The sequence below is a fragment of the Schistocerca americana genome, chromosome 7, assembly GCF_021461395.2.
Source record: "Schistocerca americana isolate TAMUIC-IGC-003095 chromosome 7, iqSchAmer2.1, whole genome shotgun sequence".
In the NCBI taxonomy this organism is placed as follows: Eukaryota; Metazoa; Arthropoda; class Insecta; order Orthoptera; family Acrididae; genus Schistocerca; species Schistocerca americana.
In genome coordinates, this window is record NC_060125.1 from 570,618,871 (window position 1) to 570,690,959 (window position 72,089).

Consider the following 72,089-nt stretch of genomic DNA (forward strand, 5'->3'; position numbering starts at 1 on the left):
ATTCAACCTTATATTCCTGAACAATTCCGTTATGCTATTTTTCAACATTATCATAATTTGGCTCATCCAGGTATCAAGACAACTATAAAAATGATTACATCAAGATGTCTGGATGAATATGAAAAAGGACATTTCAAATTGGTCACGAGCATGTAATGCTTGTTCAAAAAAAAAAAAAAAAAACAAGGTATCGTGACATGTGAATTCACCAATAGGTCACTTTCCTGACACTGATGAACAATGCCTCCTTCTGATGAATATAAGTATTGCTTAACATGCATCAATAGTTACAAATTGGACAGAGGTAATACCATTTCAGGATATACAAGCAGAAGCTGTAGCTCAGGCTTTTTTCAATTATCGGATTACTAGGTTTGGCACACCTTATCAAATAGTAACCGATCAGGGAAGACAATTTAATTCTGAGCTATTTCAAGCACTATCAAAAATGTGTGGTTGTAATCAAACTCAAACTACAGTATATCATCCTCAATCCAATGGAAAAATAGAAAGATTTCATCGCACGCTTCAAGCAGCAATCCACTCACATTCAACTACAAAATGGACTCAAACAATACCTGTAATCCTTCTTGGTCTATGTTGCTCAATCAGAGAAAACACGAATGCTATGATAGCAGAAATGGTTTATGGTCCACCCATCAGAATACCTGGTGATTTTTTTCAAGAAGTCAGAACAAAAAGGGATTCAGATTTACCCCAATTTGTTTCACAACTACAACAAAATATGAAACGGCTGAAACCTGTGCAAATAGCTCACAAAGTAAAGGAGACACCATTTGTATACAAGGACTTCAGCACTTCAACACACATATTTGTAAGAGCTGACAGAGTTAAAAAGTCATTAAAACCTCCACACGAAGGCCCATACGAAATTGTGGAAAGAACACCAAATTTTTTGGACTTAAAATTAAAGACCAAGTAAAAAACATTTACATTGAGCGATTGAAACCTGCATATTTGCTGAACGAAGACTTCAGATTGCCGGAAGATACTCCAGTTTCACCACCACCCCAGGACAAATAGCCTGAAGATAAAAAAACCACAAACATGAAGATTGGGTCGCATAATTAGATTTCCCGCAGCACTAGTGGATGTGGTACAGTGAATTGTGACTGTCTTACTGAGAAGGGGGTGATGTGGGAGCAGGTTTCTCTTCCATATGGTGTTTTGGTGTGTTAGTGAGTGTTTCGACATCGATAAGGTCGGCTTCAGAGCTGTATGATCTGTGATATCACAAGAGACAAAAGAAGATTGTACTGTTTTTGAGAGTTGTAAAATCTATAGTTGCCTAAGCAACATGCCAATTCATGTCTTATAAAATGTTATAATAAAGAAGTTTTAAGTTCTTATTTGTGCATGTGTTTACCTGAGTTACATACCAACGACAAGTGCAGTGATCATAATGTCTCTACATGTTTCAAGCTGTATCATACTGTACTCCTCTGAGGACACTAAATTGTACTTTCATCTTATGATTTGTTCAAGTGTTCGTGATTTAAATTGGCTAGAAAATAAATCTAAAGAGAAAGATCAGATGATTGATTATGTATTTTAATACAAGAATTTTTTTCAATTTTTTTTCTGCAGTAATTACAGCTAAAATGAAGTTACATCTGTGCATTCAGTTTCAACACTAGTAACATGTACATATGCATGCATGTGCATGCATACACCCACACACAAAGAGAAACAGATTTTAACAATGTAGAGAAGACAGATTGCTACTTAACATAAAGTATTACCTCACACTAAGTTGCAGACAGGCACAATTGAAAGACACTTACCCATAACCTTTCGGCCATTGCCTTTAGCAGAAAAAGAGAAACACACACAGTTCATTTATGCAAGCAAGTACACCCGATGGACACACGAATGCGAACTCCAGCAGCTTAGCCCGAACTGCTGGAGTTGGTGGTCACGTGAGTGTGAGGTGTGCTTACTTGTGTGAATCAATGGTGCGTGTTTCTCTTTTTTCAACAAAGGCTGTGGCTAAGAGCTTATGTTTTAAGTCTCTTAATTGTGCCCATTTGCAACTCAGAGTGTTATCTTTATGGTAAGTATGGTAAGTACCATATACTGTTGATATTGCTATCTGGAGTTTCATTTTTAGGAACAGATTTTAGCCACTCCACAGGTACTGGCAACTGCCTACAAGATCAGCATCTTAAGTGCTAAAGATGTATGATTAAGGTAGTTTAGTAACGAAACACAAACAAATTGACACACTCTCAAAAACTCTTCTATTATCAGATAAAGTAGTTTTCATCTTGTCTTACAACAGACATGATCTTCCAAATTATAATCCGGACAGAAAGAAAGCACAACAACAACAACAACAACAACAACAACACTCAAAGAAAGCAGGTTTATTACTGATAAAAACAGTGAAACTGAAGAAAACAAGATTTTTAAAATTTGTGGTATGTGACTACCAACTGTAGGTGTTTTACAGTACAAGAAAAGATACCAGAATTGAAACAAACAAAAAGTTTAAAATGGCTACTGCCACCAGCAGATGATTGACGGATATCACACACACACACACACACACACACACACACACACACACACACACACACACACTTTCTACTACATGACCAATATAACTTGGCAATTTTTTGAGATTGGAGGAATCTGTGGAAGCTGAATGACTTCAGGTCATATGGATTGTTTCTATATTTTGTCAATGGAACACACTGTAAAACTGCAATAGACATTGTCAATGCAATGTTGATTCCAGTGTGCTTCTTGCCCTGCATGGAAGAAGCATGACTTCACAATCCCACTCACACACCTCTCAACCCACAGCAGCCCAATTGCTGGGTGACAACTGTGTGCTTGCAGTAAGATCTGCATGAAAGGGGCCAGGCTATATTGTGCATGTAGTACAAAAAGCAGACACTAGTAACTGAGACACAAAGTAACTACAAATAAAATAATATTGTAAGTATCATCTGAACAGAAAATTTCAAATCTTTCCACACATCCCTTTATGATTCTGTGCAATTTCATATCTTTAAAATATTTATCCCAGCCAGTTAACAAAAAGTATTGGTGTACAAAGGTGAACATACCAAACTGGAAATATAAGTATTTGTCACGATCTGTCTCACAAAAAGTATTTCTGTACAAAGGTGAACATACCACACTGCTAATATAAACTGGTAAGAGCCAAGTAAGTACCTACCAAGCAACGAAAGCTAAGCTAGGATCAAGCTAGTAACATAACATGTCTATAACATGTCTACAGCAACAAACTTCATAACAACAACTTAAATAGGAAACTACAAGCAAACTATTTGATTAGGTAAGCAAAGATTTCATAATCTTAGATTTACCTATATAGGAACAAATCAATAACTCACATGGGTAACAGCCTGACATCATAAAAATAGAGCCAATATTTTTGGTTTAACATACAAATTTTCAACATATGTATAGACACTATAATGTACTATAGGGAAGCTAGTGATAGACTTCCTCCCAGCCACCACCAGGTTTTAGACACACAGCTAGCTGCTCTGTCAGCCGACCACACTGAAAGTGTAGTGATAACATCACAGCCTGTTGATCATCCATTTTATCATTTTGGAGCTGCTCAGGAAAGCTTGTGCCAGCAGCCTTGCCGCAGTGGTAACCCCGGTTCCTGTGAGATCACCAAAGTGAAGTGCTGTTGGGTTTGGCTAGCATTTAGATGAGTCACTGTCCAGGTCTACCAAGCGCTGTTGGCAAGCTGGGTGCACTCAGCCCTTGTAGGGCCAGTTGAGGATTTATTTGATTAACGCAGTGGTCCCAGTCATGAAAACTGACCACAGCCGGGAGAGTGCTGTGCTGACCATGTGACCCTCCGTATCCTCAATCTGGTGACACCTAAGGGCTGAGGTTGACATGGCGGCCAGTGTTTGTTCGATTGTTCAAGAAAGCTCATACAGTAAATAGAATATGGTCAAAGCATGGGACATAACAAAGAAACACATTTTGCAAAGTTTCTTCAAAATTTAACATTCACTTTTGGAGATATCAGTGCTTTTTTAAAATGTGTTTATGGCAATTAAAGAAATTAATCATTCTTCTAAATATGGTAAAACCTTTTCAGATTAAGTACCCTGAAGCTCTCGGTATAGATATTTTGATATATTCTTCATTACAGGAACTCAAAGGGATATGTAGTTTTTGAACTATCTGAAGTTAATAAATCAGCTGAAATAATGTTTCTTACAGGTTCTTTCCACAACCACAGATGACCACGCCACATTTTTAATGAATCATTGTGCTTCTGCCAGAAGATCACAGCTGTACTTTTTGCAGGACTTCCCCAAATATTAAAAATTATATTGCTGTAGTGGAGACCCAAATGGGAAACATTATGACCAATTTTGTTAATTGGATGGATCACATTTTGGTTGGGTTGAAAACGACCATAAGTGAGTTGAAGACAGATGTCTGTCTGTCGTCTGCTATGCCAGAGAAAAGTTGTGCCCCTCACTGGCCAGAGGAGAGTTGCAGTGGTATAAGGATTCTGTCACTGCATTAGTCTGAGCACTACCTTCCAAAATGTATTGTGTATGAACTTAGAATTTCTCGCTCTATTTTGGACTCTAAATTTTGTCTAGTAGCTGGAACAATAAACCTTATGAACTGTTTCTTGTGTAATATCAACATGTATTACTGCATGGTAATATCAACGTATATTACTGCATGGTGAGTGGATTCTTTTCACAATAAGAACCTTTATTGAATTTATGATTTCAAGAATTCTCTTTTGGGCAAGTTATTAAATGAACTTTTCTGACAAATTGAAACTACTCCATTAGAATACAGTGTTATTGTGAGTGTGGGCTCTGGATGTCAACAGTGAGGGGAAAATCTTTGGATTATTTCACAAATAATTGTGGTAAAAGACTTGAGCACCATGTATTTTTTGAAGAGTTAGTTTCAGAAAGTATATAGTGGTTTACACAACGTGTTTTCCTAGTGAATAGTCAGTTCCTACGCCCACTAATTCTGTTACATAGCTGCAGTGGAAGAGTTATTTTTGAGGGGAAACACCTGAAGGAGTATGCAGATAAGAAGACAGTCAGTCAGTGCTTTCTGCCAGTAATTTTAATTTACAGGCAACAGTCTCGTCCATCTGAACTGCCCTGTAGAGTGGGAGGAGAGGTCAAATTGTCACATAGTCACAGCTAATGATATACTGTGATAGATCCGAGTCGCCTCTGCAGTGCCTAATGATTTAAATTAGTGTAAACAACACACTGAAAAACACTTTAATTCTAAAAAAACTGTAACATTTTAAAATGGCGATTCACGTCCTTTCTGAAGTTTATACATTTTAAACTTTCTCTCCAGTGCATAGAATGTTTCAGAATATCCAGTAGTTTCATTAATATCATTGGCACTTATTGTCTGATCAGGGGCACTTTCAGACACTGTAGACTCATTGTCAACCAGTTTCCTAGGAATGAAATGTTGGTTACTTGATACTACATTGTTATTTCTTGATTGTGCAACAGATACAAATGGTGTGAGGCATTCCTTGTAGCTTAGATTCAGTTCTTCAAAATCCTTCGTTACCTCATCCTCATGAGATACACAACTATCATCAGTGATATTCTTGCTTCCATCACAGGATTCTTCTTCTCCTTCTTCATAAGGTAGTATGAAGAAATGTTAAGGTGTTAACTTGTCAAGAACGATGAAACATGTTACATTAAATGAACAGGAAACTGCACACAAACTGATAAAAACTATCTTTTCATGCAATTACAAGAAAAAAAGAGCGATTCAATGAATCAGTGAAAGTAAGTTTGTACTACATGTACCACAGTACTAAATCATAATTTTTTCTCTGAAACCCAATTTGTTTTGGTCAGAAAAATTTTGCTTTAATATAGTTTGAATACAGTTAACTTCATGACCGTCAGATTGGTGATCAAGCGACTGGAGTGGACTGGAGGGCAGCGGAGCGGAGGCGGGCGGGGGCGGAGGCGGGCGGGGGCGGATGCGGGCGGGGGGCAGCGGGGCGGAGGCGGGCGGGGGGCAGCGGGGCGGAGGCGGGCGGGGGGCAGCGGGGCGGAGGCGGGCGGGGGGCAGCGGGGCGGAGGCGGGCGGGGGGCAGCGGGGCGGAGGCGGGCGGGGGGCAGCGGGGCGGAGGCGGGCGGGGGGCAGCGGAGCGGAGGCGGGCGGGGGGCAGCGGAGCGGAGGCGGGCGGGGGGGAGCGGAGCGGAGGCGGGCGGGGGGGGAGCGGAGCGGAGGCGGGCGGGGGGGGAGCGGAGCGTATGCGGGCGGGGGAGCGGAGCGGAGGCGGGCGGGGGAGCGGAGCGGAGGCGGGCGGGGGAGCGGAGCGGAGGCGGGCGGGGGAGCGGAGCGGAGGCGGGCGGGGGAGCGGAGCGGAGGCGGACGGGGGGCAGCGGCGCGGACGCGGGCGGGGGAGGGGAGCGGAGGCGGGCGGGGGGCAGGGCAGTGGAGCGGCGGCGGGAGGGGGGCAGGGCAGTGGAGCGGCGGCGGGAGGGGGGCAGGGCAGTGGAGCGGAGGCGGGCGGTGGGCAGAGCAGTGGAGCGGAGGCGGGCGGGGGGCAGGGCAGTGGAGCGGAGGCGGGCGGGGGCAGGGCAGTGGAGCGGAGGCGGGCGGGGGGCAGGGCAGTGGAGCGGAGGCGGGCGGAGGGCAGTGGAGCGGAGGCGGGCGGAGGGCAGTGGAGCGGAGGCGAGCGGAGGGCAGTGGAGCGGAGGCGAGCGGAGGGCAGTGGAGCGGAGGCGAGCGGAGGGCAGTGGAGCGGAGGCGAGCGGAGGGCAGTGGAGCGGAGGCGAGCGGAGGGCAGTGGAGCGGAGGCGAGCGGAGGGCAGTGGAGCGGAGGCGAGCGGAGGGCAGTGGAGCGGAGGCGAGCGGAGGGCAGTGGAGCGGAGGGCAGTGGAGCAGAGGCGAGCGGAGGGCAGTGGAGCGGAGGCGAGCGGAGGGCAGTGGAGCGGAGGCGAGCGGAGGGCAGTGGAGCGGAGGCGAGCGGAGGGCAGTGGAGTGGAGGCGAGCGGAGGGCAGTGGAGTGGAGGCGAGCGGAGGGCAGTGGAGGCGAGCGGAGGGCAGTGAAGGCGAGCGGAGGGCAGTGGAGGCGAGCGAAGGGCAGCGGAGGCGAGCGGAGGGCAGCGGAGGGCAGCGGAGGGCAGTGGAGGCGAGTGGAGGGCAGGGGCGAGGGGAGGCAATGAGTTGAGACAAGACAGGGGACAGTGTTAGCTATGTGCTGAGAGCCACACTGACAACAAGAATCTGCATGAATCTACAGAAAAGGCAACAGATTGAGCAAATGGAACTTGACAAAGAACTGTAACTGGCTGTCACTTCGTGCTAACACTCAACATGCAGAAATGTCAGCCACAAAGTTATTTTAAGTCTACCGTATGTTGAGCTGATCATTCTTGTGTGTCCAAAGAGAAAAGGTGGACAATTTGGACAGTACTGAAAGTTTTACAGGAGCATACACTTTCGTATGAAATTGCATGGCACATTGTTATATCATGTTTAGATGTTTGAAGCCAGTTACCTTTGGCATTGGTTTTGACTGTTTCCCTGAGACAATTTGATTGTTGCTGGTTGCACTTTTAAGCCAACTCTTATAAAACATCTACATCGATACTTTGCGAATCACATATAACTGCCTGGCAGAGGGTTCATTGAAGCACCTCCACAATAATACTCTATTATTCCAATCTCGTATTGTGCCCAGAAGAAAATGAACATCTGTATCTATCAGTGCGAGCTCTGATTTCCATTATTTTATTTTGGTGATCGTTTCTTCCTATGTAGGTGGGTGTCAACAAAATATTTTAGCATTCAGAGGATAAAGTTGGTGACTGAAATTTCGTGAGAAGATTTCACCTTTGTTTTAATGATGTCCACCCCAAATTCTGTATCATGTCTGTGACACTCTCTCCCCTATTTTGCAATAATACAAAACGTTCTGCCCTTCTTTGAACTTCCTAGATGCATTCCGTCAGTCCTATCTGGTAAGGATCTCACACCACACAGCACTATTCTAAAAGAGAGTGGACAAGTGTAGTGTAGGTAGTTTCTTTAGTAGATCTGTTACATTTGCTAAATGTCCTGCCATAAAACACAATCTTTGGTTAGCCTTCTCCACAACATTTCTTATGTGTTCCATCCAATTTAAGTTATTCGTAACTGTAATTCCTAGGTATTTAGTTGCACTTACAGCCCATAGTTATGACTGATTTATTGTGTAACTGAAGTTTATAAGATTGCTTTTAGCACTCATGTGGATGACGTCACACTTTCTGTTATTCAGGGTCAATTGGCAATTTTTGCACCATACAGGTATCTTTTTTAAATCATTTTGCAATTCATTTTGATCTTCTGATGACTTAACTAGTCTATAGACGACAGTACCATCTGCGAATAACATGAGATGGCTGCTCACATTGTCTCCTAGATCTGTTTATATAGATGAGGAGCAGCAAAGGGCCTATAACACTACGTAGGGGAATGCCAGAAATCATTTCTGTTTTACTTGACGACTTTCTGTCAATTAATATGAACTGTGACCTCTCAGACAAGAAATCATGAATCCAGTCACAATATCGCATAAGCACGCAATTTCACTACAAACCACTTGTGTGGTACAGTGTCAAAAGCCTTCTGTAAATCTTCAAATATGGAATCAATCTGAAATTCATTGTCAATAGCACTCAACACTTCATGTGAGTAAAGAGCTAGTTGTATTTCATAAGAACGATGTTTTCTAAATCAGTGTTGACAGTGTCAATAGACCCTTTTCTTTGACGTAATTCATAATGTTAGAACACAATATACGTTCCAAAATCCTGCTGCATATCTACGTTAATGATATGGGCTGGCAATTTGGTGGATTAATCCTACTACCTTTCTTGAAAATTGGTGTGACCTGTGTAACTTTCCAGCCTTTAGGTACGGATCTTTCGTCGAGCGAACGATTGTATATGATTGTTAAGTATAGAGCTATTGTACCAGCATACTCTGAAAGGAACCTAACTGGCATACCGTCTGGACTAGAAGACTTGCTTTTGTTAAATGATTTAAGTTTCTTCACTACTCCGAGGGCATCTACTTATATGTTATTCATGTTGGCAGCTGTTCTTGATTCGAATTCTGGAATATTTACTTCATCTTCTTTGGTGAACGAATTTCAGAAGGCTGTGTTTAGTAACTCTGCTTTGGCAGCACTGTCGTCAAAAGTATTTCCATTACTATCGTGCAGAGAAGGCATTGATTGTGTCCTGCAGCTAGCATACTTCGCATACAAGCAGAGCCTTTTTGGATTTTCTGCCAGGTTTCGAGACAAAGTTCCATTTAAATTTGACATGTTTTTTTCCCCATTGTTTCTACAACAGTTCTGACTGGTTTTGTGTACCAAGGAGGGTCAGCTCCGTTGTTTGTTAATTTATTTCATGTAAATCTTTCAACTGCTGCCGATACTATTTCTTTGAATTCATGCCACATCTGTTCTGCACTTACATTGTTAATTTGGTAAGGAGTGGAGATTGTCTCTCAGGAAGGCGTCAAGTGAATTTTTATCTGCTTTTGTGAATAGGTATATTTTTCATTTATTTTTGGAGGAATTGCAGCTTACAATATTCAATCTCGCTAAGACAACCCTGTGTTCACTAATCCCAGTACCTGTTCTGATGTTCGTTTTAGATCAGGATTATTCGTTGCTAAGAGGTCAAGTGTGTTTTCATAACCATTTACGATTCACATGGGCTCATGTACTAACTGCTTGAAATAATTTTCAGAGAATGAATTTAGCACAATTTCTGGTGATGTTTTATGTGTACCACGGGAATTAAACACACATTTTCGCCAATATAGTGGGGGTAAATTAAAGACATAATGAACTATAACTGTACGAGTTTCGTACTTGTTTGAAATAAAATTCAAGTTTTCTTTGAACCTTTCAGCAACTGCATCATCTGAATTGGGAGATCAGTAAAAGGATCCAATTATTATTTTATTCCAGTTGCAAGAATAACCTCTGCTCATATTTACTCACAGGAACTATCTACTTCAATTTTTCGATAAGCTAAGTTACTTCTAACAACAACAACCATGTCACTGCCAACTGTGTTAAGCCTATCCCTTTAGAACACCATTAGGTTCTTCACAAAAATTTTGGCTGAACTTACCTATGGCTTTAGCCAACTTTCAGTGCCTATAATGATTTGAGCATCAGTGCCTTCTACTAGCACTTGAAGCTCTCGTACCTTCCCAACACAATACCGATGGCTCCTGTATCTACGTTCTTCCTGTGTTCGGCCTGCACCCTTTGTGAGTAAAGCTCTTCTTGGTTTTCCCAGAGACCCTCTAACCTAAAAAACCGCCCATTCAATGCAACACAACCCCTGATACCAATGTAGCTGCCTCCTGCATTAGTGGACTCCTGACCTGTTCAGCGGACCTTGAAACCCAACCACCTTATGGCACAAGTCGAGGAATCTGCAGCCTACACCGCCACAGAACCGCCTGAGCCTCTGATTCAGACCCTCCACTCGGCTCTGTACCAAAGGTCCACAATCAGTCCTGTCAGTTATGCTGCAAATGGTGAGCTCTATTTTCAACTCGCAACCAAGACTGGTAGCCTCAACTCGCAACGAAGACTGGTAGCCTTTACCACTTCTGTTAGCTACTCAAAACCAGAGAGAATCTCTTCCGATCCAAAGCAACACACATCATTGGTACCGACATGAGTCACCACTTGCAGTTGGCTGCACAATGTGCTCATCATGGCATCCGGAAGGACCCATTCCACGTCTGGAATGACTCCACCCAGTATGCACATGGAGTGCACACTGGCTTCCTTCCCCTTCTTGGCAGCGATGTCCCTAACAGGCCCCATAAACCGCCTAACATTGGAGCTCCCAACTACCAATAATCCCACCCTCTGTGACTGCCCAGATCTAGCAGGCTAAGAGGTTTCCTCAAACAGGACAAGTGACTCCTTCTGGCTGAGCAACAGTCTCAGCCACAGACAGCAAATGGAACCAACTTGTCAGACTAACCAGGGAGGGCCTATGTGCAGCCCCCTGGAAGTCTTTCACTACCTGTCACACCCCAAAGAGACCTCCCACTCGACCATGGGTGAGGGGTCAACCTCAGTGTGAGCAGTAAAGGCTGGCCACCGAGACTATCGGTTGGAGGACGCGGATGTGCTGAATATCTATTGGATCCTCAAGGCCGGCCCACAACAGTGATGCCATCCACTGCATCTTCAAGCTGTGTAACTAAAGCCATTACAGCCTGAAGCTGAGAGCGAAGTGTCACCAACTCGGCTCACATCCACACACAACGTATCCATATGAAGGACTGTGGAAAACTACACTACCCAGACAAATTGACTATTGACATGTGCTGCAGAACTCTACTGTAGACCCTGACAACAATGCAAGAACTGTGTGCAATAAATTAGATTAATATGCAGAGATTAAAAAACCGAACTAGTGAAGCACTTAAGTGAGACTAAATAATTCGCTCCTTATATGGGACCTGTAACATTTCACAAGATTGGTTTACTTTACGATGCGAACGAAAATGCAATAACTGTACCTCTTAGATATTAAATGAACATGCAGAAACTCAAGACACTAAACTATCAAAGTACACAAATATTATTTAATTTGATACATAAAAAATCTACCCACCAAGTGGCGGCAGAACACACACATAAAAGACGGTTGTAACTGGCAAGTCTTCAGAGCCAGTGGCTCCTCCATCAGGCAGAGGGAATTGAAGGGGAAGGAAGAGGGGTAAAGGAAAAGGACTGGAGAGGTTTAGGAAAAGGGGTAGATTTCAGGAAAGACTTCCTCCCCCTTCAACCATTCTGCCTGAAGAAGGAGTCACTGGCTACGAAAGCTTGCCAATTACAACCATCTTTCATGTGTGTGTTCTGCCACCGCTTGGTGAGTGGAATTTTTATACATCCAATTAAATAATTTTGTCGATAATTGATTGTATCATTTTTATAAAAGCACACACATGTAATTATACAATTTGTTCCTGTTTAGGAACTCACTCACAAAATCGATTACTTCCCTCTTCCTGCGTCTACCTCTGCCGGCTGGTGCTGCCTGCACATTTCATACTTCACACATAAGTTCTACGGATCGAAGTGTGGAATGTCAGATCCCTTAATCGAGCAGGTAGGTTAGAAAATTTAAAAAGGGAAATGGATAGGTTAAAGTTAGATATAGTAGGAATTAGTGAAATTCACTGGCAGGAGGAACATTCACTGGCAGGCGGAGCAAGACTTTTTGTCAGGCGAATACATGGTTATAAATACAAAATCAAATAGGGGTAATGCAGGAGTAGGTTTAATAATGAATAAAAATATAGGAGTGCGGGTAAGCTACTACAAACAGCATAGTGAATGCATTATTGTGGCCAAGATAGACACAAAGCCCACGCCAACTAGCTCTGCAGATGACGAAGAAATTGAAGAAATGTATGATGAAATAAAAGAAATTATTCAGATAGTGAAGGGAGACGAAAATTTAATAGTCATGGGTGACTGGAATTTGGTAGTAGGAAAAGGGAGAGAAGGAAACGTAGTAGGTGAATATGGGTTGGGGATAAGAAATGAAAGAGGAAGCTGCCTGGTGGAATTTTGCACAGAGCACAACTTAATCATAGCTAACACTTGATTCATGAATCATAAAAGAAGGTAGTATACATGGAAGAAGCCTGGAGATACTGACAGGCTTGAGATAGATTATATAATGGTAAGACAGAGATTTAGGAACCAGGCTTTAAATTGTAAGGCATTTCCAGGGGCATATGTGGACTCTAACCACAATCTATTGGTTATGAACTGTAGATTAAAACTGAAGAAACTGCAAAAAGGTGGGAATTTAAGGAGATGGGACCTGGATAAACTGACTAAACCAGAGGTTGTACAGAGTTTCAGGGAGAGCATAAGGGAAAAATTGACAAGAATGGGGGAAATAAATACAGTAGAAGAAGAATGGGTAGCTTTGAGAGATGAAGTAGTGAAGGCAGCAGAGAATCTAGTAGGTAAAAAGACGAGGGCTAGTACAAATCCTTGGGTAACAGAAGAAATTTTGAATTTAATTGATGAAAGGAGAAAATATAACAATGCAGTAAATGAAGGAAGCAAAAAGGAATACAAACGTCTCAAAAATGAGATCGACAGGAAGTGCAAATGGCTAAGCAGGGATGGCTAGAGGACAAATGTAAGGATGTAGAGGGTTATCTCACTAGGGGTAAGATAGATACTGCCTACGGGAAAATTAAAGAGACTTTTGGAGAAAAGAGAACCACTTGTACGAATATCAAGAGCTCAGATGGAAACCCAGTTCTAAGCAAAGAAGGGAAAGCAGAAAGGTGGAAGGAGTACACAGAGGGTCTATACAAGGGCAATGTACTTGAGGACAATATTATGGAAATGGAAGAGGATGTAGATGAAGATGAAATAGGAGATACGATACTGCGTGAAGAGTTTGACAGAGCACTGAAAGACCAGAGTCAAAACAAGGCCCCGGGAGTAGACAACATTCCATTAGAACTACTGACGGCCTTGGGAGAGCCAGTCCTGACAAAACTCTACCATCTCGTGAGCAAGATGTGAGAGGGAATTAGATTAGGAAATGAGACACTTAAAGTAGTAAAGGAGTTTTGCTATTTGGGGAGCAAAATACCTGATGATGGTCGAAGTAGAGAGGATATCAAATGTAGACTGGCAATGGCAAGGAAAGCATTTCTGAAGAAGAGAAATTTGTTAACATCGAGTATAGATTTAAGTGTCAGGAAGTCGTTTCTGAAAGTATTTGTATGGAGCATAGCCATCTATGGAAGTGAAACATGGACGATAACTAGTATGGACAAGAAGAGAATAGAAGCTTTCGAAATGTGGTGCTACAGAAGAATGATGAAGATAAGATGGGTAGATCACATAACTAATGAGGAGGTATTGAATAGGATTGGGGAGAAGAGAAGTTTGTGGCACAACTTGACTAGAAGAAGGGATCAGTTGGTAGGACATGTTCTAAGGCACCAAGGGATCACCAATTTAGTATTGGAGGGCAGCGTGGAGGGTAAAAATCGTAGAGGGAGGCCAAGAGATGAATACACTAAACAGATTCAGAAGGGTGTAGGTTGTAGTAGGTACTGGGAGATGAAGAAGCTTGCACAGGATAGAGTGGCATGGAGAGCTGCATCAAACTGAAGACCACAACAACAACATAAGTTAAACTCATTTTGGAGAAAACTTAACGTTGTTAGCTCACAATAAGAGCAACTGTTGACACTTTTCTGTATTCCGATTTTCTTTACAGGATGTCTTCACTGGATGTCTCTGGCTACTAACTTGCACCTTGGCTCCCGTTGTAGCAGCAACAGAGGCAGCAGCTGTACCTACGGGCATGTAACCAGCAGGGACTGTATACCCCGAGATGACAAGTCATGGCATACCTTCTAATATTGTGTCAGACAATCTTTTGCCTGGCATAGTGCAGCAACTTGACTTGGCATAGACTCAACCACTCATTGGAAGCCCCTGGAGAAATACTGAGTCATGCTGCCTCTACAGCCACCCATAATTGTGAAAGTGTTGTTGGTGCAGGATTTTGTACACGAACTGATGTCTTGATAACGTCCCATAAATGTTTGGTGGGTGGCCAAATCATTTGCTTGAACTATCGAGAATGATCTTCAAAACAATCGTGAACAATTGTACCCAGAAACATGGTGCATTGTTGTCCATAAAAATTCCCTTGTTGTTTGGGAATATCAAGTCCATGAATGGCTGCAAATGGTCTCCAAGTAGCCAAACATAACCATTTACAGTCAATGATTGGTTCAACTGGACCAGAGGACCCAGTTCATTCTATATAAATACAACCCCCACCAGTAAGGAGCCATCGTCAGCCTGCACAGTGCCTTGTTGACAACCTGGGTCCATGGCTTCATGCGGTTTACGCCACACTCAAACTGCACCACCAGCTCTTACCATTTGAAATCAGGACTCATCTGACCAGGCCATGTTTTTGTAATCGTCTAGGGTCCAACTGATATGGTCACAAGCCCAGGAGAGGCATTGCAGGTGGCCTCATGCTGACAGCAATGGAACTCGCACTGGTCATTTACTGCCACATTAATGCTACATTTTGCCTCACTATACTAACGGATAAGTTCATCGTACACCCATATTGTTTCCTGCGGTTATTTCACTCAGTGTTACTAGTCTTTTAACGCTGCTTTTGGTCATTAAGTGAAGGCTTTCAGTCACGGCATGGTCCATGTTGAGAGGGAATGACAGAAATTTGAAATTTTTGGCACACTCTCAACACTGTGGATCTCGGAATATTGAATTCTCTTATGATTTCCAAAATGGAACCATCCTTGCATCTAGCTCCAACTACCATTCAAACAAGGGAAAATCCAGGACAGAATAATGATCGTATTATAAAAAGGATAAACTGCTACTCACCATATAGTGGAGGTGCTGCTGAGTTGGAGACATGCACAACAAAGACTGCTAAACAAGTAAGCTTTCAGCCAACACACACACACACACACACACACACACACACACACACACACACACACACGAGCAATGTTTCTAACCATTCTGCGCTTAATCCGTTAATTCCCATTATGCGGCCATAATCGCATCAGAAATCTTTTTTCATATGAATCACCTGAGTACAAATGACAGCTCTGCCAATGCAACGCCTTTTGTGTGCACGACACTACTGCGTCTTTATATGTGCATACTGCTGTCGCATGACTTGTCACCTCTGTGTGTAGTGCCACACTGAAGGCACACTGTAAGACCATGGAAATGCAAAGAAAATGAATATATTTAGCAAAAGAATTAAGGCATGGGTACTGGCTTAAGCGAAAGAATTAATGCATGGCGAAAGAATTAATGCATGGGTGCTGGCTTAAGCAAAAGAATTAATGCATGGGTGCTGGCTTAAGCAAAAGAATTAATGCATGTGTGCTGGCTTAAGCAAAAGAATTAATGCATGGGTGCTGGCTTAAGCAAAAGAATTAATGCATGGGTGCTGGCTTAAGCAAAAGAATTAATGCATGGGTGCTGGCTTAAGCAAAAGAATTAATGCATGGGTGCTGGCTTAAGCAAAAGAATTAATGCATGGGTGCTGGCTTAAGCAAAATAATTAAGGCATGGGTGCTGGCTTAAGCAAAATAATTAAGGCATGGGTGCTGGCTTAAGCAAAAGAATTAAGGCATGGGTGCTGGCTTAAGCAAAAGAATTAAGGCATGGGTGCTCGCTTAAGCAAAAGAATTAAGGCATGGGTGCTCGCTTAAGCAAAAGAATTAAGGCATGGGTGCTGTCTATCACCATCAAGTTGGAAGAATAAATGAAATATTGTATCTTTCGTGATATAAATGAGCAGAAATTTAATATTTTTCCCTCCTCTTCTTCAAATGATGTAGCACAGGCCATGTTAGATTAAGGGCATGCTGCACAACTTCTCATCTTATTCTTGCGAATATTTACCTTTGCCACCCCTTCTCAAATGGATATCAAGGAAATTCCTTTTCACACAAAAAAACATTTCATACTTTGCTTTACAACACCTGTAACTTCAAACCAGTAGATATTTGCAGGCATGGAAAAACTACAGGCACTTTGGACTATTCTGCACTACAGGCACTTTGGACTATTCTGCATGACAAAATATTCTGTTGGTGGTTAATTTCCATATTCTGTTCAATTAAGTAATGAAAAATGCTTTAAAATATGCACTGTTCGCATATAAATTAATCACGAATTATCATGACAAAGTTACAATGAATTTTAATAAAACCAAGTTATTCTTAATAACAACCAAAACTTAAATCAGTAAGATGTTACACTATTTTGGCTTTAATATGGTATCCAGATGAAATACTATGTCACTTTTGAGTAGCATTTGAGGACAATTCCTAGCATTGCCAGTAAAATGCTGTCACAATATTTTCACATGAAGTTTTTTTAGAAGCTGACCAGTATGAAAATGGTTAATGTATAAAATAACTGTAAGAGAATGAATAAAACAAGAATAAACTACAGGATAATCTAAACATTAAGGTAATCATGCTAACCAACAACAAGTTTTATACTAGCTACCCATATTCACTTGGTGTTGTACTTATATGTTGATATTTCAGAACCACACATATAAATACTCAAGTCACATATATTTGGAGTGTCAAAAGGATACAAATCTCTGTAGTTCTTTTGTGAAGGTTTATAGCCATATTTCTGTAAGTGGCTTTCTGTCTCCTCTACTTGCTGGATCAGTGAATTCTTTGTTGCAGACAACTGTTCATTGAATTTTTTCTGAACTTCTAGGCTATGTTTTGTTTCTTCAATCAGTTTTTTGAGGTTTTCCTTAAAAGAAAGGACTTGTAAATTAGTTATAACATCAGCTACTGAAAACTGGGAAAATTTTGAGGTACATCCAAGAATTAGAAATTAAGCAAATCCATTCCAATTTTCACTAACTATACAGTACTTATCCTCACAGCTTTAAACAGAAGTACAGAGTTCCGAATAAAAACTATATCATGGTATATCAACAAGGAATGACAACTACCTTAATTGGACATCCTTGAACTTTCACATTGTAATGAACAAATACTAACACAGACAACAGAATGAAACTGACTAGCACTGAGAGGTATACTGTTCAAAGATTATGGTTACAATAGATTATCATATAGACACAAAAGAAAATCATTACATTAGGAGTAGTTTCAAGTTTTCTTGTACGCCATTGTGAAATGTATGGCAGAGGATACTTAACATTGTGGGACATGTTAGAGTCCCTTATTGCTCCAGTTGTGTATGGCACACAGGAAAAATGACTGCTTAAATGCCTGTGTGTGCACTGTAATTGGTGTAAGCTTGCCTTTGAGGAACTGCTGTGTTTGGGGCCGAAGAATATTTCTAGATTGTTCACTTGTGGTAATACTGGTCCTTGAAACTTCGTAAGTATGGTTTTGCGTGATAACTAATGTACATCTTTAAACATCTGCTAGTTCAGATTATTCATTATTTCTGTGATACTTTCCTATGAGTAAAACAAACCTGCCCTTCTTGATGGATGTTCAGTATCCCCTGGTAGTTCCATCTGTTATGGACACCACACACTCCAGCAATATTCTGTAGGACACAGAAGTGTTTTGTTAAGCAGTCTCTTTTGTGGACTGACTGAAGTTTCTTCATTACCTTACCCAGGAGCTGAGGCCTATCTCCTGCTTTATCTTTAGCAGTGAAGGCCAGGTTCTTATCTCCTACCTGTCTTAAGTACACTGAAGACTGAGAGGTAGTTGTCAGATGCAGACATTTGAGCAAAGTTTGCCATGCCCCAAAGTATTGTGTGATAATAACATGATCAGAATGAACAGTGCACTGTGGTTGCTGGGTGAAAACTATAGATACAATGCAACAAGCTATGCTTCATTTCTGTCTGTCTTACTATTCAGCATAAGAATATGAATGTACACAGTACATGAGATGCACATTCCTTGCTGTTGCCTCACTCGAGTTTGTTAGGCGAACAGGATTTAAATGAGGTAAGAGCTAACTTGAAAGAATGCATGGTGCACTTTTTACATTCATATTATTCTTACGACAAAGAGCATACTGATTCAGGATTCACAGGAACCATCTCTTGTCACTGGTAGGAAAACATCCAAGACATAGCGTTGGCCATATTGACAAAAACTGTTAACACGGGCTTACCAATCGCCTTTTCATAGCACAATTTTCATGAGGACTTCAAATGTATGAAAAGCAAAAGTTACAAAATAAGAATGAAAATTACTTAGAAATTAAAAGTGGAAATATAAAATAAAATTTTATTAGATTTATAATAAAAACTTTATGAAACATTTAAAATATCAATTAGATAATTCTGAATCACTTTCACTTGAGTGCTTGCTGCTCAGTTCTTTGTAAAGAGCATAATACTCCATACCACCTAGTGCATTTGATATTGAACATTTTTTAAGCGTCTGATTTGGAACACATTTCACGCATCACCACTCCAATGGCACACTTACAACAAAACCTGCATGTTTTATACATCCTGCTGGTGTCACTTGTCTGTCATTTTTCGAAAGCCAGTCCGTGTGCATGCATTTAAGTTTGTCCTTAAATGGTTTTCTCAAATAGACATCAAGTTGTTGCAGAATTGACGTCATTCCACCTGGAATTACTGCCAAGTCCATTTTGCTTTCTAATAATTTTTGTTTTACTGCAGGTACTCGCCGGACAAAAACACGGTCTTGGTGACTGATGCCTAACAGTAAGGTCTCGGCACAGTCCCAGTGCACCCATATGCCAACAAGCCCTGAACAACCTGTTCCTTTCACCTCCAAATCTCTCACTCCAGCCCAGCGGCATTACTCTCAGATGGAAAAAGAGGCTGTTGCCATGGTCTATGCTCTCCAGACATTTTATGTTTTTTGTATGGCTTCAAGTTTCACCTTACTGCATATCATAACCCCTTGGTTTTCTAGTTTAACCATCACACTTCCTTGCCTGACAAGACAGCACACCACCTATAATTATGGGCAATGTTCTTGTCTCAATTACTAAATCCATTTTTGACCAAGTCTAAACATGCCAATGTGAATGCCTTATCCCGCCTTCCTGTGGCTTCTGATCCTGACCTTCATCTTGAGTAATTGCTTTGCTTCCATCTTGATATTGAAACATAGGCTGCGGTCAAGGGTTTCCCAATTACAAGCTCGTGCATATCAATTGCTGTTCCCATCAACACCATTCTCTGCCAGGTGGTTCGGTTTGTTCAACAGGGCTGAACTACCAGTCTTTGGACCCCCTGTGCAACTATTTTTCCTTGCAGTACTGCCCCTCTGTTTTTGGCGGTGTTTTGCTGTTGTCCATGGGAAACACCTCTCCCAGAGCAGTCATTCTGCCGCATTATGATGAGAGGTTCTAGCCCTTCTCCACCAGGGCCAGGGGGAGTTTTGTGCACTAATCTGTTAGCTAGGAGACATGTTTCTTGGTCAGAGATTGAAAGCAAAATTGTCTGTTTTGTTGTGGCTTGTGAACAGTGTGCCTGACAAGACAACCCCAGGGCATCTCTGTCCCCCTGGCCCACATTGTGCCAGCTACAGGAGTGCATTCATGTACACTTCGCACATCCCTTCTTCAATTCCTATAGGCTCTTGGTTGTGGATGCATTTTCCCAGTTCCTTTACATTCTCTGGTGTGTGTCGACATTGGCTGAGGTCACAACCCATATGCTTTTGAGGCTTTTTTCTACTGACGGGTTGCCTTGTACCTTAGTTTCCCATAATGGGCCCCAATTCATTTCTCACACCTTTCAACTGTTTTGTTTCCTTCATGGTACTCACCATGTTATGGCTCCGCCATACCACCCCCAATCAAATGAGGAGGCAGAATGACTAGTGCATACATTCAAGTCCAAAATGAAAATGGTTGTTGTCAATTCTTCGCCAGACAATGCCCTTCCCTGTTTTATGAGCATCTAGTATCTATCACTTCCCACCACTGGAGGCATGGTGCGGGAGGGGGGGGGGGGGGGGGGGAGGAACGACCCAGCAGAGTTGCTTTATGATTGGCAGCCTCAGACGCTCCTCCACCTTCTGCGACCAGCACTGCAGCTGCCAAGGTCGGGTTCGTCTGGCCATTTCGTGCTGTGATCACCAGCCCAAGTTGATACCAGCCATAGCTGACTGCCACCAGGGATACTACCTTCGTGACATCCGCATGACCAACGTGCTGGTGATGCATTGCTTTGACCAGTTGTGCCTCAGCTTGCCACCAGATGCTACTGATTCGCTGGCGGGGCACTCATTACCACAGCTAATTGTGCCACTCTCTGCCTTGAGCCCATCATTGCCTCTTGTGCAGGTACCCCTATCCACCTCCATGTGCGGCACCATGGGGTTCCAGCTTCTCAGCACTGGATGCTGGTCAATCTCTGGTCTTGGGTCCATTGTCATAGCCTGCTGTTCCAGTCGAGCTGCCTCCACCAGCTCCCTCGTCATCATCACCTCAGCCATAATCACTGGTGAGTCCAGCCCCATCTTCTCTGCACTGGGACATGCCTCCTGATGACAATGCAAAGATGGCAATGGCACTCTCTAGCTAGGTGCTGTTGTTGCGTGCCGCACAGGCCTACCATCCTCGGACATGCTCGCATCTCCGCATATTCCAACCCTATGCACCGGGCCCCACCTGGCACGTCATCCCACTTCTGCCATCAGCTACTGCCGCTCTGCATTCGACGCATGTGTCTCTCATCAAGTCAATGGCATCTCCTCTGCCACCTAGGTGCCCACTTCACACAAGGGGGAGGTGTGCTTATCCTGCTACTATTGCATGTGATCACATGAGTGTGCCAACTGTAGTGTCGCTGCACGTGTGTACTTAAATAAATTGCCAACTGTATCGGTGCAGGCTGGGCACTAGAGGCTGCCTGTAGGAAGTGTGCACACGGCATGGTCTCTGCCACACCATCTACTGGCAACTCACATTTATATACATTCAGAACAATGCTGACTCACTCTCACTACGTTCTTTTAGTTAGTACCGTTTGCATCAGTTGTTCTGTGTATCACTCATGTTGCACCTCTGTATAATTCTTTTGTCTTGTTACATGTGAAGTCATGAGAGGCTTATTTCCATTATTGTTCAGAAGTTTATGAATAAAAGCCATATTCTTATTTCTTGGATCAGTTTTGTGTGCTACTTGGTTACTACACATTACATGAGGTCTTTATGACATTCTGGATCATGTTGTTCTTATGAAAGGTGACTGTAATGGGGATTTCAACACAGTTTTTCACCACTGCAGCTACTACCCTGCAAGGAAACCATTGCTTGGTGTCCCTGCACCCCAAAAGTAGACAAGCAGGCACAGGTTGACAGTTTGGAAGCTATCCTACGTATCAAGTCAAAGATGAAGGGCATTTTCCTTCCTTTCCTGTGTGCTCCCCACACACATTCCCCCAAGAATTGTAAGCTCCCAGGGAGAGGATAGCCAGTGCTAGACTCCAAAGTACATAAAAAAGATTTACCACATGGATTCGGGTTCCCATGTTCACGAATCACAGAGACTGCGGTGCTGCAGACAATATAGGAAATAATTTATTGTATTTTCAACCCTTTCCTTGAGATATAGTTGTTGCAAATCTCATTACTAGCATACCAGTTCATTTCATTTATATGAGCCATACCAAGGCAAGTGTTAATACTGACTGTCACATTCATATTGTTGGATGTTTCATCACCAGGCCAAGCCAGGCCAGGGCCATGACCTCAGGCATGAGGCTTTGCTACAGGTACCCGAAGGCCTAAGACTCTGTTGAGGTCACCACCGGCCTTGTGGCAGCCAACATGTTACGTATACCACCAGCACTGATAGGAAACTGTGGTGATATGCCTACATAGTCTTGGAAAATTGTCAGCTGTAGTTGACTGTTTCTCTTAAATCTTCAGTACTTCTTAAGTGCATCCAAGTCTTGCTCATGTTTATGGTCACTCAAGAATAACAACCACATTCACAATGTGAGGAATAAAGCAACTTCTAAAATGACTCATTACCTGACACATCACTAGCATTGAAACCTGGGATGTATGTATCTGTCATGTATTATTTTCATCCCAGCCTCCTAAAACAAAATATCCATGATTTCTATCAGCTTACTGTTCATTATTTTTAACTGCATACACAGTTGTGAAAGAATGGCATAAGCAACACCATATTTGTAATTGTTACAATGATACCTTGATATCAATAACCTCCTCAATGCGCTGGTCTACAAATTCCTCTGATGCTGTAGCCTTCAGGGGATCTCCAAAGAGGCTAGGGCTAAGCAGCTCTCTCTCTAAGTGTACTATTTTTTTGTCTATATTCCGTGCACACTCCTTCAGAACCTTGAATGAATCACACTCCTTAGCACTCATACTGTAACAGAATGTAGACCAAGGTAACTGTTTTAATATACAGATACACAAAGGAAAAAATACAGTTTTATTATAATGCCATGAAATAATAAAAGTTATAATTGTTAGCAATAATGATGACAGCAGCCTCACAGAGAAAGTAACCAAGCAGAAAAGCACACTAACTGTCTCAAATTATAGACGGTTTTAACAGTAGTTCCAGAGGTTACAAGTGCAAGCATTAGAATCTTACATAAAAGTATGTGAATTATGGTTTACCAAATTGCAAAGCCTATCATAAATCAGTATTGGAAACAACATGAGAATCCTGCTTTGTTGTTTTAAGTGAGCTCTTGATAAGGATAGTCAATGCAGTCTCCAAACTTATGTCAGATGTTTGTGCATACCTATGTGCATGCACATACAGTCCTGCATGAAAACTACGCTCATTAATTGTGGAATTGTGGATTTTATTGTTTATTTTTAGATGGGTACAATAACTACATTGCTGATCTTTTATGCTGAGGATTGCTCATTCATTTGGATGTTGACTGTTTCCTGAAAGATGGTGTTATATCTCTATAAGAAAGAGTAATGTTTACCAGCATGTGCCTGAATTTAAAAGCAACAGCATGATACAAGGAAGGATTTCAAGGCTGGTGTTTATGTCTTTGGTGAATTTTATTTTATGCACATTAGGCTGTGATTTAAAGCATACATCCAAGTAATGTTTCACCTCCTGAAGTTGGAGGCATATCAGAAGCAATAAAGGCTTGGACAGCTGTTTCAAACTTAAATAAGTTCTGCAAACCAAAATGTTTATATTTATCCATGTAACTGTCAGTTTGTGAAAAGTATTACCTGGGATTGTGAATCCATGCCGAGCTGGGCTGTGGAAATTGTAATGGGGAAGAGTTTAGCAGTAAGGAGTACAACTGGTCTAAATCCAATCTTCCTTATCTATTCAAGTTATGTTTGTGATTTAGAATTTTGATGGCCTCTGTAAATTCCCACATAGTAATGACTGGGTCTTGACAAATCCACAATATTAGAGAAATGAATTTGGTGGTTGCCTCGCCCCAGTGGGTAATCTGGAACTGCTGATGTAGCCTTATTTCCCAGATGACAATCACTAGGGTCCCTTGTGCCAACTTTTCCCAACTAAAAGCTCCAAAACATACATGGATTCACAATCTGGGGCAGCAGTCTGTTGATGTCTCAATCCAACCACTGCACAGATATGTATAAACAGTTGGGCTTGCTGATCTTGTTCTAGTTTTAAGCTGCCACCTGTTTCTTTACAGCCTCTGTTGATGTTCACAGCAATGGAGATGAAATACTAGGCAAGTAAGCCATAGATCACAACTAACACACATAAGACAAAATTCACCAAAGCAACATGACTGTGGCCTACTGTGACTATTGTTTATCATCTAAAGATTTTGCTACTCATACTGCCTGGGATCCCATGACTCCTACAATTACAATCAGTGGGTTCTTGAGGACCATATTCACCAAGGAGCACCATACCAACAGTACCACATGACTAACATCCAAGAGGACACATACTGTTCATTGGACAGTATTTTATAACCACATCACATTCATTGCATTGTGAAACAGACTTAATGGTGTGCTACCAGTTATTCTGTAAGTTGTTAACATTTTCTGCACAATTTTCTGACAACTGAACAAGCCTGCACTTTTGCTGACATGTATACTTACTGCCTGGATCCCAACCAGACTTAACTATTGTTGGTCTCATGCTGCTCTTTATAGCCAAGTACGATTCCCAATATAAACTATGACATGTGATGCCCTTGGTTTTCAGACACAACATTTACATTCTGTAAAATAAATTCTGTGTGTTTCCCAGCTCTGGTGGATGTGATGGCCAGCAAGATCTTTAACCGAGTGTCAGACCCCAAGCCTTATTTAACACATTGGCTACGTAGCAGGCTGAAACCTCCATCCCTATATATTAGGTTTCCTGATGCCATTTCAATAGACTCTTTATCAGAAGCCCACCACAAGACTAGTCTTATAGCATTTCATTTCATGGTTATATTCTTGGTGGTACAGTAGAACCTCGCTAATCTAATCTCGGATGGTCCAACTACCCACTTAGTCTGACTATCCCATTTACAGTGTTTGTTCATCTACACAGGCCACTGCTACAGTCAGTACTGGACTTGGTGATGGCTCATTGTCTGCAATATGGATCTATAGACAGTTGACAGCTGCTATGTGCGATAGTTCCAACACTTTTAGTATGAATTAACTTTTTTCTATCTCCATTAATAAGTGTTACTGTCCACACATTTTTTAATAAATCAGTGATAATATACTTCTTTCATATTAAAGTGTGTAAAACTAAATTATGCCACCAACTAAATGTAAACATGTGTTGCTATCTTAACAAGCAGACATTGAGCCCAGTGTCGTAAGTGACTATCAGCATAGCTGATGCTGACTGCACAACAGAAGCAGAATTAACTGACTACCAACTCTGACACTGTAACTTGAACAACCAATGAGAATGAGGAAGACAATGAACCTATGGCTTGGGTATCATTGCTACAAATGCATTTGATATGGCCCTTTAATACACCGAACAAAGTTCTAGGTCTACCACAATAGACATTTTGTGGATTAGGAAATGGTAGAATATAGCCGCAAAATCAAAGCTGTCGTCTCCTAAGCAAATGGACATTACAGACTTTTTTGTCCTTCTTAAGACCAGAACAACTGTTTTTACAGTGTTTATTTGTTCACTGTCCCGTAACACATCTCACCAGCTAAAATGCAGCCCCACTTTGAGTGCTGCTCTCAAAGAATGAATTGGTTGACATTCATTAGCAGCTGGTAATGTCCATGATTACAATCAAACAATTAACAGCTGCTGTGAGTCATTGTGCTTGAAGACCTCTTGAGAGTTGTGTATCTGTGGTACCAGTACCAAAAGTACTGGACGTAATATCCACTTCTGTGGATCCTGGGTCCTCTGCAAGAAGTATTACTCATCCACTTGACTGCGAGTGGCATTTCAATGGTAGAGCTAGGCATCCTATACAGGGTGGATGGTGAGGGAGGACTCAGGGTGTTGTATCGATCCCCCCAGCCAACAAGTCTGAGGTGCTGTCTTTCACTGAAAGTGAAACTGAGCATGAGCCAGTGGAACTTATTTCACCAGTTTTGTACAGTGCCAAAAGGAAGCAAATGCAAAAAGGTAGAGATATATTATCATCAGCAGTCCATACATAAGACGAATTGTGGTAACCCTTAGGGAAATGGCAACAGTAGGCAGGAAAGAACACCACATGCACTCATTCTGGTACATCTAAGGGCATCATTCAACATGTTGAAGAGGCTATTCTGGCAGCCATTGAGGAAACTGAGTGCAAACAATTGCAGAGTGTGGTACATGTTCAAACAAATGATAGCTGTTATCTGGTGTCCGAGGTCATACTTGGGTCAATCAAGTGACTGGCAGAGAAAGTTGAGAAGACCAGCTTTGCGCAAGGAATTCCAATAAAGCTCGAAATTTGCAGCATTGTCCCCAAAATTGATCATGGCACTTTGGTTCTGAGCTGAATGGAAGGACTGAACCATCAACTTCAAAGATACTGTGGCAAGCTAGGCTGCAACTCCCTGGACTTGTGCCTTAGAGAACTGCAGGGTCCCTCTAAACATGTCAGCAGGTCTAAGGTGTGCACTAGGCCTACACATCAGATGCTGCTACTCTGGTAGCTGACTGTGTGGGGTGTACACAAGATTTTTTTTAGATTAAGTGACTCTCCATCCAATCCAGATAACAATAGCTGTACAAAACTCAGAAGTATCAGTGTAAGGTTGAAAGAAAGGCCTCCCACAGATGAGAGCATTAAAATCCTAATGGTTAACTGCCGGAGCATTCACTAAAAAGTGGCAGAGTTCAAATTGCTTATGAAAAGCAGTGAAGCTCTCATAACACTACGTACAGAAATCTGCTCGAAACCTGAAATTGATAGTAGTGAGATTTTTGTGGAATATCTAAGTGTATATCAAAAGGAAAGGCAAATGCCATTTGTTGCAGCAGACAAGAAACTCAAATCCACTGAGATAGAAATTGAAGCTGCATCTGAAACTGTTTGGGCAAGACTCAGTATCAGGTGTGGGCATAAAATGATAATTTGAGCCTTCTATCATCCACCTGACTCATCTCCTGATGTAACTGAAACCTTTGGAGAGAACCTCAGTTCATTTGCACGTAAGTTCCTCAGCCATAATGTAATCATTGGTGGAGACTTTAATAATCTGCTAATCAATTGGGAAAATTACAGTTTTGTTAGTGATCTGTGTGATAAAACATCCTGTGAAACATTACTGAAACCTGCCTAGAACAGATAGTTCAGAACTCTACTCATGTTCGAAATATATTAGAAATATTGGTAACAAATAGACCTGACCTCTTTGAGGATGCCCACATAGAAACCAGTGTCAGTGACCATGACACAGTTGTGGCAACAATGATTACCTAAGTACAAAGGACTACTAAAAAAAGCAAAGATATATGTGTGTTCAATAAAATAGATAAGAAATCAGTAGTGTCATATCTCAGTGAGGAACTTGAAACTTTCAGCACAGGGCATGAGCATGTAGGGGAACTATGGCTCAAGTTTAAAAGAATAATTGACCATGGAGTGGTTAGATATGTACCTAGTAGAACATTTCATAATGAGAGAGACTCTCCTTGGTACTCACAAGGGAATCTCGCCATTGCACCCCCCTCAGATTTAGTTATAAGTTGGCACAGTGGATAGGCCTTGAAAAACTGAACACAGATCAAACGAGAAAACAGGAAGAAATTGTGTTGAACTACGAAAAAAATAAGCAAAATATACAAACTGAGTAGTCCATGCGCAAGATAGGCAACATTAAGGACAGTGTGAGCTCAGGAGCGCCCTGGTCCCGTGGTTAGCATGAGCAGCTGCGGAACAAGAGGTCCTTGGTTCAAGTCTTCCATCGAATGGAAAGTTTAATTTTTTATTTTCAGTTTATGTGACAAACTCTTATGTTTTCATCACTTTTTTGGGAGTGATTATCACATCCACAAAAAAACCTAAATCGGGCAAGGTAGAAGAATCTTTTTACCGATTCGCCAAGTGTACAAGTTAGGTGGGTTGACAACATATTCCTGTCATGTGACGCACATGCCGTCACAACTGTCGTATAGGCTATATCAGGTTCCCATTGGAGAGGCACGTCCTTTCGTCTACTAATCGCACAGTTTTGCGGTGCGGTCGCAAAACACAGACACTAAACTTATTACAGAGAACAGAGACGTCAATGAACGGACGGACAGATCATAACTTTGCAAAAATATAGAAAGCAAACTTTTCACTCGAGGGAAGAGTTGAACCAAGGACCTCTCTATCCGCAGCTGCTCACGCTAACCACATGACCACGGGACTCCTGAGCTCGCACTATCCCTGATGTTGCCTATCTTGGACATGGACTACTCAGTTTGTATATTTTGCTTATTTTTTCATAGTTCCATACAACTTCTTCCTGTTTTCTCGACTGATCTGTGTTCAGTTTTTCAAGGCCTATCCACTGTGCCAACTTATAACTAAATCTGAGGGGGGTGCGATGGGGAGGTTCCCTTGTCAGTCATTCTAAAGAAACTTCTAAAGAAACAGAGATAACTGAATAATAGCTGTAAAAACAAAGCATAGGTTTATACAGTGCTTTTTTCTAAAAAAAAGTTTGAGGGTACTCCGACATTGGATATAATGCAGCGAAAATTACTTATAACTGAAGCATGGGATACCACCCATCTGCTTTTAGCCATGACGTCATCAACATGTCAAACTACAAAAAAATGGTATCGGACTTGTTCCAAAGTCCAACACTCTGGACGATCATTTAATTTTCTATCATGCACTAGTTCGTTCACTGCATTTTCCACGTAGGTTCAATGCTCAGGTTTACAGTTTCACTTTCGTCATCCACTGATGTTGAACTTCCTAGCTTGTCACTCGCACACGAATTATTGACAGTTTTTGGTTTTTTAGATGCAGGAGAACAAGTAAAATAGTTTGTTAGTTTTCTGCTTGAAACAGCCAATGACATCGCTTTTCCCACCAAAAACTGCACTGGTATCATTCCTATTGCAATTACCAACACGAAAAAATGAAATAAAAAATTTACACCTGTGAAATAAATCTTTGGCACTCTTCCAAGTTCTCAATATCGTAAAAAAATTACTTTGTTGACGAAAAAGTTTAGAGTTAGGCATCGCCCAGCGTTCCCCCACAAAAACAGCATTGGGTTTATAGATACAGAGCTGCTGAATGAAGCAGGTTTGGTTGTCAAGAGGACAATGGTTTAAGTCTTCAATGAATACCATAGCTGAACTGTGTGAAACGATCTTTCATAAAACCCAACGAAATTACGGTCCTATGTAAAGGCTGTTAGTGGCCCCAAAGTTAGTGTCCAAACCCTAGTGAATGAAACAGGAACTGAAATTCAGAGTAGCAAAGCAAAAGCTGAAATGCTTAACTCTATTTTCAAATGTTCCTTTGCGAAGGAAAACCCAGGAGAAGTGTCCTGTTTTTAATCCTCTTACCATTGGAAAGATAAATGAAGTCAGTGTTCAGTGTTAGTGTCAGTGGTGTTGAGAAAGGGAAGAAATCCTTAAAATTGAACTGAACTGTAGGACCCGATGGAATCTCTGTCAGGTTCTATACTGAATTTGTGGCCAAAATAGCCCCTCTTTTAACTATACTCTCTTGTAGACCCTTCAAACAAAAAACCTTGCCCAGTTCAGGGAGAAAAGCACAGGTCGAACCCATCTACAACGAGGCTAGAAGAAGTGATCCACAAAACTACCGTCCAATATCCTTGACATCAATTTGTTGTAGAATCTTAGAACTTATTCTGAGCTCCAACATTATGAGGTATCTTGAACAGAATAACCACCTCAATGCCAACCAGTATGGAGTCCAAAGAGTCAATCATGTGAAGCCCGACTTGCACTTTTCTTACATAACATACTGAAAGATTTGGATCAGGCTGTCAGGTAGATGCATTGTTTTTTGATTTCTGATAAGTGTTTAACTCAGTACCATACCTACACTTACTGTCAAAAGTACGATCATATGAGGTATTAAGCGAAATTTGTGGCTGGACTGGAACTTTTAGGCAGGGAAGACACAGCATGCTATCTTGCACAGAGAGTCATTATCAGATATAGAAATAACATCAGGCATGCCCCAGGGAAGTTGCTGGGACTCTTGCTGTTCATGATGTCTATCAATGACCTTTCACACAATATTAAGACTTTTTATAGATGATGCAATTATCTGTGCTGAAGTAATGTCTGAAAAAAGCTGCATAGATATTCAGTCGAATCTTCATAAGATTTCAAAGTGGTGCAAAGATTGGCAACTTGCTCTCAATGTTCAGAAACAAAAAATTGTGCACTTTACAAGAAGAAAAAACAAACATAGTATCCTACGACTGTAGTATTAATGAGTCACTGTTGGAATCAGCCAACTCATACAAATACCTGGATGTAACACTTTGTGGTGATATGAAATGGAATGCTCACAAGGTCTCAGTTGAGGGTAAAGCAGACTTCGGTTTGTTGGTAGAATACTGGGGAAGTGCAATCAGTCTATAAAGGAGATTGTTTACAAATGACTCGTGTGACCGGTTCTGGAGTATTGCACAAGTGTGTAGGACCTGTACTAAAGAGGACTAACAGGGGATATTGAACACACACAGAGTAAGGCAGCAAGAATGAGGACCAGTGTGGGAGAGTGCTACAGTGTTGCTGAAAAAATTGAACTAGCAGACTGCTGAACATAAATGTGAACTATCCTGAGAAAATCTACTAACAAAGTTTCAAGAACCAGCTTTAATTATTACTCTACGAACAAACTTCAATTCGCTATGTATCACACACACATGCATTGTGAGGGCGACATTAAAAAAATTACAGTGTGCAAAGAGGCATTCAAACAATCATTCCTTCCACGCACCATACGTGAATAAAATGGGAAGAAATCCTAATAAGCACTTCATGATGGTTTGCAGAGTATAGGTATAGGTGTAGATGTAATTGTAGATTTCTCGTATTTTGAAGAGTTAAGTGTAAATCAATTGCATGTTAATGCAGTACTGTAAAAAGGTATGAACCGATGTTCAGCTGCCACTCACAGAGACAATATATTACTGTACGATACAGACATATTTTACAATACACGCACCACTAAACATTACACTTTTTTGTAAGATTTTTGATTGTGTGAATGTTTTCATTTTGTTGCTGTTTTAATATGGAACAATATTTCAGATAGTATTTCCAGTTGAACATTGAAGTTGTGCTGTACTGTATTATGATGATGTGGGTCAATAAAAGTGTTCTTTTGATAATCCAGCCTTTTTGAGGTATGACCATGCTTCTGGTCCTGTAGGATGTGGATAGTGAGGTTCTGCTATACTTGGCAACATCAATTCGCTTGGTTGTGTTGGTCTAGTATATCACTGATGTAACTCACATCTCTCTTTGATTGTTACGATAGTCTGCCTTGTGGTACACAACAGACTTACAGAGGCCTAAATCATCTTTAATATTACAAAAGTGCTTTCTATCTTAGTTGAAAGGAGTGAAATACAACAGATATCATGTTCTCACTGGACTCCGCCAATCTTTCCAGATATTTGGTCAGCGTAAGCTAGACGAGCAATTCTTAGTTCCTGTTCTTCCTTCTCAGTCTTAACCTCTATCTCACATATTCTTGATTTTGATTTCATATGATAATGAGTACCCATTCCTTTAGAACATTATTCATAAGTGTTTTAAATTTTTCAGCAAGGGTCTTCTTGTCTGAAAGTGTTTGAGCTCCAAGTGTGACAAAGCAAGCTGGGATATTTTTAATTCCCCTCTTATTTTACCATCTGTCTACTTAAATTTGTTTTTTTCATTTTTGAACTAATTACCATTAACATACATGAGTATAATCTGTATTTTCATAATACAGAAAGGTTAGCCCTCAGTTTTAAAGAATATAACACCAGATCTAATTTTGTGCTTAGTTTTATATATGTAATTGACTTTCTAATTTATTTTGACTATTACTAGTTAGTATATTTCATTATAGGGTGAAATCAGTAATTGTTTCTTAACTTAAATTCTACTGTTGACATATAAACAAATATAAATTCTGTAATAATTGTAAAGATTTGGAAGACAAAATACTAGTAATCTTAAAGTATCTATTTGGCTCTATTCAAAAACATGTTAGCAAAGCCAGCTTTTAATTAATTCCAAAGTAATTAACAGTTTAGTCCAAAGTATTGTTTGTGTACTTATATTTGTTAATTTCATGATTTAAACAAATAATTCGGCCTACATCTTGTAGTAGAAGAAACTGTTAAAAAGAACCAATTTTTCGATGTATTCAGTTAATTTAATGAGTTAAGTTTTAATTGTAATTTCTGTAGATTAAACATCGAACAATGTGTAGTTTCAGGGCCTACTATTCCGATGATATACAACGGCCCACTTTTTGGTCACGAGTCAGTCAGTCAGTCCACGTCCAAGTTTCAGATGAGAAATCTGTGTTGGTTAGAACAACAACAATACTTCAGCTTAACTGTGGAATAAGTGTTAAACAATTAGGCCATGTGTCAAACCAATGACAGTGTCTGCTCCATATGTACCTTGCTATTCTTCAAGAACTGTGAACTTTGTGGTTAGGTTTTTACTGCTCGTAGATGTTCAATAGTAAACTATTGTAGCAGTATTTGAAGCTCTGCCTGCAAACTATTAAAGAGACTGTGCACTGGGCAAATAACTGTGTATTATTAGCGGGTTGTGAACAGTGAAATAAAAGTACTGTGAAGCGCAACTGTGCACCTGTCGGCTACATTATTTACAGCAGTCAGTGTCGGAATCCACAACCCATTTTTCAGCCAGTGTAGCAATGCAGTATGTCATCAGTGAGGACAACAAATAAAGAAACAAAGCAGGTGGAACCGCTACACATGGACCATTCGTTAGCATCAAATTCCTTTGTGACGGACGGCAAAGGCTTTATTCTTGGATATAAATGACAGTATAAGTAGACTTTCTACATACACTGTGACCTAGGGATCCATTGTGATTCTTCTCAACACTAACACATCAATGAAAAGTAGCTTGATCTCTCTCTCAGTTCCGTCACAAATTTTGTATTATGATGGACAGAGTTTAAATGTTCCAGTAACTCTTCAGCTCTTCTGTTCCAAGTGGTAACACCCCATAAATGTATCATATACCAACAGAAACAAATTAGCGAAATTAGGGTCTTTGCATAGGCTGGTACTGAATAATGGACTACCCACTACCACATCATTAGTTTGTTCATAATAGTTACCAAAGAACAGGAGATAAACTGATGTCACAATGTGCATAAAAACGTCTGTGAAACAACTGTCTGGCTTCAGCGTATTCTAAGAGCCTTAATCATGTTGTATGACGAGCCTTGAGTCATTGAGAAGGGTCAGACTTCCATTTGTTTTTACTTGTAGGTTCGACATTTATTTGTCTGTATGCTACGTAACTGAAAAGGTGAAAAATCTTATTGTAGTCCTTGTGACATTAGAATTGTAGGATCGCCTTGTTGACAGGTAGGACTATAATTTCCTTGTCCCCTTGCAGATTTCTCAGTGTTGCTTGCTCTTCCTTGGAGATGCTGGATCTTAGTATTGGCACTGTGATAAGTGCTCTAAAGGTTTTACAACAAATCACCTCTTCTGCTTCCGGTGGTAGAGAAGCTGCAAGATATTCCATGGAGCTGATGTAATCTACTACTGACATAATTTTTGGAGCGTGTATGAAATCGAGCCCTTTACCAAGGATCTTCACTGTATTCTCATCTACACGATTGTCAGTGAGATTAATGACAGTATGTATCCCTGTACCTTGTCTTGGCTTTTTGTGCTAATGATTGAATTTTGTTTTCTGGTGTGAAGTAATTTTCAACTGCACTGATTCTGTTTGTGACAAGGCCATATTGTCACCCCAGTCCCAAGAATTCCAGAGTGTGTAGCTGACATGTAAAGATGGAGATGAAGAATTTTTTTAAAGTGATGTCTGGCATTCTTCGGATTTCATGAATTATCTCTCTTACTAGGGCCAATTTTGCAAGGCTGGTGTGTTAATGTGATGTTCGATGTCTGCAGATGTAGGTACGGCTTTTTCATCCTGACACCTTGTCGAATAGATCTGTGTACTGAGAAGTCTACCTTGCACCTGGTACAGCTTCTCCAACTGATATGTATTGTGAAATGTTTACTCCCTGTTGAATGAAGTGAGGTGATCTCTCAGGCTTTCCAAGTGTGGTTGATTAATGGTGTGTTGTGCTGAGTCCTCCCCCCCCCCCCCCCCCCCCCCCCCCCCCCAAGCCAACTGCGAAAGCGGAATATTGATATTACGGTCAGTTTCAGTGGTTTTGCCCTCTTGACCAGGCTCCACTTTGACACCTTGGAACTAATCATGGAAAACATCGAAGATTTATCACAGAAAGTTGTGTGTGTTTTCTGAAGTCAACTTATTTCCTATTCAAAGGAAAATATGATGACCAAACCCCTGATGGCAAACCTATTCATGGAACCCAGTTAAACAAAGGTACTAAAATCCTCCAAGCTGAAACATGTTTCTATTGGCACATGGACGGCACTTGTCTTTTGGTCACATCGAGCAGAAAAACTTGAGCTCCTGGAACACGTAAACTCTTTGTAACATAAAACCCACGATGCAACTTTGAAAAGAGAACTAGCTACCTTTCCTTGACATGATATGAGTACACGTTGACACCTTTGTCACAATGCATACGGCAAACCTATATGCACTGACCTATCTCCATGCCTCAAGTCATCATCAACTACCAAAAATTTGTTGCTACGAAATCTGGTCGATACTTTCAGACAAGGAGAGCATCATTGAAGAATTACAAGCAATGCTCCACAGGAATGGGTACTCAGATTGTCAAAATCAAGAATGAATGAGAAAAAGATTAAGTCTGAGAAGGAAGAAGAGAAGCAAACAACTGCTTACATATCTAATGCCGGCCAAATATCCAGAAAGATCAGTAGGCCCCTATAGAAATATGGCACACAGTGCATTTCACTCCTTTCAACTAAGATAAAAAGTAGTCTTTACAGTGTTAAAGACAATATGTCACCTTGAGGTTGAAGCTCTTCTGTCCACCTCTGCTTACAAATAGATTTGATTTTGGAGGGGGGTCCACCTTGAGCAAAACACAATTTTATTTTTTCCTCTATCTTCCAGACATGTTTCGCTGAAGTTCTACCTTATCTGTGGGGCTTTATTTCCGTCCTTGTTACAAAATGCTATCGTTTTCCCATGTTTTTTTATTCCTTATTATAACTGTTGTTTTCACAGTTTGTCATTTTTTGTGGTTTCGCCACTATCTCCACTGTAAAGACCTGCACTATGTAACATTCACTATAACTGTTTACAAATTATGTCTCCAAAAGTCTGGCGTATATCAAATGCCATTAGAACATAGCATGTCTTACGTGGGGGCAGACTATTGGGACATTCGAGGAGAGGTGAAAGCACATCAGTGACACATCCGACTGTAACAACCAGGCAAACCAGCTATCGCTAAGTACGGCTTCGAATATAATTATGAAATGAAATATAATGTGAACAGCCTTGTAGTGGAAATATCAGGTTTCTGGGACAGCATAATTAAGGAGCCAACTGCAATAAGTATGTTGGAAAACCTAACAAACAAGGACAAAGGCTTGATTTTAAACGAGGCTTGGGGCCCTGCACTCATTTTGTTCTCTCTGGCCATTATATTCACCAGAGCTGGGACACAGAATTTGCATTTCATGGAATTTCAGTTTGAGCTCTGAAAAACAAGCACATTAAAGGGCAAAGTAGGTGTCTGGAATCCAACTCAGCTAGAAATAGCAGCATGACACCAATAATAGCAGTCAAGTCTTTTGGAGTGCATGCATCGAGTACACACAGCAGCAAACTTTGCAGCACTTTAGAAAGACAGTTGGGTTAGTAATCAACATGTTGTGCATAAAATGGAAACAACTCAGCAAAATAACTGGAAGAACACAACCTGTCACACCGATAAAACCTGAGAGATGGCAAGAAACTGGCTACTTTGCAGTAACACGAGTATCCATATGGTCAGTGGGACGAAGTCTGGAGCACTATCTACTGTCAGTATGTTTGTCAATGTGGTGACATCCACTAATACAGTGGCAGTGATGGTGGTGGTGGTTGTTGGATGTTTAAGGGGGACTAAACAGCGAAGGTCATCAGTCCCCCATTCCAAAATCAGGCGAGCCGAAAATCTACGAAGCAGATAAAAACCAAAGGGGGAGGAGACGTCCCCCCAGGCGCTAAAAGCACACAAATGCAGCAACAAACACTACAGACAAGGACAGAGGAACATCAGACAGAAATAAACAGAAGAAAGGAAGATGGCCGGAGACTGGTTGACTGACCACGAGATCAAAAATGGGAAAGAGTCAACCATCTCACAGCACACCAGAACAGCAACAGACACAAGGACAATAGACACAGAAAGGGAAAGGCGCAGGACCTCCCTAAATCGAACCATAAAACGGACTACCACGAATAAAATTTAAAACGGTATCAGCCATGGAGGCATCGTCGGATAAAACCAAAGCCAAAGTGCCCGGGAGATTAAGAGATTGCCGGAGTGTGCGCAGTCGAGGACACTCCAGCAAAATGTGGCCGACCGTCAGCCGGGACCCACACTGACACAAGGGGGGATCCTCCTGACGCAACAGATGGCCGTGCGTCAGGTAGGTATGGCCGATGCGCAGCCGACACAGGACTACCGAGTCCCTGCGAGAAGCCCGCAGGGAGGAACGCCACACATCGGTCGTCCCCTTGACAGCCCGTAGTTTATTCGGGGCTGTCATGCCACGCCACTCAGCAGCCCACATCCCAAGTACCTTACGGCGCAACACCAGCTGCTGGTCGCGAGCCGTAAGGCCGATGTCCAAAGCTGGGGCGGCTATCGCCCCTTTGGCCAGCCTGTCTACACGTTCGTTCCCTGGGATGCCAACATGACCGGGCGTCCAAACCAGGACCACTGAACCACCAGAACGGGCAATGGCGGAAACAGCCTCCTGAATGGAGGACACCAGAGGAGAGGAGGGATAGCAGCGGTCGATGGCCTGAAGGCTGCTCAGGGAGTCACTGCAGATGACAACGGACCTACCTGAGCAGAAACGCATGTGCTCAAGAGCGCGCAAGATGGCCACCAGCTCTGCAGTAAAAATACTGCAGCCAGCCGGCAAGGAGCGTTGCTCAATATGGTCAGAGTGAGCAAAGGCGTAGGCAGTGCGACCATCAACCAGGGAACCATCAGTGTAGACTGGCTCGCAGCCCGGAAATGATTCGAGGAGCGCAAGAAAACGGCGACGGAGGGCCACAGGCGGAACCGAGTCCTTAGGGCCCTGTGCCAAATCCAGACGGACAGACGGCCGGGACAAACACCAGGGAGGCGTAGGTGTATGGACCCGGAAGGGAGGCAGAAGAGGGAATGACCCCAGTTCTGACAGCAGGGACTGGACACGGACAGCTACGGAAAGCCCAGACCTAGGTCGCCGTTCGGGCAGATGGAGGACCATGGCAGGGAAAAGCAGGCGACGATTGGGATGGCCTGGCGAGCAATGCACGTGGACAGCATAGTCGGCGAGCAGTCGATGGCGGCGAATCCGCAGCGGGGGAACCCCGGCCTCCACCAGTAAACTATCCACGGGGCTCGTACGAAAAGCGCCAGTTGCAAGCCGGACCCCACAGTGGTGTATGGGGTCTAACAACTTCAACACTGAGGGTGACGCAGACCCATAGGCCAGGCTCCCATAATCAAGCCGGGACTGCACAAGGGCTCTGTACAATTGCAGTAGCGTGCAGCGATCTGCACCCCAAGACGTGTGGCTAAGGCAGCGGAGGGCGTTGAGGTGCCGCCAGCATTTTTGCTTCAGCTGAGTAACATGAGGAACCCATGTGAGCCGGGCATCAAACACGAGTCCCAAGAAGCGGCAAGTGTCCACCACGTCAAGCAGGTGGCCGTCGAGGTAAAGTTCAGGATGAGGGTGGACCGTCCGACGCCTGCAGAAGTGCATAACCCGAGTCTTGGCAGCAGAGAACTGAAAACCATGAGCCAGAGCCCATGATGCTGCCTTGCGAACGGCGACTTGCAACCTGCGTTCGGCGACTCCCGTAGTCGTGGAGCTAAATGAGATGCAGAAGTCGTCGGCATACAAAGAAGGAGACACCGACGACCCCACTGCTGCAGCCAGACCATTAATGGCCACTAGAAATAACGAGACGCTCAACACCGAGCCCTGCGGGACCCCATTTTCCTGTATATAAGAGGAACTAGAGGTGGCACCGACTTGCACCCGGAAAGAGCGGCGCAATAAAAAGCTTTGAAGAAAAGCCGGGAGCCGACCACGAAGACCCCACCCATGCAACGTGGCGAGGATGTGATGCCTCCATGTGGTGTCATACGCCTTCCGCAGATCGAAAAATACAGCAACAAGGTGCTGACGTCGGGCAAAAGCCGTACGGACAGCAGATTCCAGCCACACCAAATTGTCCACTGCAGACCGGCCCCGACGGAAGCCACCCTGGGATGGAGCGAGGAGACCGCGCGACTCAAGGACCCAACACAAACGCCGCCCCACCATACGTTCGAGCAATTTGCACAAAACGTTGGTGAGGGTAATGGGACGATAGCTGTCCACCGCCAGTGGGTCCGCACCGGGCTTCACGATGGGGACAATAAGACCCTCTCGCCATTGCGACGGGAACACGCCCTCGTTCCAAATGCGGTTAAAGATGGCGAGGATGTGTCTCTGGCAGTCCCTGGAGAGATGCTTCAGCATCTGCGCATGGATGCAGTCCGGTCCTGGGGCTGTATCAGGGCAATCGGCGAGGGCAGCGAGGAGTTCCCTCTCGCTGAAAGGAGCATTGTATGTTTCATAATGACGCGTGTGGAATGAGAACGGCGTCCGCTCGGCTCGCTCCTTTAGAGAGCGAAAGGCGGGGGGATAGGATGCAGTCGCAGAGCTCTGAGCAAAGTGCGCGGCTAGCCGTTCAGCAATGGCGGCAGCGTCCGTGCAGACAGCGCCGTCCAAGGAGAGCCCAGGGACACCCACAGGGGTCGGGGAGCCATAAATCCGCCGGATACGGGACCACACGTGCGAGGACGAGACACGGGAGCCCAGGGAGGAGACGTACCTCTCCCAGCACTCCTGCTTACGCCGTGCAATAAGGCGACGGGCGAAGGCACGGAGCCTCTTAAAGGCGATGAGGGTCTCCAGAGACGGGTGCCGCCTATGACGCTGGAGAGCCCGCCTACGGGCGCGAATAGCCTCAGCAATCTCCGGCGACCACCAGGGGACAGCCTTCCGCCGAGGGAGGCCAGAGGAACGGGGGATGGTAGCCTCGGCCGCTGAAACGATGGACGTGGTTAAAACACGGACCACCTCGTCAATGTCACCCTGTGGGGGAGACGCAATGGTGACAGCGGAAGTAAAAGCTGGCCAGTCAGCCCTGTGGAAAGCCCAGCGGGGCAAGCGCCCAGAAGAATGACACTGTGGCAGTGACAAATAGAGGGGAAAATGGTCACTACCACACAGGTCAGGATGCACCCTCCAGTGGAGGGATGGGACAAGTCCAGGGCTGCAAATAGAGAGATCGATGGCCGAGAACGAGCCATGGGCCACACTGAAATGCGTGGGAGCACCGGTGTTTAAGAGGCTAAGGTCGAGCTGAGCCAACACATGCTCCACGGCCCGACCACGATCATCGGAGACAGTCCCACCCCATAGAGGGTTGTGGGCATTGAAATCGCCCAGCAGCAAAAAAGGTGGCGGCAGTTGTGCTATCAGAGCAGCCAGGACATGCTGTGCGACAGTACCATCAGGTGGAAGGTAAATACTGCAGACGGTGATAGCCTGTGGCGTCCACACCCGAACAGCGACAGCCTCTAAAGCTGTTTGTAGAGGTACAAACTCGCTGTGAAGAGAGTTCAGGACATATATGCAGACGCCACCAGACACCCTTTCGTAAGTTGCCCGGTTCTTAAAATAACCCCGATAGCCACGGAGGGCGGGGGTTCGCATTGCTGGAAACCAAGTTTCCTGCAGAGCAATGCAAAGGAAAGGATGACGGCTGATAAGTTGGCGGAGCTCAGCTAAATGGTGGAAGAAACCGCTGCAGTTCCACTGGAGGATGGTACTGGCCATTGCTGGGAAAGGCGTGACGGGACGGGGAAGGCAGATTACGCCACGGGGTCACCCGCTGCCTCCAAGTGAGCACCTGTGCCAGTGCTGTCCATGGCGTCGGAGGGACTGGCGAGATCGAGGTCCTCAGCGGACGCCAGGATCTCCACCTCGTCCTCAGACGCAGAGGTTGAAGGTTGCGGTGGGACAGGTGCCACCGCAATGTCAGGATGCTTGGGAGCCTTTTTCTTCAACGGCTTCGCACGCTGTGCCTTGGGAGGGTCTGGCTGGGAGGGCCCCACTGGGTCAGTCTCAGGGACGGACGACGACCGTGAAGCCCTATGACCAGCGACCGGTTGTTGCTTCAAAATTTTGCGGGTATCCGCTTTGACACTGGGCAAAGCCTGGGAAGGGAGGGCCCCAAGGGACCCCTTCCTGGCTAGAGTAGCCGAAGAAGCCCTACGCTTCTCCGGCTGGGAAGGGGGGACGAATGTCCCCGATGGTTTGGGTGGTGTCGCTCCTGGAGTAGATGGAGCAACAGAGGGCGAAGTGCTCCCCACAACCAAGGGGGCCGGGTCATTTTGACATAGCTGAGAGGCAACAGTACGTGACGACACGGGAGAGGATCGGACCGCTGTTGCAGCAGCGGCATAGGTGGATGTCATGGGCACAGGATGGAGCCGCTCATATTTCCGCCGTGCCTCTGTGTAGGTCAGGCGGTCCAGGGTCTTATATTCCATTATCTTCCTTTCCTTCTGGAAGATCCGACAGTCCGGTGAGCAGGGGGAATGGTGTTCTCCACAGTTAACACAGACGGGAGGCGGAGCACATGGAGTATCAGGATGCGAAGGACGTCCGCAATCCCGACACGTGATGCTGGAAGTACAGCGAGATGACATGTGCCCGAACTTCCAGCATTTAAAACACCGCATCGGAGGAGGGATATATGGTTTCACATCACAACGGTAAACCATCACCTTAACCTTTTCGGGTAAGACATCACCCTCAAAGGCCAAGATGAAGGCACCGGTGGCTACCTGATTATCCCTCGGACCCCGATGGACGCGCCGGACGAAGTGAACACCTCGTCGTTCGAGGTTGGCGCGTAATTCATCGTCGGACTGCAGAAGAAGATCCCTATGGAATATAATACCCTGCACCATGTTGAGACTCTTATGCGGCGTGATGGTAACTGAAACATTCCCCAACTTGTCACAATTGAGCAACCTCCGTGACTGGGCAGAGGATGCCGTTTTGATGAGCACAGAGCCAGAGCGCATCTTGGACAAGCCCTCCACCTCCCCGAACTTGTCCTCTAAATGCTCCACAAAAAACTGGGGCTTGGTTGACACGAACGATTCTCCATCAACCCGCGTACACACAAGGTACCGGGGTGAATATTCGCCACTGCCTTCTTTAGCAAGACGTTCCTCCCATGGAGTAGCTAGGGAGGGAAACGATCTCTGATCCAATTTCTTCCCGTTGAGGTTAGACCTCGATCGCTTAGAGACTGCTGGTGGAGGCCCACCAGCGATAGATGATGTACCACGCTTCATTGCGGGTCATCCGCCCTGATGCCACCTACTCCGACCAAGGGCCCTCCCCACGGGCGCCACCCAGCCACAGCAAAGGCCACCTGGCAGGATGGCCGTTGCCGGGAGTCCCGATGCCCCAGGGAGATGGGCATCTACTCCTTGGCATACGTGGGGAGTGAACGGCGCAGGCATCAGTAGAGCGATCCCTGTGTTGTCAGGGGGCTACAACCAAGAGGGTACATGGCGACCCCACCACAACGGACTGGCTACCGTGCTGGATCTTAGGTGCAAAAATGGCCAAGGTCGTCGTCACAGTTAAAAGAAACACTGCAGAGTGCAGCGTGGTAATCGCCCAAGAGATCGAAAACGAGCGGGACACCATTGCAACGACGAGAAAGACGGCTATAGGTCTAATTGCACGAAGGATACAGTGCACCATGTAAGGTGCCCTTCCCCAATTGGCTCGCTCTTCGGAATAATTTAGATAGATGGAGGTCAAACCCGAGAGGGGACCATCACATAAGGCCGAAACGTTTGAGACTCCTTTTAGTCGCCTCTTACGACAGGCAGGAATACCGCGGGCCTATTCTAACCCCCGAACCCGCAGGGGGGAGTGGCAGTGAGAAGAACACCGGTGGAAAGAGGCACAACCACAGCGGTGTGCACAACAAAAACATTGGATTTAATACTGACAAGACAAATTCTGTTTAGATGAGTCCCAGCTCTGCATACACTATTGTCATGGATGTAATGTGGGGTAGCTCTGAGTATAAACATTATCAGATTACATTCACCATTGTCATATGAGCCCAGCACTTAGTGTGATGATATGGGGGCACTACCAAGTTCACAAGTTCTAAGGTAACATATCACTTTAACGAGCAGAGGTGTTGCACAACATTTACCAAACCAACGAATGATGATTGCAACAACAAAACTTTAAGTGATGAGTTAGTATAGCATGCTGTTTGGAAATTTGTTTTCTTTCTGTGTGTGTAAGTTGAATGGACACAGCATATCTGCTAGTCAGGATGACAACAGGAATCTTACTAAGCTTCATAGTACCTGTTGGTTTTGCGTTGTCTGCTTCTACCTTGGAGATATGGTGCAATCCACAGGAGGAGGACGTCTGTGACAATCGTGATGATGTCCCAAATATCTGGAGAGTCTTTGAGATCATTCAGTTAGCTGTCATCCAAGAGAGAATAAAGGTCAATTACTATCATACGTAACTGTATTGAGCAAATCTAATGATACTGCTCCTTGGTCATAAAGGAATGTATGACATGTTTGACTGCTGTAATTAATAGATCAATGTATTCATATTAACAAAGAACGTTTCTACATTATTTATTGGAAATTTGAGATTCGTAAGAGATCTGTTCAGCTTCCAGCACAGAAGTTGCAGAAGGAAACAAAGTCTACAGTAACGAAGACTGCACAGTCAGTCCGATCTAGGTACGAATAATTCTATAATGGCAAGCAGAAATTTATACACGGGTATATTACATTACATAAAACATGATATAACACCTCAACACAATCACTTCTGGTTCAAATAGATATTAATACAGACAGCATAATTTGCATTTCTGGCAAGTGGCTTAGCCGAGATGAGTCTCCGAAGTCACTGTGACTATCTGTGAACAAGGCAACTTAATATCACATGTCACCATTGCTGTCCTGACCTACCCACCTAGATACAGAGATTGTTCTGCTACTGCTCTGGCCAATGTTTTCCAGAACTTCGACCAACTGAAAACACCTGGCCATTTGCTGAGAGACTGGCATGCCAACAACCAACGGCTGCTATGACTGATGAACTCTGTCATAAGGCTGAAGCAGAATAGAATGCCAGAACGAAATTTTCTCTTTGTGGTGGAGTGTGCACTGATATGAAACTTCCTGACATACTAAATGTGTGTGCTGGACCAAAAGTTGAAGTGTGGACCTTTGCCTTCTTTGGGCCCATACTCTACCGACTGAGGTCGCCAAGCACGACTCATGAACAGCCCTCAAAGTCTTACTTCCATAATTACCTGGTCTCCTACCTTCCAAACTTCACAGAGGCGTATTTGGGTAGCTCAGTCAGTAGAGCACTTGCCACTGAAAAATCAAAGGCCCTCAGTTCATGTCTTGATCCGGTACACAGCTTTAATCTGCCAGGAAGTTTTAGAATAGAACGAATTACCCATACCTATAGTCAAATCTCAGTTCAACCCAATGCTCAGCCTGGTTGGAGCCAATGTTGTGGCTACGGTTGGCAGCTTTGTATACATTTCACATCCTGTATACTCCAAAACCACATACAAACAAAATTGTGTATTCTTCTTACTATACAGCATAGTGAGGTGACAGAAGTCTTGGGATACCTCCTACTATCATGTTGGACTTTCTTCTGCTTGGCGTAGTGCAGAAACTCGATGTGGCATGGACTCAACAAGTCATTGGATGTCCCATGCAGAAATATTGAGCCATGGTGTGTCTATAGCCATCCATAACTGCAAACAGTGTTACTGGTGCAGGATTTTGTGCACAAACTAACCTCTCATTTATGTCCTATAAATGTTTGATGGGATTTATGTCAGGGAATCTGCTGGCCCAATAATTCGTGCAAATTGTCCAGAATATTCTTCAAACCAACAGCAAAGAACTGTGACCTTCCACAATTGTTTGGGAAGTTGAAATCCATGAATGGCTGCAAATGGTCTCCAAACTGCTGAACATAACCGTTTCCTGTCAATGATTGGTACGGTTGGACCACAGAACCTGGTCCATTTCATGTAAACAAAGCCCACATTATCTGAAATCTAAACTCACCTGAACAGGCCATAGTTTCCAAGTCATCTAGTGTCCATGCAATATGGTCACAAGCCAGGAGAATTACTGCAGATGATGTTATGCTGTTAGCAGAGGCACTTGCAGCAGCTGTCTGCTGCCATAGCTCATTAACACAAATTTTCGTTGGACTGTCCTAATGGATACGTTCATCATATGTTCCACATCGAATTCTATGGTCATTGCATGCAGTGTTGCTTGTCTGTTAACACTGACAACTCTACACAAATGCCACTTCTCTCAGTCATCAAGTAAAGGTCACTGGCCACCACTTCACTCATGGTGAGAAGTAATGCCTGAAATTTGCTATTTTCGGCACACTTTTGACACTGAAGATCACGGAATATTGAATTCCCTAATGATTTCTTAAATGGAATGTCACATTAGTCTAGCTTCAACTACCACTCCACATTCAGAGATTGTTAATTCCCATTGTGCAGCCACAATCATGCTGGAAACTTTTTCACATGACTCACCTGAGTACAAATTACAGCCCCGCCAACGCACTGCCCTCTCATACCTTGTGTACACGATACTACCACCATCTATATATGTGCACATTGTTATCCCATGACTTGTCACCTCATTGTACATGCACAATAAGTAAGATTTCATTATTTGCTTTTTCTTCTGTGTGTTGATGTCAAGCACTGCCTTAATCAAACAGACTTTCCATAGGGTGAGTACCGATACTGAGAATATGTGGAATAAAAAGAAATTTTTTGTTTTTTGTTTTGAGAAATCTTAAAGACATACAGGACAATAAGGGGGCAGGAAATAACGGGACATTAGGAAAGCATATGGAAATAGTCTTTTGGTGACACAGGAAGAAATAATGCGAGTTCAGTACAGAATAACAACAATATGAAAAATGATAGATTGCTACTCATCAAATAGGAGGAGGCATTGAGTTGCAGACAGACACAATGAAAAAACTGCTTATCTTTTAGCAAAAATTTCTTTGTAGTTTTACTGAAAGTTTAGCAGTTTTACATTTTGTGTGTGTGTGTGTGTGTGTGTGTGTGTGTGTGTGTGTGTGAGAGAGAGAGAGAGAGAGAGAGAGAGAGAGAGAGAGAGAGAGAGAGAGAGAGACTCAATGTCTCCTATATGTGGTAGGCAGCCTTCTATCTTCTTCGTATTACTTCAATGCAATGTCTCCTACATGTGGTGGGCAGCCTTCTCTCTTCTTCATATTACTGAGAGACTGAATATGTTTCTTTCCTATTTGGGCAGGTTACTTCCAGTCTCATTGTTTTGGCAGGATTATAGACATATTGCACTACCCCACCTTTGCAATACAGCCAGTCATAACCTATAATTAAAACACGGCACACCTGAATTTTCAGACTGTGGTTTCTATATATGCATTCTCATTGCTCTAACAAGAAAACTGTGGGCTAAGCGTGACCAAGTCTGAGATGAAGGTAATAATCATTTACAATTGTTACAAAAACATTAGTCTGATGAGAAATGAACGTCAAACTTAAGATGAACAGTGAAATTTAAAACCACAGCACTAAAATTGAAAATGTTACAGGTTCAGAATGTAGTTTTATATTCTTGTGCAAAAGTAACAGGCTGCCAGTAAAAACCAGAGAGGAGATTTGAAATCTCTAGCTTTTCAAAAATTAAATACAAGAGTATCTTATCACTTACTGAGTATTAAGGTTCAACAGTCCAAGTTTCAGTACATGCCTAACAAGATTTCAACTTTTCAGTATACAGACAGCCAGTACCGCTATATGAAATCAATAGAGACACCCTGATGTGAGAAATAATGAAGGGTAAAGAGTTTTCTAAGACACAGCCATTAGTTGACTTGGTGGCTTTCTGGCTACAAATCCAAAGGTCTGGGGTTCAGCACTACAGTGGCCCTAATACTTTTCTGTGAATTACCAAGTGATGATCAGTTCATGTGAAAAATTACAAGCTGTGTAATGATTCTGAGTCGACATTAAACGGTAGGTCCCTCCTATAATTGGTTGGTAAATCAGTTCTAAGCTCAAACAAAGGACCCTGCTACTAAACTACTGTAGTGTCCAAACCAACCTTCAGTTTGAGGACAACTTTACATACATAATACCATTATTTATAGCACATTACAAAATAATCTAGAAGCAATTCCCATAACTAACAATGTGACAGTTGTAATTTGTGGTTAGTATATTTCACAGAAGTTGCCTGCAATGACTCTTTTGCTCGCTAATACACAACTTGACTCACTCCATATACCTAAATACTCATTTGCAGGATGCAATTTATTGAACATGGTGTGTAACTGAATATGGTGTCACAAATGCTGGATAAAATGAAGATTGCACTTTTATTTTTCAACCATTATGAGGCTGACACACAAACAGAAAGACAGGGTGAAGTATGTGCACTTTCATAATGTACATTTTACAGGACTGTGGGTTTTAGAAATTATCTACAGATTCAAGGAGAATAATTCTGAAAAATACAAACAGTTGATATGCCAATGCTTCCACTATATGTTTGTTTCATTAGCATTTCAAAGATTTTATATAAAGAATAGATTGCTACTCGCCACTTAGAGGAGACATTGAGTCGCAGACAGGCACAACAAAAAGACTGCTAGACACACAAGCTTTACGCAAAATGGCCTCCTCCTGAGATACAAAACACTCACACTCACACGCAATACTTATACTACTTCTATATATTGTATTCCATGAGAAACAAAGTAAAGAAATAATGTGTCGAGTAATTTTTAAAAAATAATTTTCTCATTAATAAGTTTATAATCAAACATTGCATTTATGCATGAAATTACAAAGGAGAACAGTGCTTAAAATGTAATATTGGAAGGTCATTAACATACAACATGAACAGAAAGGGTCTTGACACACTTGTCTGGGGCACACCTTAAGTTACTTCCACATCTGACAATGACTCCATCCAAGATAAACTACTGTGTCCTTACTATCAACAAGTCTTCAATCCAGTCACAAATTTCACTCAATAACACATATGATCGAACTTTTGATGATAAGCAAAGGTATTGTACTGAGTCAAATGCTTTTCGGAAATCAAGAAATAATGCGTCCACCTGACTGCCTTGTTATATAGCTTCCCGTATGTCATGTGAGAAAAGTGCTAGTTGGGTTTCACATTATCATGTTTTCAGAATCCATGCTTCCAACCTAATATTTTGGGTAGGAAAAATATGTGGTGTATCTGATGAGGTTGCAATCCTAAAAGTAGAATCCTATCACGTCAAAGCATTGACCCATCAAACCTTCCAATGCTTAAAACACCTCAAAAAAATTTCTTCTATTATGATCTACCGCTATCCATCATCATGTTCCACTTTGTCTACTCTCCTTTCAAAATGGGTTTTTTCAAAGGCATCTTCATTTAAAAAACAGCAATAAGTCACAATACGTGATGTCTGGAGAGGAAGACTGGCAAACAACTGAAATTTAATTTTCGGACAAACGGTTCAGTTGTGATCAGATGGGCATCATAGTGATGCAACTTGTCTTCCACTGACCTGGGCTCTTGCCCTGAAATACCTCACAAAGACTGTAGAGAATTACTTGACTATTAGCTTGTTACTTCTTAACCTTTTAGTGCCTTTCCATTTAGTAGCTGTTATAGGTAACACCCACTGACTTACAGTTAGTTCCCCCAATGCTCAGTACCAAATAAGGCAGCAAGAATCCTCCAGTGAACTATCAGCTGCCACGTTTTCAGCTTCCTCCCAGGTCATGTCCATGCACTGATGATCCTTTGCAGAAGTTTATTTCTTTGTGTTACAAGATCTTGCTGTATCCATCTTTCATGCAGAGAACATGCCCCACAAGCTTCAGCCTTCTTTCAGCAATGACTTTGTGCAGGTTGGATACACCACTTCTCAGCACTTCTTCATTTGAAATGTGGTGGTGATAACTGACCTTCAGAACTTTCCTGAAGAATTGTTGGTATAAAACGTTGAGCTTGTGTATCAATTTTACTGATATTTTCCACATCTAACATGCATATATGGCCATCGGAAGGATGATAATAGTACGACCAAAGCTTTGTGGACACACCCTTTGAATATATGTTGGAAGATTGTAGAAGCTCTCCCAATTATGCTGCCGTTGTCCACGTCTATGTCCCCATTATTACAGATAAGGTTGTTGGGGTCAACAGAAGCGTCTGATCCCACGCGTCGGTTTTGACCGGTGACGTAAGGGTGTTGTGTTGTGGTGTGTGACGTCATGACAGCACGCAGTTTGGTTTGTGAGTGTGGCGTGTTTGTAGATGTCGTCGTGTTGTGGTTTGTTGTGCCCCCTGGTGGTATGTTCAGGGTTTTCGTTTGTTTGGTGTTTTGGGCCTAGTTTGCTGTTGCTCAGTGTCGAGTATTGTTCGAGTGTGTTTGAAGTGGAATTCGTTTCAGTGGTTAACGATTCTGTGGTTTTGTGTGAAGGTTAATATAGTGGTGATCGCTGTACGCCATGTGGTATTTTTATTAAATTTAATCGGTTGTTGTTTTTTGATCAGGAATGGATATGACAGATAAGATTAATAGTTCCCGTTTGAGGGCTATGACGGAGAACACCTCTTTAGAGCTCATTAAGTTTCTGCAGCTTTTTGGCTTAATTGCCAAGGTGGTCAAATGCAGTGTTTGCCGTGAAGAAATGAAGTTTGCTAAAGTTCCAGCCTCTCAGACCAGGGTCGGTTATATGTGGCGCTGTCGGAAAGACAACATTTGGCGTTCTATATGGTGCGGTACTTGGTTCGAGCAGTCTAGGTTGGGCATGCACGAGATTGCACCGGTTACTTATTACTTTTGTTATAGATCACCACACAGTTTTTGCACGCATGAGACTGGTGTGAGTGAGAGGAGTAGTCTTGATTGGTATTCTTTTTGTTGTGAAGTGTGTTCAGAGTTTATTAAGTACAGGGGTAAGCTGGGGGGGGGGGGGGGGGCATGGGGTTGTTGTGGAGGTGGACGAGTCGCAGTTTAGGAAAAGGAAGTATGGGAGGGGTAAGTCTGTGGCTGGTCTCTGGGTGTGGGGGGCTGTTGTTCCGGGGCGTGGTTGTTCCGAATGTGTTTTTAGGGTTGTGGAAGGGAGGTCTAAGGCCGAATTAGTGGGGTTAATTGAGAAATATATAGAACTGGGGTCCACAGTAGTTTCTGATGCTTTTTCTTCATATAGGGGGTTGGGTGAGAGGGGCTTTCATCATTTAGTAGTGAACCATAGCTTAGAGTTCAAGAATTATGAGACGGGGGCTTGTACCAGTACAATAGAGGGGATGTGGAGGGTGGTTAAGTCAGTTCTTGGGAGGGGGAAGATGCGCTCTTCTAACCTTCAGTCTCATTTAGATGAGTACTGTTGGCGGAAGAGTATCCCTGAGGGCTATTGTGTTGTTCGGGTTTTCTTAAGGGCTGTGAGTAAAATGTATAGGCCGAAAGTAGTTGGTTAGGGTGGTCTTGGTAGGTAGGTGGGTGGGTGGGTGGGTGGCTGCAGCTCAGGGTGGGGTGGGTGGTTTATTTTGTGTTAGAGTGTTTGTGACCGGGGGGGGGGGAGTGTGTTTGTTCGTGTTTTAGTTGTGGAGGATCTATTTTGTTGAAGTTTTTGTTGAGTTGTAGTGTGTGATTGAGATTTTTTTATGTTGCATTTGGTTTTTGTTTGTGAGTTTTTTATTTTGGGGTGAGGGAGGAGGTTGGGTTGGTTGAGGGGGGGGGGGGGGGTGAGGTGTGGGTGGGTCGGGTTTTTCTTTTGGTTGAGTATTTTTTCGTTTGTGTGTGTGTGTGTGTGTGTGTGTGTGTGTGTGTGTGTGTGTGTGTGTGAGAGAGAGAGAGAGAGAGAGAGAGAGAGAGAGAGAGAGAGAGAGAGAGAGAGAGAGAGAGAGATATTGTGGTGGCCAATCTAGTTTGAGGCGCCGGAACATTTTTGTGGTAAGTTTTTACTGTTTTGTTTTCGGTGTATGTGTTGTGTGTTGGGGTCTAGGGAAGCGTTTCATTGAAATGTGTGGCTGTGAAGGTTGGTATTGGTATTGGGAGATGTTTTTCAGTTACATAGGTAAAGAGACCTTCCCCATGAACCATGGACCTTGCTGTTGGTGGGGAGGCTTCCGTGCCTCAGCGATACAGATGGCTGTACCGTAGGTGCAACCACAACGGAGGGGTATCTGTTGAGAGGCCAGACAAACGTGTGGTTCCTGAAGAGGAACAGCAGCCATCTCAGTAGTTGCAGGGGCAACAGTCTGGATGATTGACTGATCTGGCCTTGCAACATTAACCAAAACGGCCATGCTGTGCTGGTGCTGCGAACGGCTGAAAGCAAGGGGAAACTACGGCCGTAAGTTTTCCCGAGGGCATGCAGCTTTACTGTATGGATAAATGATGATGGCGTCCTCTTGGGTAAACTATTCCGCAGGTAAAATAGTACCCCATTCGGATCTCCGGGCGGGGACTATTCAGGAGGACGTCGTTATCAGGAAAAAGAAAACTGGCGTTCTACGGATTGGAGCGTGGAATGTCTGATCCCTTAATCGGGCAGGTAGGTTAGAAAATTTAAAAAGGGAAATGGATAGGTTAAAGTTAGATATAGTGGGAATTAGTGAAGTTCGGTGGCAGGATGAACAAGACTTTTGGTCAGGTGAATACAGGAGGAGGAGGAGGAGGAGGAGGAGATTAGTATGTAACGTCCTGTCCACAACGAGGTCATTAGAGACGGAGCGCAAGCTCGGATGAGGGATGGATGGGGGAGGAAATCGGCCGTGCCCTTTCAAAGGAACCATCCCGGCATTTGCCTGAAGCGATTTAGGGAAATCACGGAAAACCTAAATCAGGATGGTCGGAGATGGGATTGAACCGTAGTCCTCTCGAATGCGAGTCCAGTGTGCTAAGCACTGCGCCACCTCGCTCGTTTTAGGTGAAACAGGGTTATAAACACAAAATAAAATAGGGGTAGAGCAGGAGTAGGTTTAATAATGAATAAAAAAATTGGAGTGCGGGTAAGCTACTACAAACAGCACAGTGAACGCATTATTGTGGCCAAGATAGACACAAAGCCCACGCGTACCACGGTAGTACAAGTTTATATACCAACTAGCTCTGCAGATGATGAAGAAATTGAAGAAATGTATGACGAGATAAAAGAAATTATTCAGGTAGTGAAGGGAGACGACAATTTAATAGTCACGGGTGACTGGAATTCGAGAGTAGGAAAAGGGAGAGAAGGAAACATAGGAGGTGAATACGGATTGGGGCTAAGAAATGAAAGAGGAAGCCGCCTGGTAGAGTTTTGCACAGAGCGTAACTTAATCATAGCTAACACTTGGTTCAAGAATCATAAAAGAAGGTTGTATACATGGAAGAGGCCTGGAGATACTGACAGGTTTAAGATAGAGTATATAATGGTAAGACAGAGATTTAGGAACCAGGTTTTAAATTGTAAGACATTTCCAGGGGCAGATGTGGACTCTTGCCACAATCTATTGGTTATGAACTGTAGATTAAAATTGAAGAAACTGCAAAAAGGTGGGAATTTAAGGAGATGGGACCTGGATAAACAGAAAGAACCAGAGGTTGTCCAGAGTTTCAGGGAGAGCATAAGGGAACAATTGACAGGAATGGGGGAAAGAAATACAGTAGAAGAAGAATGTGTAGCTCTGAGGGATGAAGTAGTGAAGGCAGCAGAGGATCAAGTAGGTAAAAAGACGAGGGTTAGTAGAACTCCTTGGGTAACAGAAGAAATATTGAACTCAATTGACGAAAGGAGAAAATATAAAAATGCAGTACATGAAGCAGGCAAAAAGGAATACAGACGTCTCAAAAATGAGATCAACAGGAAGTGCATAATGGCTAAGCAGGGATGGCTAGAGGACAAATGTAAGGATGTAGAGGCTTATCTCACTAGGGGTAAGATAGATACTGCCTACAGGAAAATCAAAGAGACCTATGGAGAAAAGAGAACCACTTCGATGAATATCAAGAGCTCAGATGGAAACCCAGTTCTAAGCAAAGAAGGGAAAGCAGAAAGGTGGAAGGAGTATACAGAGGGTCTATACAAGGGCAATGTACTTGAGGACAATATTATGGAAATGGAAGAGGATGTAGATGAAGATGAAATGGGAGATACGATACTGCGCGAAGAGTTTGACAGAGCACTGAAAGACCTGAGTTGAAACAAGGCCCCGGGAGTAGACAACATTCCATTAGAACTACTGATGGCCTTGGGAGAGCCAGTCCTGACAAAACTCTACCATCTGGTGAGCAAGATGTATAAGACAGGCGAAATACCCTCAGACTTCAAGAAGAATATAATAATTCCAATCCCAAAGAAAGCAGGTGTTGACAGATGTGAAAATTACCAAACTATCAGTTTAATAAGTCACAGATGCAAAATACTAACGTGAATTCTTTACAGACGAATGGAAAAACTGGTAGAAGCCGACCTCGGGGAAGATCAGTTTGGATTCCGCAGAAATATTGGAACACGTCAGGCAATACTGACCTTACGACTTATCTTAGAAGAAAGATTAGCAAAAGGCAAACCTACGTTCCTAGCATTTGTAGACTTAGAGAAAGCTTTTGACAATGTTGACTGAAATACTCTCTTTCAAATTCTAAAGGTGGCAGGGGTAAAATACAAGGAGTGAAAGGCTATTTACAATTTGTACAGAAACCAGATCGCAGTTATAAGAGTCGAGGGGAATGAAAGGGAAGCAGTGGTTGGGAAGGGAGTGAGACAGGGTTGTAGCCTCTCCCGGTGTTGTTCAATTTGTATATTGAAGAAAAATTCGGAGTAGGTATTAAAATCCATGGAGAAGAAATAAAAACTTTGAGGTTCGCCGATGACATTGTAATTCTATCAGAGACAGCAAAGGACTTGGAAGAGCAGTTGAATGGAATGCACAGTGTTTTGAAAGGAGGATATAAGATGAACATCAACAAAGGCGAAACGAGAATAATGGAATGTAGTCGAATTAAGTCAGGTGATGCTGAGGGAATTAGATTAGGAAATGAGACAATTAAAATAGTAAAGGAGTTTTCCTATTTGGGGAGCAAAATAACTGATGATGGTCGAAGTAGAGAAGATATAAAATTTAGGCTGGCAACGGCAAGGAAAGCATTTCTGAAGAAGAGAAATTTGTTAACATCGAGTATAGATTTAAGTGTCAGGAAGTCGTTTCTGAAAGTATTTGTATCGAGTGTAGCCATGTATGGAAGTGAAACATGGACGATAAATAGTTTGGACAAGAAGAGAATAGAAGCTTTCGAAATGTGGTGCTACAGAAGAATGCTGAAGATTAGATGGGTAGATTACATAAATAATGAGGAGGTATTGAATAGAACTGGGGAGAAGAGGAGTATGTGGCACAACTTCACAAAAAGAAGGGACCGGTTAGTAGGAGATGTTCTGAGGCATCAAGGGATCACAAATTTAGCATTGGAGGGCAGTGTGGAGGGTAAAAATTTTAGAGGGAGACCAAGAGATGAATACACTAAGCAGATTCACAAGGATGTGGGTTGCAGTAAGTACTGGGAGATGAAGAAGCTTGCACAGGATAGGGTAGCATGGAGTCTCAGGACTGAAGACCACAACAACAACAAGGTAAAGAGAAGTGTTTGATCCTAACTTATGGGATTGGGAGCTGCTGTTGAGCTATATAGGTCGAGGGAAGTGTTCGATCCCAATTTATGGGATCGGGAGCTGTTGTAGAGCTATATAGGTCAAGGGAAGTATCCGATTCCAGATGATATCGTGTTTAGTGGTATTTGGGGAGTTTTGTGATGTCGATTTTTTCGTCGTTTTGCGTGGTTTTGTATGGGGGTGAGTGTCTAAATTTGTTTATATTTAGTTCGACCCCAACCAAAAACCCCCAATTTCCCGCATTTGTACCATTAGTGTCACTAGGCTTCTTGTGGAACAGGTGTGCGTTTGTTTTTCGATGTATTTTCGTCTTCATAATGTGTATGTAACGACTTTATATGCGCCATATTGGAACTGTCGTTTATGGTCGTTTCCGCCAGATTGGTGACGTCATGGGTCAAAGCAGACAGGTGGGATCGGACGCTTCCGTATTTCCGGTTGTTGAGACATAGAAATTGGTCACCATCTTGTAGTCCTTTTTGTTCCACTGTAATCTGGGTAGACACATTTCCGCTTTATGCACATTGTGTTTCTCTCGTCATTTATTTTTGACACTACAGAACTGACCTGACACAAAATATCATTTTAATTTTCTATGTCACATGGCACATGTGTTTTCAGTAATTGGAAAGAATGCTTCCAACACATTGTCCATGGTGTTTTCACATTGTATCCACACACCTACTACCCATCTCTGGTTGCAATGTTGTCGAATCAGAATCCCTCTTGAAGGTTTTAGTATTTGCAGCAGGCGTGACAACGCCGCTACTCCACACGGTCGTTACAGGTACTACAAACACCAATGATGACTTCGTAACAACTGGGTAACAGAATCCCGTGAGTGGAACAAATTACTCATGCGAATTGAACTATAGGAAGCACAACTTTTGAACCCACGTAGATAAGCACCTGACAATGTATTCAAGCACACAGTTGGTTTGCACAGCCAATGACTGAGCACATGACAACTCTTGGCATGAGGACAAAGCTATGACTAAGACTGAACTCAGTGGCCAGAGACAGTGGTCACTTGTGTGTTAGATGCGCTTGCATGAATGCACGTGTGTTTGCTAGATTAGATGGAGGCCTTTTGGCTGCAAGTTCACATGTGCAGCAGTCTTTTTGTCGCACGTCTGCCATTCGACATCTCTTTTATATGGTGAGTAGCAATCTATCCTTCCCATAGTATTGTCGAATTTTTGAGGAGTTTGAAAGGGACTAAACATTGAGGTCATCACCTCCCATTAATTTCTTTAATAATCTAGGCCAAAAACTTTCTGGAAGAAGGAAAGTAGAGACTGCCAATTTACTCTTTATCCTTGTGGCGTCACCTGAGCCAGGGAGCCAGGTGAAAAGCAGGAGGAGGAAAATAAACATAAAAAAGTAAGGAACTGCAATGAAATAGGAGAGGTAGGCGATCTGAAGCAGCCAGAGTCACAACTGCTCCACCTCCCCCCCTCCTCTCATGCACCTAGTTTGTAGCTGAATGTCAACTTCCTCATCTGATAACAGCCCTTTATTCATTGCAGAATAGTGGCAGAATGCTCGAATCACAGAATGGGGAAAAATAAGATGAGACCATGGTGACAAAAACTCTCTCTAAAGTTTAAAAACCATGTCCACAGCTTGGGCATCACCTACCGTGACCAGAATTGTGAAGCACCAGTGTTCATCACAGGGCAGTGAAGTTGGGAGCACTAGCATAATGTGGGGCACCAACAAGCGGCTTCACAATGGCAATAGGATGGGTCCCCTTGCCTGAGAATATGACAATGAGCCAACTAGACATAGCTATAATGTAATCAACATAGAATAGTAAATATCCTTTGAGAAGTGTGAAGGGAAGATGATCATGTGATCGTCAACCTCCAAAATGGTTTCCTTTTATGTTGCTCATTCTGGAACAGCCAGCCATAAGATGGACAATGCATTATTTTATGCCAACTGATTTGGTAATGACTACATCTACACAGTATACCTTTCCATGGATGAATGCCTCTTCAATGAAAGAGGAATCTATCAACAAAGAGCCTCCATGTCAGCGTGATTCAATAAATACCTGGTGCCTATCTATTCCCCTTACACATAAGAACAACTATCATCTTAATAATCCTGTATTGTTGGGGCCAAACAGATTAACTAGCCTAGATCTGTCAGTTTCAAAACATCGTTTGCTAAGGCACTTCAAGTTCAGTGGCTTTGGGCTTCTAACCAGACTACTTAAGACTTGACAATCAAGAGGAAGTTTATAAAATTTATAACTTTTTTCCTTCATTCAATTCACTGCGTGAAATGCCTTGGAGTCCTGTTGGAAAACAAGTTAAACTGGAGACAACATATTAATAAACAAATCTAAATGGTCAGTTCTGCATGTTTTGTTACGAGCATCTCTCATTGTGGTGGTTTGTTTCACATGTTTTCACTCCTCATTGCCTTCTGAAATTATCTTCTGGAGTGTGTACCTAAAGAAATGAACTGTTTAATAAACAGAAGTGACCAGTAAGAATAGTATGTTAAGTAGAAAACTGCTCATCTTGCAGATGCCTTTTTAAAAACCTAAATTCTTGCATCCCAATATATTTACAATGTTGCTGACAAAAATAAATTGAAGCTGAACTGTCCCTCACAAATTTCTCTCAATATTCCACACAATCATAGTTCTGATAATAAGCACAGGTGTTGTATTCAGTGAAATACTTTATGTAAATCAAAAAATACTGCATCTACCTGACTGCCTCGATCTATGGCTTTCAGGACGTCATGTAAGGAAAGTGTGAGCTGGGTTTCACAAGTTTGATGTTTTTGGAGTTCATGCTGGTTGGCATGGAGTGTGTCATTCTATATGAGATATCTCATTACATTTGAGCTCACAATATGTTCTAAGATTCTACAACAAAAGGATGTCAAGGCTACTGAACAGTAGTTTGGTGGATCATTCTGCTACCCTGCTTGTAAACTGTTGTGATCAGTGCTTTTTTCAGCTACTGGGCACAGTTTTCCATTCAGTGGTTAAGTGTGAATGGCACTAATTTATTGTAACAGTATTGTGAAAAGGTTAGTTACAACTCACCATGTAGTGGAGATGTTGAGTTACAGATAGGCACAACAAAAAGACTGTCCCAAAATGAGCTTCTGGCCAACAAGGACTTTGTCTCTGACAGCTGAAGCCAGACTACTGGCTTCAGCTGTGAGGGGCTGTGGTTGTGTTCATGTGTCTTTTTTTTGACAAAGGCTTTGTTGGCCAAAAGCTTGGTTTCTTTTTGTTGTGCCTATCTGTGACTTGGAACCTCTGCTGTATAGTGATTAAGAACTATCCTTTTCACAATATCATTACATTTCAACCTGGATTTTTCCACTGTTTGCACTAATTTATTGTTTATATGTCATACAGATTTTTCTATTATTTGCATATCTTCTGTTAATGTACACAATGTGCCACTCCAGCATCCACAAAGTTGGTTCTTGATGGGATCTACACAATGTAGTAAATAACTGAACGAATACTTAATTCGTTTTTGTAGCTGCATTGCCCCAAAGGATAACTGTTTAGGGTAAAAGTGGCTGAAACTATGAAAATAAGCCAGCACTCTGTCTTCAAGTGAACAGTCAGAAATTAGGTAGGTACAAAAACAGTGATCTGAGATTTGTTATTTAATCTGTTTTGACTCATTTTGCTATCTAGCTAAACGCGAAGGAATTTCACACACAGGGTTTAACTTACTGTATGATCCTAAGGTATGTTTCTGGCACCAGCAAGTCATTTTAAGGTTCTTGGGATGTGATTCGTCTAATGCAACTAAATAAAAGACTCTTTTTTATTGTACTATAAGTGGTTTACGTATTATTTGTGAAGCGTCTTCTGTGGAATTTTGAGTTGTTATTTGTTTGTATATGCCACCGGGAGATGTTCTTGGGCAGTTTGCATATCAAGGATATCTGAATTTCGGCATTTAATGAACTCATTTCGACTTAGCAACTCGTGTTCGTTCTACATCGTGTTTTGGTCGTAAGTTTGGCAGAAATCCAAAATTAAACTGGCTAGAATTGCACGTTAATAGCGTACATAGCACTGTACAAAAACGGCAAGTGAACTGACGTTTAGCTGTGGTGCATTTCAACAGACAGTTCGCATATTTTGCTGAGATTTCTGACTGGAGCAAATAGAGTTCGAAGTATTAAGTGACACCTAACAAGTCGCTACAGTCTACACACACAAAACAATTTTTCCACGCAAAATTAAAATTTTTGATAAAATAAGTGATTTTTATTGACAGTTGAAACAAATCGGATGCAACGTTTTCAAGCTGATGATCACTGACATCAGAAACTAAGGGCTGAAGCTGTAATGTGATTAATATCATTGTCCCCCACGTCCTTGAATATGTAAAATTTTAGATCAAATATGATCACCAAAACATTACCAGTATAAAACGAGTTTAGAATAACCTACCAGTGTTGTGCATAATTATAATACTCAAATAATGCAGTGGAGTTACTAAAAGCATTTTACTTTCTGTGGGGTTTTAAAATTGCAATTTTGTTTTTGTCACCATGTTTCATTTGAGTATCTGTCATTCCACACGTGAACACCGCTGGTTCTCGTTTAGTATCGCTTATTTGCATTCAAATATACACCGTATGCACAAATTCTGAAGTTTTCAAGGAATCCTAATAAAACTGGTTTAATTTACACATGAGACTGCAAATAATGTGTCGTGACACAGTCTTTAATGTAGGGCGCTTTCCGCAGTTATATTTACATTCTAGCAAATATCCGTATATTCATACTGCGGTCCAATACGAAGTTTTTGGTTCGAACGCGTTAATAGGCATACATGTCCAAAAATCCTTCACTTGTTCCCAAACTAAAAACCGGAGCTATTTACCCAACAGTACACTTAAAAGGCGTTAGCTCATTCCCTCTTGACTGCAATTACATATCACGAGCCCCTCTTACAAAATACGTATAACCCAACAAAACACACAATCACAAGCCAACGCTATGCAACTATGTGTCAAACTTACGAAGCAGCTGTAATATCCAAATTCGCGCCGACTGAAAACATATGACTTCCGATCAGTCATTCGAAATCTACATCTTTGTTTCCGACCAGTGAGCTTATTGAGGTCACTGTTTCCCACGCACAGCACCGTTTCCAACACTGTTGAACGTGCCATACAGATGATCCGCTCAAATGTTTTGTACACTCAGGTGTGACAACAGGTATGACGTGTTACAGTTGGACTTTGTTTTGATAGGGATATTACGACTTCTCAGATTGTACAATTAACAGAAGCCACAAATAAGAACAAAGAAACCTCTACTACAACGAGATATCTTAAAGTCAATTCACTCTGGTCGTCACGTCACGTCAATGCATTTCAACTGGTGGCATTCACACAGGCCGTCAATGGACCGTCACCTCACGCCAGGTCCCATCAAATTTTCTGGGGAAGAAAATTTTGGCGGCGTTGTCGTCTGGTAACATATAAAGTTAACCTATTTTCGCCTCGGTCACTAATGAAATAGCAGTGGTTTTTGTGCTTTTATGTCTTCTTTAACTTTATTTTTCACTATAACTGTGGTTTGTTTTCGTGGCAAATTCCAAATGTTGTACGACGACTTGGATATTTTTCCACTGAGTGTTCTTCCACTAGCAAGGTCAGATATCTGAAAACGAAAAAAATATTAAGGTTTTGTAATAGCAGAACAGGCCTGACGCCCACTCTGTACATAAAAAAGAAAATGAGTTGACTAAGTAATTTTCAGTAAATAATATTTTAAGTGAAAGAGTCAGTTCTAATAAAGAAGAAAAATACAGTTGTTTATTACAGTTATGCAAGGGAAAAACAATGACTGAGATAAACAAATCTATTCATTCCCTTATAAATGTTGTTTGATGTTTTTTATGTCCTCATTTTCGCTAGTAAATAAATGGTGATGTTTTAAAATGTTGTTTCAGTTCACAGCACTTTACCAAACAAAACTGATGAAGATACACCGTGGAGCTTGCTTTGGCCATTAATAAACTTTATTGTTGTTAGAAGAACATCTTATTTTTGGATCTATGAAACTAAAACTACATCTAATGTAGTTCCTCAATTTCACACAGACATACATTACTAGACTAGCGACTTTTTCTGAACCCTGACATTTGATGAGGTAAGATGACGATGTCAGGAAGTTTGTGTTCATTTATTTTCATTTAGGTGACAAGTTCCATCGGACCGAGCGAGGTGGCGCAGTGGTTAGCATACTGGACTCGCATTCGAGAGGACTACGGTTCAATCCCGTCTCTGACCATCCTGATTTAGGTTTTCCGTGATTTCCCTAAATCGCTTCAGGCAAATGCCGGGATGGTTCCTTTGAAAGGGCACGGCCGATTTCCTTCCCCATCCTTCCCTCACCCGAGCTTGCGCTCCGTCTCTAATGACCTCGTTGTCGACGGGACGTTAAACACTAATATCCTCCAGTTCCATCGGACCAAACTGAGGAGCAAATCTCCAAGGTCATGGAAGTGCCAGTACATGAAATTACAACATAGGGGTAATAAAAGATAAAAATAAAATGTTTATGAACTCGAAAAAAAGTCAAGCCATAAGTTTAAGTAAACGCAATCAGCAATACAACGATAATCAGCTTCATTTTTCAAGGAACTCTTCAACAGAATAGAAGGAGTGATCCATGAGAAAACTCTTGAGTCCAGATTTGAAAGCGCGTGGACTACTGCTAAGATTTTTGAATTCTAGTGGTAGCTAATTGAAAGTGGATGCAGCAGTATACTGCATACCTTTCTACACAAGAGTTAAGGTAGTCCACCCCAAAGGCAGGTTTGATTTCTGCTGAGTATTAACTGAGTAAAAGCTGCTTGTTCTTGGGAATAAGCTAATATTATTAACAAGAAATGACAATAAGGAATATATATATTGAGAGGCCAATGTCAAAATACCTGGACTCGTGAACAGGGGTCGACAAGAGGTTCATGAACTTACATCACTTATTGCCCAAACCGCCCAATTTCTGAGCCAAAAATATCCTTTTAGAATGGGAAGAGTTACCCAAAAATATAATATCATACGACATAAGCGAATGAAAATAAGCAAAGCAGACTAATTTCCGTGTCAAACGATCACTCACTTCAGATACCGTTCGAATACCATAGTAAAAATGACAGCATTAAGTCTTTGAACAAGATTCTGAATGTGGGCTTTCCACAAAAGTTTACTGTCTATCTGAACACCTAGAAATTTGAACTGTTCGGTTTCGCTAATCATATGCCCACTCTGTGAAATTAAAAAGTCAGGTGTGGTCCTAACATATATATATATATGTTTAAAGCGTATTATAGCTTTTGTAAGAACACTCAAATGAATAAAAACACTTAATATCAACGACAAATAGCATGTTGTACTTACAGCAGCAATTTCATAACGAGCATATTATTCGAAGAGAAGCCGAAATTGATCAACACTGGTCAAAAGCACATCAGCAAGCTATGTCTGTTAATACCAGATTATTAAACCCCCTAAAATATGCATGAACTACTTAAATACTACCGGTATTTCAGATAAAGGAAACTGTAATCTAATTATTCAGGCTCACATACAGTACAAAAGCAGAAATAGGTAAGATGTTTCTAGGTATGCTTGCATTGAGACATGTTCCTTTTCTTGTATCTTCTGTCTGCTATACAAAAAATTACAGCTAAATACGATGGATGTATTGACCATTATGTCAAAACTCTAATGGTAGCATAGTTACATCAGTTTATTCCCATTTCTTACGAGTGTTTCATTTACACAACAGCAGGGCTTTGGAAAGTCTACTTAAAACATTGAAGGAAAAAAGGGAAGACACACCTCCAGAATTTTACAGCACAGGCTCCATGATTGATTGGGCATGGGCATAGGAAAACTTCTAAATGAGGCATGTAATCACCAGACTGGCAGCCCATGGTTTCCACCACCTTATTTGCAACAAAACGTCATATCATGAACCAAAAACAATGTGTGAGTGCAAAGCGTGCAATCAGATATGCAAATTTTACCATACAAAACTCTGTTCCAAAAGGAATGTGACTATACAAATCATAATATGTAACATTTTGGATCAATGGAAGCATCTGATTCCACTCATCTGCTTTGAACTGTGATGTAAGGGCGTTTATGAGTTGGTTGTGTTCATAGACGACGTCTTGTTGTGTTTGATGGTGCCCTCTAGTGGTGTGTATGTATGTGCTGAATGTGATGTGTTGTACTGGATCCATTTGAGCCTTGTGTGTATTAAACTGGGAACATAGAAACGACAGAGGCTTCATCCCACCATAGCCCTCAGTGGTTCACAACTTCACAACAGGCCACAGCAGTTCATCCACCGCACTGATGCCCCACATCGAACCCAGTATTACTGTGTGGTTCGCCGCCCCCCCCCCCCACCCCCACCCCCAGGAACATCTCATACCAGATGAGTTTTGTGTGGTAGAATAGTTATGGTGCACACTTATGTGGAAATGGTGTTTGCGCAGCAATCGCTGAATCGCCAACACAGTGTATCTGAGGTGGAATAAGGGGAACCAGCCTGCATTCGCTGAGGTAGATGGAAAACCCCCTTTAAAAGCACCCACAGGCTGGCTGGCACACCAGACATCGACCCTAATCCACAGCGCGGATTCGTGCCAGGGACCAGCATGCCTTCCTGCGCAGGAAGCAGTGTGTTAGACCACGCAGCTAGCCGGGCGAGCTCATTTCAGCCTGGGTGTTGGATATCTGAAGTTGCTGGCGGTGTTTGTAGTTCCAAACTTGAGGTTTGGAAGTGTTTTCAGTGAGTTATCAATTAAATTTTTTTTTGTTTATGGGTTTGGCGTTTTCGTTAGGTGTTATTGGTTTGCTGTTTCTGTTGTGGTAAGATGTTTAATTTATTGTGGGCTTCTGTTGTTAGGTATGGATATGACAATGAAACGTAACAGTGCTATGTTGTGGCCGCAGATGGGGGAGGACTTGTTGTCTGTTATTAAACTCCTCCAGTTATTTTTACTGAGTGCTGTAATTGTGAAGTGTAGTATTTGTCACAAGAATATGAGATTGACCAGAGTTCTGATGTCTCGGACTGGGGACTGGTGTGTGTGTATATATATACACACACACACACACACACACACACACACACACACACACACAGATATATATATATATATATATATATATATATATATATATATATATATATATGTGTGTGTATATAAAAGTGCCAGAATTTTTTGGTAGTAAGTAACTGTTTTCTTTTTCTTGAGTTGGGATGTTTTGTGTATTTATGCTGTACTGAATGTCCTTTGATTTATATAGGGATGCTTGATTTTTGAATTATTGAGGTGTTGTGGTTTTCATTTAATTTTTTGTAGTTGTGGGTGTTGGTTTCTTGGTATCAATAGTTGTCGTTGACCAATATTTGTGAAGGGAAATGACCAATGCCAATTTCATACTTTTAGTTTTGGGTGTTGGTGCTTCAGTGTCATCACCTGTGATTGAGCTATATAGGTCAAGGGAAATGTCAGATTCGAATTTTCGTAGTTTTAGTTGTAGGAGTTGGTGTTTTGATATTGCCAGCTGTGGTTGACCTATATAGGTAAAGGGAAAATCCGATTCCTGTTGATTTTGTTGTTGTAGCGGAATAATGTAATTTTTTTTGTTCGTCATTTCTTGTTTTTTTTTTTTTTTGGAGTTGTCATGTGTTTCTTTTACTGTTATATTTAGCTTGTCCCCACGTGAGTTAACGAGCATTTCACTCTCATTTAAGTACGTGGTCGAAAGAGTAAGCCTTCAGGAATTGCGAAACGAACCCTGTCGTCCAGCATCATGTGCCACAAAGAGCGCAGCTTTGTCACAAGATGGGAAAATTCATTGGCACTTAGTGTGCTGAATGAGACCTAAGCACTGTAGTGTGTGAAAGAGACAGACAAGAACCTACATAATAGGGAAACCCAGTGGAAGCTGTTTGTGGCCAGTCAGATGTAGCAGTGTTAAATATGGCGGACCTAAGATCGGCATTAAAGGGAAACATTTATGGAAACTATTTAATTCTGTAGCCACAGTAATTTTAATCTGTCATCCTTAATAAATTTTCGTGGTGATCCCAATAAAACTTGAATATTGCTCATATCTATAACAGTTTGGGATTTACTGTTAAAGTGAAATTAACAACTTTTGTAACAAAGACCTGAATGCTAAAATCTGAATGCTTTGGTCGATCTTAACAATCGACATTTCACATAGAAGCGTATCATTAAAATGACAAATGCTGTAAATATCAACTCTGTAACTTTATTTGTTTAAAGTTACGTAAATTATCAGTATTTTCAGTTAAGCATCAGATCATCATTTCCTTCACACATGACACTTTACACGGCTGAAAGCAAGGGGAAACTACAGCCGTAATTTTTCCCGAGGGCATGCAGCTTTACTGTATGATTACATGATGATGGCGTCCTCTTGGGTAAAATATTCCGGAGGTAAAATAGTCCCCCATTCGGATCTCCGGGCGGGGACTACTCAAGAGGATGTCGTTATCAGGAGAAAGAAAACTGGCGTTCTACGGATCGGAGCGTGGAATGTCAGATCCCTTAATCGGGTAGGTAGGTTAGAAAATTTAAAAAGGGAAATGGATAGGTTGAAGTTAGATATAGTGGGAATTAGTGAAGTTCGGTGGCAGGAGGAACAAGACTTCTGGTCAGGTGACTACAGGGTTATAAACACAAAATCAAATAGGGGTAATGCAGGAGTAGGTTTAATAATGAATAGGAAAATAGGAATGCGGGTAAGCTACTACAAACAGCATAGTGAACGCATTATTGTGGCCAAGATAGATACGAAGCCCACACCTACTACAGTAGTACAAGTTTATATGCCAACTAGCTCTGCAGATGACGAAGAAATTGAAGAAATGTATGATGAAATAAAAGAAATTATTCAGATTGTGAAGGGAGACGAAAATTTAATAGTCATGGGTGACTGGAATTCGAGTGTAGGAAAAGGGAGAGAAGGAAACATAGTAGGTGAATATGGATTGGGGGACAGAAATGAAAGAGGAAGCCGCCTGGTAGAATTTTGCACAGAGCACAACATAATCATAGCTAACACTTGGTTTCAGAATCATGAAAGAAGGTTGTATACATGGAAGAACCCTGGAGATACTAAAAGGTATCAGATAGATTATATAATGGTAAGACAGAGATTTAGGAACCAGGTTTTAAATTGTAAGACATTTCCAGGGGCAGATGTGGACTCGGACCACAATCTATTGGTTATGAACTGCAGATTGAAACTGAAGAAACTGCAAAAAGGTGGGAATTTAAGGAGATGGGACCTGGATAAACTAAAAGAACCAGAGGTTGTACAGAGATTCAGGGAGAGCATAAGGGAGCAATTGACAGGAATGGGGGAAATAAATACAGTAGAAGAAGAATGGGTAGCTTTGAGGGATGAAGTAGTGAAGGCAGCAGAGGATCAAGTAGGCAAAAAGACGAGGGCTAGTAGAAATCCTTGGGTAACAGAAGAAATATTGAATTTGATTGATGAAAGGAGAAAATATAAAAATGCAGTAAGTGAAACAGGCAAAAAGGAATACAAACGTCTCAAAAATGAGATCGACAGGAAGTGCAAAATGGCTAAGCAGGGATGGCTAGAGGACAAATGTAAGGATGTAGAGGCCTATCTCACTAGGGGTAAGATAGATACCGCCTACATGAAAATTAAAGAGACCTTTGGAGAAAGGAGAAACACTTGTATGAATATCAAGAGCTCAGATGGAAACCCAGTTCTAAGCAAAGAAGGGAAAGCAGAAAGGTGGAAGGAGTATATAGAGGGTCTATACAAGGGCGATGTACTTGAGGACAATATTATGGAAATGGAAGAGGATGTAGATGAAGATGAAATGGGAGATACGATACTGCGTGAAGAGTTTGACAGAGCACTGAAAGACCTGAGTCTAAACAAGGCCCCCGGAGTAGACAATATTCCATTGGAACTACTGACGGCCGTGGGAGAGCCAGTCCTGACAAAACTCCACCATCTGGTGAGCAAGATGTATGAAACAGGCGAAATACCCTCAGACTTCAAGAAGAATATAATAATTCCAATCCCAAAGAAAGCAGGTGCTGACAGATGTGAAAATTACCGAACTATCAGCTTAATAAGTCACAGCTGCAAAATACTAACACGAATTCTTTACAGACGAATGGAAAAACTAGTAGAAGCCAACCTCGGGGAAGATCAGTTTGGATTCCGTAGAAACACTGGAACACGTGAGGCAATACTGACCTTACGACTTATCTTAGAAGAAAGATTAAGGAAAGGCAAACCTACGTTCCTAGCATTTGTAGACTTAGAGAAAGCTTTTGACAATGTGGACTGGAATACTCTCTTTCAAATTCTAAAGGTGGCAGGGGTAAAATACAGGGAGCGAAAGGCTATTTACAATTTGTACAGAAACCAGATGGCAGTTATAAGAGTCGAGGGACATGAAAGGGAAGCAGTTGTTGGGAAGGGAGTAAGACAGGGTTGTAGCCTCTCCCCGATGTTGTTCAATCTGTATATTGAGCAAGCAGTAAGGGAAACAAAAGAAAAATTCGGAGTAGGTATTAAAATTCATGGAGAAGAAATAAAAACTTTGAGGTTCGCCGATGACATTGTAATTCTGTCAGAGACAGCAAAGGACTTGGAAGAGCAGTTGAATGGAATGGACAGTGTCTTGAAAGGAGGATATAAGATGAACATCAACAAAAGCAAAACAAGGATAATGGAATGTAGTCTAATTAAGTCGGGTGATGCTGAGGGAGTTAGATTAGGAAATGAGGCACTTAAAGTAGTAAAGGAGTTTTGCTATTTGGGGAGCAAAATAACTGATGATGGTCGAAGTAGAGAGGATATAAAATGTAGGCTGGCAATGGCAAGGAAAGCGTTTCTGAAGAAGAGAAATTTCTTAACATCCAGTATTGATTTAAGTGTCAGGAAGTCATTTCTGAAAGTGTTCGTATGGAGTGTAGCCATGTATGGAAGTGAAACATGGACGATAAATAGTTTGGACAAGAAGAGAATAGAAGCTTTCGAAATGTGGTGCTACAGAAGAATGCTGAAGATTAGATGGGTAGATCACATAACTAATGAGGAAGTATTGAATAGGATTGGGGAGAAGAGAAGTTTGTGGCACAACTTGACCAGAAGAAGGGATCGGTTGGTAGGACATGTTCTGAGGCATCAAGGGATCACCAATTTAGTATTGGAGGGCAGCGTGGAGGGTAAAAATCGTAGAGGGAGACCAAGAGATGAATACACTAAGCAGATTCAGAAGGATGTAGGTTGCAGTAGGTACTGGGAGATGAAAAAGCTTGCACAGGATAGAGTAGCATGGAGAGCTGCATCAAACCAGTCTCAGGACTGAAGACCACAACAACAACAACAATGACACTTTACTGAATCGTTAGGTTATAGAATATTTGTTGTACAACTTAGTGTATAAAAGTTATTTTTCGTTCTTTATTTATTTATCAGAAAGCACATTGGTGCAAGGCTACTGGCCATGACATTCAAAGGTATGAAGGGAATTGTATTGGTTTTGTGCAAAAGAATTTATCATTTATTATATAATGGATATTATTGTCACTTCATTTAGAAAATGAAAGTGGTCGAGCTTTGTTTGTTTAAACATGTTAAAGTGTAAAATAATGTAGAATAGGTTGTAGGCACTCAGATGGATGGCTTCAGGAAAGAGAACTGCCCTAGCCAGTTCAGCGAGGATGTTCAGTGTGCAGGAAACGTGGCTGGGGACGGGCAGAGGGACAGTGGTGGTGGAGACGTGAAAGCGGACAGCCAGACTTTAGGTAGGTAGGAATTGAAACAACTTGGAAAATTTTGCATTGTGTGGTATCAGGGGACTTAGTCTCTGAATGGTGAGCAGCCACGCACCTGGTATGAACTCTATCTTTCCGCATAGTTAACGAGGTGGTGTATCGAGCCTGTAAATCTCGATGAGATTGTGAATGATTGAACTGTGTCAGATGGATATGCGGTCGAGTGTAATAGTAATTCTAAATACAACTACTTTCGCTGTTTGTTTCCTTTTTGAATAATCATTATTCTAACCAAAAGGCAACTGTGTGGCCTACATCATTTATGGGCTGTTAATTTAGCTCCTGATATTATTATTACTGTTGTTATTTGTTATATTAACACTGTATGTTTCATATAATTTCGCAAACTTGCTGTCAGCCAGATAATTTAACCAAAGTGTCATAAGTGACTAATTTAGGGCGTGTAATGCGACATGTACTGTTCAACCCCTAGATGAGTGAACCAAGAGGAAGCCCATGTGAGCCTGAACATCTTTGGGCTGTTTGCTCACAATCGGGGGCTCATCTGGGATAGGAACTTCAAACCTGTTAGTTGAGGGATAAGAATCTTGCAAAGTGTTGGAACAGGACTGGATTTTGGAAAGTGTTAGTTGCGGAATATGAACTCTGGAAAGTTTAGAATTGTATTTGAATTCTGCAAAGTCTTTCCAAAAGTATTGTCTGAACTACGATAGGCTGAACCTCTCGCAAAAGTTAAATGTGAGATCGGTTCAGGGCTGAAAATAAGGTTTCTTTAATAGTTGTGAAATTACAATTGTAATTCTCACAGTGAACGACCTTCTGTGATCTAGGTTCCAAGTCTGTGGCAGTTTAGGCTGTTTGCGTGGGGACTCTGAGCTACGGATTTTTCAACAGTTGTGTGCACTGAGTTTTAGCAGTGTTTAGGAGTGATAAAAAAGTAATGCAGAAGAAGAGTCGTCTTCGAAAGCACGTGGTTCCAGCCAGCAGTAGCACCTTCAATGGCGATTCATCATGCAGTGGCGGCTGCAATACGATGGCAGAGGCTACAGCAATACCATGGCAGAAGTATCCAGCACAACAAAGCTAAGTACCTGCTCTGATAGCGAGATTATGTATGATTTTGTAGTTCAATCGCCAGTAACAGACGACGCTAATATTAAGCAGTCAGCCAGTTTGTGTGGGTCCGAAAATACTAGCGAGCCACTTAGCCCAAAGTCGGAGCAGGAGAGCAAGATCTGTGGTGAATTGAGTAGGGTGAATAGTCCTAAATCAGGCAGTTTGCGGGAGAAGTGATGTCACAATTAATGCAAATGATAAGAGGATTGGGATCCAAAACTGATCCTGTTAAAACCGATATGAGTGAAGTAAATTTAAATATTGATTCGGTGCAATCCGAAATAGCTTTGGTTGTGAAAGATGAAGCAAGTAAAATTGCTAATGGAAGCGTTAATTGATAGATGGAAAATTAAAAACCACCTGGGGTGAAATGGGTAAAATTTCTGATGAAGTTGGGATACTTGACTCAAAGGTAGATCAAGTGGAGAAAAATTTCAGTGATGAGGTGGAGCAGTTGCAGGCAGATCTGGGAGACAACGTAAGAAATTGTATGAGTAGGCAAGATACTCTAACGGCTGTGACGACAGAGGCTATTACCAACTTATTTGTTCGAACAGGTAAAGGGAAGAAAGAAGTAGATAAAATAAAGGAACAAGTCGAATCTGGCATTAAAATTGAAAATGATGAAGTTAAAAAGCAAATCAATTAAATAAAAAGCGAGTTGAATTCTTTAGCTGCACATCAAACCCCTAGAGTGATCATTGTTTCGTGTATGAACTTGGGAACGGCCAAATGTTTTGCAGACGATGGGAAATATCAACCAGTAAATTTTCTAGCAGCATGCAGGGATGGTTTCATAAGGGGAATGTCTGGCGAAGCGAAGATAAAATTCGTGAAACATTTAGAAGTTGAGCCGCAATCGAGGGCAAATATACACAGTGATACATTCACTACCTATGAAATATTTGAAAGCAGTTTCGTGAACAAGTTCAGGAGTGAAGCGAAGGAAACACGGCTCCAAAATGAGTTTCTGAAAGGGCCAACATTTAAATACAGGAATGGGTCGATGCGAGATTTTTGTAAAGGTGAACTTGCGAGATTAATGCATGTGAAACGTCCATTGGGAGTGATTACTGAAATTACGACGTAGAAAAGGCGGTTATGAGAAAATTTGCAGTAGGATCTAGTGCACAGTCCTAGCAACTTAACAGATGAATTTTTGGACGTTGAAATTTAAACTTCAAAGTAAGCAGTCAAATAGTTTTCAGAGTGAAAATCATAACTACAGTCTGAGTAACTACTATGAAAGACATCCAGGAAGTTATCAATGCAATGCAAACAGCAGTTTTGGTAAGGGAAATGGTAACAGGAACACATCCAATGATAAATTTGAAAGGGTTAATGGGAACGAATACTTTCGTGACAGGGGCCAAGACCAAGAACATAGATTTGAAGGACCGACATCTGGCGGAATGAACCAGTGAGATGGGAGATCGGGAAACGAAGTTTCGCCACATCTCAGATCCGGAGATGGTAAAATAAACTTGCGGTGATTAGGATGTGAGTAAACAGAAATGTGATAGGTGTCAATAAATCGGCAGAAAGGCGTCAGAATATTGAAATGAAATTAGTAAGAAATTATAATCAAATAGGTAAATTTCCAAATCAGATCATACAGAAAAGGCGTAATCATAAGATAATGAAAGATAGTGATAAAGGTGATGACGACTATTTAGGACTAAATTATCTATTTTATGAATGTGAGACGAAAGAGTATGTGACTGTTAATACAATGAAAGATTCTACGTGCCAAAAGAAGGCTGAGGTGGAGCTGAATTTGCTGGAGTTAGATGGTATAGAAAATTCTAAAGAGGTACTAACCAGCAGTAACGATTATAGTGATGAAGGTGATGATGTCCCAGGTGATATTGTGATGGCGAAAGTTGTTAGGGAGGTTAATAAAGGCGGCCTAGAATTAGTCGCATCAGCTGTTGATGAATTTGTGTGTGTATCGGCGGATATTGGTGAATTATTTTTGAAGGAAGGTAGTAATGATGTTTTGTGTGCTGAAGTTACGAAAGTTGAAGCTGTTGGTACTGGGAAGAAATCTGTGTGTATCTTTCAACTAATGGAGGTGAACCAGAAAGTCTGGTGGATCTGTGGATCTCGAATGTTTGTTTGAGAATGAATGTGGATCTGAAATTGATGTGCGATCTGAAATTAATGTGGATGCTCAGGTTTAAATCAAAACACTGTGGAATTTAATGGTACTGTTGATTCAGAAATTGCACAACGCTGTAGCTACAATTTAGGTGATGAAACGGCCGAGGATGGTGAATCAATGGACTATTCTTATAGTTGTGATTGGTCGATGGAGGTAAATGAGGTTTTATGTAGTGAGCTGTATGTTGTATCAGCGGCTGTTGAAAGAGTACTGTTTGTGAACATGTTTGTAATGATGTGGAAGTAAAAAGTAATGCTTTATTTCATGATAATGATGTTGAGCTACTAATGTCGATAATTTTAAGGGAGAATACAGCGAGTTTGATTCTAATAAAGAAAGCGGTATTTGGACAGAAGGGTATTAAATGAAACAACAAGTTTACTGTTGCCAGTCACTGTTTATTTATCTCCACTACGCTTTTCAAAAGTTTAAACCTTCAGCATCAGGTGGCATTACATTTGTTAATATGACATTTGTCTGTGTGTTGTGTTATGATATTTTGTAGGAACTTGTGGCACTGTCTAGTGGAGAAACAAAACACTATTTCAGAACATGGTTTTGGGTTTCTTTTGACAAAAAGTTAAACATGTATCTAATGGTAAACATAAAAGTAAGTAAAATAAAGTACCTCCAGTGGGCACAGGTTCCTTTTCGTGTCATGACACACCACATGTATACTGTCATATTTTGTAAACAAATATG

General features: G+C 42.1%; 1 protein-coding gene across 1 annotated transcript; it reads right to left on the bottom strand.

Moving 5' to 3' along the window:
- Nucleotides 1-1,556: 1,556 nt before the first annotated feature.
- On the bottom strand, nucleotides 1,557-59,414 carry LOC124622556. Its single transcript, XM_047148292.1, has 4 exons — nucleotides 59,271-59,414; nucleotides 22,811-22,991; nucleotides 17,247-17,416; nucleotides 1,557-5,680 (listed from the first exon to the last, which is right to left on the bottom strand). The coding sequence occupies exons 1-4, from the start codon at nucleotides 59,309-59,311 to the stop codon at nucleotides 5,314-5,316; spliced, it is 759 nt and encodes a 252-aa protein (XP_047004248.1). The 5' UTR covers nucleotides 59,312-59,414; the 3' UTR covers nucleotides 1,557-5,313.
- Between the last annotated feature and the right edge of the window lie 12,675 nt (nucleotides 59,415-72,089).

Excerpts from the sequence above, each read along its gene's own strand:
- LOC124622556 (XM_047148292.1), bottom strand. The coding sequence starts at position 59,311 with ATGTTTTCAGTCGGCGCGAATTTGGATATTACAGCTGCTTC. Across the intron at positions 22,992-59,270 it reads TTGGATATTACAGCTGCTTC|TATGAGTGCTAAGGAGTGTG; the intron begins GTAAGTTTGACA and ends ATTCTGTTACAG. Across the intron at positions 5,681-17,246 it reads CAAAAGAACTACAGAGATTT|ACTACCTTATGAAGAAGGAG; the intron begins GTATCCTTTTGA and ends ACATTTCTTCAT.